Raw genomic sequence first — 72,089 nt, 5'->3', positions numbered from 1 at the left:
AGCCAAAAACATACACACAATTGTTGATATTGATGTAAATCCATAGACCTTATTAATTACTGATTAAGCATGGACATTTAAAGGATAGTCCACGACTTCACACATTACATAATCAAGTGTGTGCAGTTTACGTTACCTTATGGAGTCACTCTCTTGACATTGCATATTGGGGATGCATAAAACCCTGTTATGCGTGGTTCTTGGTTATGTTCGGGAGTCCTGCCATTAATCTGCGGATCAGGTAATCAAAAAGTAGGCTACATGATGTTTAACTATAAGATCAATAGTTGGTTATGCAAACTTTGACTACTTTCTCTAAAATATTAAGATGTTTTAGGCAATTTTGTCTTGACAAACTGCCACAAGAACTCATACTTTTATTTTTTAAAATCGTCATCTCACAATGTTTCTGAGTTTTCTCATCCTTCCGACCGAGATTGTTCTTCCGAGGTAATCTGGGAATACTTTCAGTGCTGTGAAGAGGGGATTGAAACTGAAACTGACAGGTGCAATGGATGATGTCTTGTCATTAACAATTAAAACATTATACACACTGTAAACCAAATCTGTTTTTTTTTTAAGTTTTTTTTCCGGCAGCTGGGGTACAGAAAAAAAACATAAAATAATGGCTGTTAAATTTTTTTTTGCCGTAAAATAACAGACGGTAAATTACAGACATTACAGACAGTAAATCAAAGTAAATTTCTGTAATTTAACGTCTGTTGTTTTTAAGGTAAAAGTCTGTAATTTAGCGAACGTTATTTTACTTTTTTTTCGGCACCCCAGCTGCTGGAAAAAGCTTAAAATAACAGATTTTTTACAGTGTAGGTTTCTCTGAAACAATTGAAACAATATTTCACAAACCAGTTTGTGCTTTGGCACTGAAGCATAAATAGCTCTTCACCTCTGTTATTCGTTGTCATTCATTCATTCATTCATTTTCTTGTCAGCTTAGTCCCTTTATTAATCTGGGGTCGCCACAGCGGAATGAACCGCCAACTTATCCATCACATGTTTTTTATGTAGCGGATGCCCTTCCAGCTGCAACCCATCTCTAGGAAACATCCATATACACTCATTCACACTACGGACAATTTAGCCTACCCAATTCACCTATACCGCATGTCTTTGGACTGTGGGGGAAACCAGAGCACTCGGAGGAAACCTACACGAACGCAGGGAGAACATGCAAACTTCACACAGAAACACCAACTGACTCAGCTGAGGCTTGAACCAGCGACCTTCTTGCTGTGAGGCGACAGCACTACCTACTGCGCCACTGCGTTGCCGTTATTCGTTGTTCATGTTTATTTTGTAGATAACTGACCAACAAAATACACATTAAAATTAAGATACAAATTATACCAAACAAAACTTGTTTCAAAAAGATAACTTTTCCAAGAAAAATATATGAAGTGTATATTTTTGTTCGAGCCCGTCTTACACATCTGTGTGAGTGGATGGCTTCATGGAAAATAAGGAATTAATTAATGCACCACTGTAAATTGTTGTATCACAAACCTCTGTCATATAGGCCTATTTGCTATATTTGCAGTACAGCCTGTGTTGTATATTTTGTAGAAGTTTAAAAAAAAATTTACAGCCGATATATTTTCTCGATTTAACAATTTGTTGTTTCAGCTGCTTTTAAATAAGTTTAAACAAACAGCTAATGTCATTTTTGAGTGTGGTCTTAAGGATATTTACAAGCTAGTGTGCAACATAACAGTGACAAAATCACATTTAGAAGATATAAATATCAAAAGCTTGCAGTTTGTCACTTCCGCCTAAATGGATCAATGATTTTTTTGACATCACCTCATACTTCAGTTACATAATCAAATCTTTAAACCAATCAAATGCTCTCTAGTATCTGACATGCCCCGCCCCTTCAAGTTGCTTCTTCTTTGCTTTTCATATGTTGCGCTTGAGCTCATCCACACTCACTGGCAGATCTGTGATAAAACAAAACACTATTGGCAGCTTTTTGAAAGGGGGATGGGCTACTACATGCTCCGCCCTGTCTTCATGTTTCAGTTGAGAAAGACTGAATAAAAAATTTACATTTTAAAAACACTTCACATGATCCCTTAAGCCTTCACTTCATGCTATATATATGGCTCCAAAAATATTTTCCAGCTCACAATGGAGCCGTTTCGATTCTGCCATTAGTTTTGTAACTATGCCTTTTTTCACCTTTTCATTTCCCTCTAGTTCATTATGGACTTTTGAGGTCTTTGAGTAGTTAAACAAAACACTCCAGCCAGGCAGAATCGATTAGGCATTCATCATGAAGCCCAATTCATAATTCGTCAGTCCATCATCGGCCTGGCGTGCAATTAATAAACTGAAAGGACAATGAATACAGCTGTCTGTAGATGAATCGTCTATTATCTGCAAGCCTAAATTATCAGAAACAGCGTTCAAGTTTAAGACGTCAACACGGACCCCTACTGTTCCCTCTGCGGCCTTCAGTTTAAGCAAAAGCAACCTTATTCTGCTGGTTATTTGGAGTTATTATCATTGTCCGAAAATGTTGCTTTTTTTCTGATAAGGGAGCAGGGAAAATAGCTAAATGAAAATAATAATATCCATCTAGCGAAGTAAATAGGCTTCTAAAATGGAGGCGAAAAGGTTTCCCACAGCTTTTGTTGTTGACATCAAAGACCATGTGTCCAATCAAATGTTTTTCTCATGTAAATTCATCATTAAGTACAAGCCAGGCAAATAGGCAGACGCCAATATAGGATACACCTTCATCTTAACAAACCATGCTTGAAGTAAAAAGAAAACACAACTTAACTGAAAATAACAATGTTTGTGCAAACAGAAGTGCGTTTTGTGCGATTAATTATACTGACGGACATGAGTATGGCATCATCAACATTTAAATTTCAGTGGTACAGAAACCAAATCATTGTTAATTTTTCCTATTTATTAAGCTGGCTGTATTTTACATATTGTTGGGACTTTGTGTGACAAGGATCAAGAAAAAAATTTCGAACTTTATGGTCTCTTATTTGGCGACATGGTGACTCAGTGGCACTGTCGCCTCACAGCAAGAAGGTCACTGGTTCGAGTCCCGGCTGGGCCAGTTGTCATTTCTCTGTGAAGTTTGCGTGTTCTCCCCATGTTCACATGGGTTTCTCCTGGGTGCTTCAGTTTCCCCCACAATCCAAAGACATGCTCTATAAGTGAATTGAACAAACCAAATTGTCCGGAGTGTGTGAATGTGAGAGTGTATCGGTGTTTCACTGGGTTGTGGCTGGAAGTGCATCCACTGTGTAAAACACATGCTGGAATAGTTGGCGGTTCATTCCGCTGTGGTGACCCCTGATAAATAGGAGACTAAGACGAAGGAAAATCAATGAATGGTCTCCTATGGTCTCTTTTTATACATTCAGTTTAATAGTAGTATCAGTTCAATAATAAGCAACTCTGGCACTACACATCAACTATATCATTAGAGTTTTAGTAAACTATTAAGTTAGGGTTATTAGAATAAGTTGATGTACTTGTTAAGTTAATTATGAACAGAAGCATTTGTTTGGGATGATCAAAATAAGTGTAAGCAGATATAAATACAGACTATCACTAAACTAAACTAAACTAAACTAAATACCCATAACACCTTAGAATCAACATAGAAACACAATAACCACACAGCAACCCAAACTTTGAAAAGAACACCAAGAAAATAACAACAACACACTAAACAATCTGCACCCTTTAGCACAACACAGAGACTAATCTACTAATCATACAGGAAGGTTAATAATTCTGACAACTCTATATCAAGTTAGTACTTAAGTTAGCCAAAGAAAGCTGTAAAGAAGACCATTAAAATGTGTTACCACTTCTAAACTTCAATCTTTTCCAGTATTCTAAGATCAAAACAGTTTAAAGCATATATATATATATATATATAGAAATACAGTTTTACTTAGTTGTTAACTCTGCAAAACTGTCGCAAATCAAATAAAAAAAAAATTTGAAGCTTACTTTCACATGGACTGAAAGTGTGATGGTCTAACCAGATTTCTTTACTCGCACAAACGTTGCAGATCTATTCCAGAGAGAGCATCAACCCACAGAATGAACTGAGCATCATGAAGTGATGTGGCTTAAAGGTTAAATACCTAGGCTGGTTAGACCACGTTTGACCTCACAAAGGCTGAACTTTAGTACATTAGCTTGGCATGGGTAAATTTATGTCATGAACAAATATATCTGAAGAAGGAAACCAAGTCAATCAGAGAGACTCTTCAAGACAAACCATATTCAAAATATTTTGGGCTGGTGAAAACTAAATTTAGTTCTTCCACTAGTTTAATCTACAACTATAAGGGAATGCTCTAGTCTAGTGTTACTTGATTTTGAGTTATGAAAATAAAGGCTATCCATTACTTATGATCTGTATTTTTGATTTCAGGTGAACTGCTGTGTCAGTAGGAAAGCTGATTTGTTGGTCAATTGCTGAGATCAAACGCAGTGTTGGGGGTAACACATTACAGGTAACGCAAGTTATGTAATAATATTACTTTTTTAAGTAACAAGTAAAGTACTGCATTTAAAAAAATAAGTAATAATATTTGAGTTACTTTTAAGTTTAATTAATGAGCTTTTAAAAACTAAATTACTGAATTAAAATTAAAGAAGTCACAATGAATCAAGCAGTCAATAAGTGAATGTGTTCATTATTTTGAAAAGGAAAATGGGGTTGTCTCAATGGACAGTGATTTTACTTAAGACAAATAGTACAAAAGTAGCAAACACATTGCTTTAAACTTTCAATAACGTATCCGGCATGTATAGCTCTGGGGTCAAGAAGTTCTCAGATAACATGAAATTATATGAGTTTTATGAAATAAAAAGGAATTTTGCAAACAAAAATAAAGAACTGCAGATAAAAATAAAGAACTGCAGATAAAAATAAAGAACTGCAGATAAAAATAAAGAACTGCAGATAAAAATCAAGTAGTGCAAAGAAATGTATTTGCCATTTTTAGAAAATATTCATATATTTGCTAAATATTTTTTCCAGTATTGTCTTTACAAAACCTCTCAACTCAATTGAAATGCTCATTTTGATTTGCGAGTTTTACTGTTTGACAATTTAAATAGCCCCCCCCCCCCCCCCCCCCGTTCAGGTACGTTACTTAATCTTAATTATCTTTATGACAGCGATTCATGACTGATTTCGCTTCATAGGAGGCAGGTCCGGGCATGCTGTACACGCCCTAGTTCCCATGACTCCACCCCCTTGTCAAATCAGGGCCAGAAAGTGAAACGCACAGAAGTGTGAAGTGCAAAAAGAAAACAGCATAGCAAACTTTGTTTTGTAAAGGCAATACTTGAAAAAATATTTAGCAAACATTTGAATATTTTTTAAAAATTGCAAATATTTCTTTTTTTTGTCCTACTTGATTTTTATCTGCAGTTCTTTGTTTTTGTTTGTTTGCAAAATCCCTTTTTATTTCTCAAAACTCAATTTTCCCTTTGCGATTTTTTGAGATTTGCATTATTTTACAATTTTTTGCTCAATACTTTATTTTTTGATTGCAAACATTATTTTATGTTGCAACTATATATGGCCCTAGATTGACTCCATTCTGAAAGAGATCAAGCCTCAGCAGGTAATAAAAAAGTAATGCAAAAGTAACGTAACACATTACTTATCTTAAAAAGTAACTAAGAAACGCAACTAGTTACTTTTTTGGGGAGTAACTCAATATTGTAATGCACTACTTTTAAAAGTAACTTTCTCAAACACTGATCAAAAGAGTTGTGTCTCCACAGCACAAATGCACTGAGATCTCTCTCTCTCTCTCTCTTTCTCATCTCTGCTAATAGACGCACAGCATGTTATGGCTTTCTGGCCATCACAAGTCTCTTAAGAAAGCTTCCTGTACAGTACAACGTCATCTCCGCAATACTGTTCAGGGACAACACTTTTGTCACTTTCATCTCTGTCCTGGTTCAAATGCAACCTTTTTTTCACCAGGTTATTATTTGAGATCAGTTTTGACATCTGAGGGAAAATATAATCATTATTCTGTTCACATTTAAGTAATTCCTGACACCAAGTGTCGAAATGTGTGAGCAAAAATTATCTAAATATTTGGGTTAACCTAATTAAAAAGATATATTGCATAGTGTAGGATATATTAAATTAACCTAACCTCTTATTATTATGAATAACTTTAACTAACATGAACAAGTACTGTAATAAACAGATTGCTCATTTTAGTCAATGATATGTCTTCATCATATTTATCCAATAGATCTCAGGTTGTTAAAATTGATACAACATCACAGGCATTAGGTTCACAGGGAAGTATTTTGGGACCTTTACTCTTGTAATTAATGTAATTAAACATTCAGACTCTTTATTGTACGCTGATGATACTGTGCTTTTGTGTCTGGATCAAGTACAGATACAATTAACAATAAATTAAAAATAAAGATCTTTTACATGTAAGCATTTACATCAATGGCTGCAAGGCAATCATTTGACTATTAACGTTAAGAAAACAGAATGTTTGTACTTTTATTCACCTGGGTGAAAATTATCCATATCCAATCCCATCACTTTCTCAAATAAAAAATGTCTATTGTATCTACATATCGATATTTGGGAATCAGTCTGGACTCTCACCTTACTTATTGTGACCATGTTCAAAATGTCTGTAAAAAGCTGAAGCAAAAACTATTTGTTTATAGGAAAATTAAGATAAATTTGTCTCGTTCTGTTTCAGAAACTTATCTTCATGTCATAATCTTGTCCATCTTGTCATATTTTTTGCCTGTTTGGTCACTCACAACAAATGATATCTTGTAGCCAAAAGCTAGACTGTACCATAGGGCCTATAAGATCCACAATAGACTTTCTGGATGGACATCACTGCTTTGCTCTATCACTCTCTAATGCTTTATCCTTTCAAAATGGCATTATCAACACAGGGATTAAACTATCAAACTTTAAATAGTGCTACCTCAGCAGCCCTTTGTGCTTTGGTACCAAAACCTAAAACAAAGACTGATCGCTCCACCAGATCTGCAACAAATAGATGTTTGACGTTACCGGCTTTTAAAAACGGTTAAGGACAGAAATCTTTCTTTTATGTATTCACAAAAGCTTGGAATGAAATCCCACAACATCTAAAAACAATCCCAACACTGAGACTTTTTAAAACATCCCATGCTCGTCATTTGATAGTCAACTATTGCTGTAGCCACTGAGATAGCCTGTCTCTCCTCATGTTGTATGTTTGGTGATTGTTTGTATTGTTCACATGTGTTGATGGACGAGATGTTAAGTTTGTCTGTATGTTGCTATGTTCTGCAGAGCAGGAACCTGCTGAAAAGCAGCAGTTATGCTGAGCCAGGCCCGATTATCTTTTAATCTTTTCCTGTTTAATAATTAAAATAAATAAATAAATGCATTAACTAACATTAACCAATACAAGCTTATTATAAAGTGTTGCCCAAGTAATACCCCCTCATTATAGCCACAAGAGGGCATCATTTAGCTATTCAAACTTGCGTTGGCTTATAGACAAAAAAAATTCATAAAATTAGCATAGGCATTTTGCCTAATAGCCCTTAATTGTGCAACTGACCAATCAGAAACAAGGATTGCCTCAGATCTGTTCATTCATTCATTCATGTTCCTTCAGCTTAGTCCCTTTATTCATCAGATGTTGCCACAGCGGAATGAACCACCAACTTATCCAGCATATGTTTTACATAGTAGATGCCCTTCCAGCCGCAGCCCAGTACTGGGAAACACCCATACACTCTCACATTCACTCTCATACACCATGGCCAATTTATCTTATTCTGCTTAGTTAATCTTATAAATATTACTACTAATAACAATCATACTATTAATATTTGAGTTGAGATAAAACTGAAAAGAAAATCAATTGTGCAAGTATTGTTCAGCATTTTTGAGCTCACTGGCTCCTGCTGGAACTCATTTTTCCATAGCACCTTCAATAAATCCACTTATCGAAGGTCACGCTACAGTTTGTTGTTTAATTCATGAGACACATCGGAGCTCAGAGTGACCTGACTATTCACAGCACGGCTACCAGACAACAAATTACTGTCAGGCTGCGAAATAGATTTATTTTACCGACTGCACTGAAATTGAAGGTTATTTTCATCCACAAACTGAAGATCAGAGGTGACAAGCAAATGATTTGACAGTCACAGAAATCGTTGGTATTTTGGTCAATTAAACACACAATTATATATACAATGCCTATAGAAAATCATCATACCCCTTTTGAAAGAATTACTTTGTCATACAGGCTGAAATCAAATCACACTCCAAATGACATCTCTCAGATATCCTTACAGACAAAGCAAATTTATACTAATCAATAGAAGAAGCTGTGTGTAATTTTAGACTTATGAGAGAGAAGTTCTGTGAACTCAATTAAGAAATCTACTGCTGGCTTAAATCATTTCTCTTTTGCAGCTGCTTACTTTCTGAGACCCGAGTGAGCCAAGAAACACACCTTGACACTTCTCATTAGATTTGACATTTCTGTCAAATAATCACAAGCTCCCCACTCAAGTTGGTTTTATGCAGCTGGTTAAAGCTACAGTTGTTGTTGTTGTTGTTGTTGTTGTTGTTTTTTATGTGTCTCTGCAAGACAATCACCCTTTCAGATCATTCATGAAGGCAGAAGTTTTTATATGATCAGAGCTTTACTAGAGTGAACTTAACTGTTCAGTTTTTCTCAGTGGCTTTTGTACATTTTCAGATCAGAATTGAAAATCTCAAAACTCCCTGTTCAATCTTCACATCATTGTGCACATCAGAAGAGCAGTTCCTTGTTGCTTTTGTACATCCATGCAAATGATTATGTGCAATTCTCTGATGTTCCCTACATTATCAATCACTTATGACATGTTGATTAAAATGTATTATTTTGGTCTTTGTTGAGTAGTCGCACCCCCACAACATTTAATCATTTGTTCATGGCACGAGTCTTTACGTGCAAAATGGCTGAACAAGTTGTCATAATATTTTGTCATCATGCATTTTTCTATGCATTTCCATTAGACTTTTTGTTCTAAATCTGTCTAGAATAGGTACATTTCTCTAAGGGGAATCTTGGTTTTGTCCAATGAAGGTGCGTCTAAATAGATATTGACCTTTGTTTACATTTCTACTTTTATTTTATTTTTTCTTTGTGTTATGCAGTGCTGTCTTTTCCTTTCTGTTTCACAATGACATGATCTGCCAACAAATTACAGTACAAACAGCAAAAAATTAAATAAATAAAAAATAGACATACACTGTTATATTGACAAAATGACTAAGTAATTTGACTGTCTTATCCTTTCACAATGACACAAGGGCTCGTCATTCTGATGCACTGTTTTGAGAAATGCACTTATTGTTTTGCAAATTTCAATTCTGAACTGAGAAATGTACCAAAGCGACTGAGAAAAACTGCAATATTGCCATAGCTTACACCAGAACACTCTTCCAGAGTACACTGTTATATTGACAACATGACTAAGTAATTTGACTGTCTTATCCATTCACAATGACACAAGGACTCGTCATTCTGATGGCACTGACCTTTTGAGTGATGAACTAAGGATTTTGAGAAAGAAACTGGCTTTTGCAGGTAATCCATTCTGATCTGAGAAATGTACCAAAGCGACTGAGAAAAACTGAAAACTCGTCTATAATTTTACAATAAAAACAAACAAACAAAAAAACAAGATCAAAATCAAGATGATTGCATAAATGCAAATAAACAGAGGTCAAAAAATATATGCCTCAAAACACGTGACTACTTGAAGATGGAATCTGTTAAGTATAACAGCAGAAAGCCTTTGTGTCGTTTATTGTTGAAAATTAGTTCATTAGCAAAATACAACACGAACCATAATAGTTTCAAGTACACTGTAAAAATGATGGCTTCATTTAATTTTTTTAGTTGAATTAAATGATGAATGAGTCATCATAACGTACATCAATCACAAAAAAATTGACTAAAATGGAAATTAAACTTAAAACATGTACAGTTGAAGTTAGAATTATTAGCCCCCCTTTGATTTTTTTTTTAGTTTTTAGCCCCCAAATGATGTTTAACAGAGCAAGGAAATTTTCACAGTATGTCTGATAATATTTTTTCTCCTGGAGATAGTCTTATTAGTTTTATTTCAGCTAGAACAAAAGCAGTTTAATATTTTTTAAACCATTTTAAGGTTAAAATCATTAGCCCCTTTAAGCTATATATTTTTTGGATAGTCTACAGAACAAACCATCGTTATACAATGACTTGCCTGATTACTTTAAACCTGCCTAGTTAACCTAATTAATCTAGTTAAGCCTTTAAATGTCACTTTAAGATGCATAGACAATATCTAATCAAATATTATTTACTGTCATCATGGCAGAGATAGAAATGTGTTGAAAAAAAATCTTCTCTCTGTTAAACAGAAATTGGGGGAAAAAACGGGGGTGAATAATTCAAGCGGTTTAATAATTCTCATTTCAACTGTAGTTGAAACCTGATTGACTTATTAAAATAAGTTAAAATAACATAAAAAACATCTGTAGTCATGACTTTTTGTCAGAGATCAACAATGCAAAGCAGAAAAAATTAAAAAAGCCCATACCATAACAGCGTGATGTATAAATCTTATGATGATCCTTATAAAATTGCATTAAATGCTGCTTTACTAAAGCTATAAGACTTTCATGATTTGATGATGATGTATGTGATGTCAAGTAAAAACGTTCAACTAGCATTTCAACAAATTTCAAGTTCAACGAATTTGTCAGCTCTGGTTTAGCATATTTTGATCACAGTAAATGAACTATGCTCATGGCTATGCTGCTGAAACTACTTTTAGCCGTTGATGCACATTTTTGAACTGTAAAGAATGTTAAGAGTAATATTTAAATGACATATACTGCAATATTTCACTTTGTGGAATGTTTTGAATGCACGGTAAGAAAAGAAAAGCTATTATAATTTGAAAAAAAAATACATATAGGCTTGTTTCTGAAAAAAATCTGCATAATTATTGTTGAATTTGAAATCAAAGTAAAAAAATCTGTTTATTGTTCTATAGTCAGAGTCAGACGGTAAGAATTATTAATCAAACAGTTTATTAATTATTAAAACTCTAAATGCAAACAGAAAAAACTGATATAATTAGTCAATGCCCTGTGGAATATGTTTGTGTCATTTAAACTGTCCATTCTGTCACTTATGGTCTTATTTTTTAATTACAGCATGACGACAAGTAAACTATCTAAATGAGCTTGGCCTCTACAGACTTAGCACAGATCATATCAGCATCTCTATAGACATTAACACAAACATAAACTTTTAATATTTAATTACCATGACTATTAGCATGCCATGATGGTTACAGTAATTAAAACACGACACACTATGAAAAGAAATTCCTCAAGCGTTTCTCCAGCTTTCACATACCAAAAAGCTGGCAACCTCAAAGCATTCATTAAAAATGTATCTTTTATTAAATAATTCATTCGAAAAGTATAGGGGGAAACTTGTATCAGACATCAAATCTATATTTATCTAATTTCAGCGAGCAATATTTTTATTACCACAATCAGATCTCATAAAACAGATTGAAACGCTTTTGTTTGTGTCGTTAGAATCTTCAAATAATAATAATAATAATAATAATAATAATAATAATAATAATAATAATAATAATAATAATAATAACAACAATAATAATAATAATAATAACAATAATATAATAATAATAATAATAATAATAATAACAATAATAATAATAATAATAATAATAACAACAACAACAATAATAATAATAATATAATAATAATAATAATAATAATAATAATAATAATAATAATAATAATAATAATAAAAGACCCAGAGATCATTTCAATGAAAATATATAATCATACCAATAATAACAGTATATATATATATATATATATATATATATATATATATATATATATATATATATATATATATATATATATATATATATATATATATATATATATATATATATATATAAATATATATATATATATATATATATATATATATATATATATATATATATATATATATATATATATATATATATATGCCTAACAATATAAACAGCCTGTTGGCCTTCTTTCAATAAAAACAGTACTTGTTCTGTTTCGTGTCAGTGAGCACATTTGTTTACCCAACAGTGCACGATGGTGGTTTAGACACAATGTTGTCAGTTCTTTGTCCATTTTGTCTCTTGGCCACCAAAATAAATAAATTCAATGAATGATTTGTTTACAATGAATCAGTTGAATGAAAGATTAAATGACTTTGTCACGTTCTTGAATGAAAAAAATGTAGAATTATATTGCTCAATTATGACGAAAGAGTACTTAGTGAATTGATTCTGTAAAATATTTAATGGTAAAGTTATTGTAAGTATTATACCAGAATCTGATTCTGAACTCACAACAGTTGGAATATTTCACATGGCCAGTAGTTGGCCATACTGACAAATACAAAATGGTTAGCTCTACTTCTTGAAGCTGATTTGTCAGTAGTTGTGACTGATTTATAACACTGCACTTTTTCGCATTAAAGACTTCCAATTATGCACATGCGAATGCGGCATGACCTCTCTGAGGACTTTCACTCATTTCATAGTCATCTAGATTTCACCATTAGGACAACACTGCACTGTCTATTTTATTTTTGCTCTGTATTTATTATTATCTCTTATTTCTAGTTTACCTGGTCAGCTGCCGTACCATGTCCAATTGTTACAGGTTACATAATGGTTCTGCAAAGAAGAAAAGAAAATTGGCCATCGATCCAACTTGGCCTTATTCTGCACAGTAGCATAACTAATGAGACTCAGAAAGGTCATATCATCATAACATCAGAACTGGCATATACTAAAGCCCAGCAATTAAGTATAAAATCTGAAAGGCCTTGTTAGAAGGAAGATCAGTCGGCATTACTATCAGAAAAATATAGATATCCTGTCAAGTGCATTGAAAGTACAGTTCAGCCTTCGAAGTCATCGTTTGGAGGGGAAAAAAGCTTTCAGTCTTCCTCTGTTAAATACTGGCTCTGCTCAACAGCACAGCGAAAGCTAAACAATAATTACTACAAAACTCAAGAGCTCCGGCCCACTCCTTTCACAATAATTTAATTAATTTCCCTTTCTTTGTAGCAAAATGTGTTCAATCTTGACTGTAATTAAGGTTTTACTCCTACTGGTGTCTCAGGGTAATGTAGATGAGCTGTACAACACAGTAATTGGGAGGTTTTTGCATTTCTAAGGCACTTGATGTGAATGACGTGGCCTTTCCAAGTCCCACTTCTTCATAGCTTTTAAACTAATGCTATTTACGTGTTCGCTACATCTTTTATGTCTGAGTGATGCAGTTCCCCTGGCAACCGTGTGTGATGCTGAAACTGTCATGCTGTATGTGAGACTGAACGCTGTCAAATCATGGAAACCGAACACGATTAACTGCTTTTAAATGATATTATTAGCATGGCTATTTGTTTGTTTGCTTTATTTATAGAGCACATTTACATTAAAACAATAGATGTTGACCAAAGTGCTTTACAAAACAACCAACATACAAAATCTATACTTGTATATATCTATATCTATATAAACCAAATATGTAAAGCAAATTAAAATTGATTCATTACAATCAAAAGCAAGAGACAGATGGTGATTTTTAAAAAGGAGACTTAAAAGCACCAAGGGAAGAGCATGACCTGATATGTAAAGGCAGACTATTCCACAGACGAGGGGCTATGACAGAAAAAGCCCATCTCCTTTTGATTTTAACCGTGATTTGGGAACAACTAGCTGAAACTGGTTTTCTGACCTGGTTGGCCTCAATGAAGTGTGCCAGTGAAGAAGCTCACCGATGTAAGGAGGTGCCAGACAAATCAAACCTCTAAAAACAAACAACAATAACTTGTATTGAATCCTAAATTGAACTGGGAGCCAGTGCAAGGATGATAAAACTAGTTAGACACTAGAATTTTTTTGGTCCCAGTTAAAAGCCTATAGCGGCTGCATTTTAAACCAGCTGCAGGCGTACAAGTGAAGCATGCGGAACTCCTGAATACAAAGAGTTGCAGTAGTCTAATCTGGACATAATGAAAAACATTGATAATGTTTTCCAACTCCTTAAAAGACAAACAAGGTTTCAGTTTAGCAATGTTGATTGAAAGAAACCACTTTTGAAGATCGAATTTATTTGCTTGTCAAACTTTAACTCAGTGTCAAAAATAACTTGAAGGCTTTGTGTGATGGTGATTCTCCAATTAATCAACTAGGTTTGTTCAAACCTAAAGACTACAAAGACTCGGAGGGCCAAACACTAGCACTTCAGTTTTGATTCAATTAAGTGTAAAAAATTACCCGCCAACCATTACGTAATCTTGTTAAAACTGATAAAAAGGACTGTAAAACTGAGTTTTCTGCCATTTTAGTGGGCATATAAAGCTCGTATCATCAGCATAAAGATGATATTGTATTATGTTTCTTATAGATAGCAGCCAAGAAAAGCATGTTGATGGAAAAAAGAGCTGGGCCCAAAATTGATCCTTGAGGGACACCACACTCCATGCGGGTCAAAGAGAATGAAAAATGTACTAATTTAAGGGATTTCTTTTTCTTTACATTTTTAATCTCAGATTCTTCTGATCTCAGACCACAATGTATGTTCAGTGTTGTTGATTTTTTCTATGTAGACATGGTAGACACAAGCTTTATTTTAATTTTGCATTGGTTTCATTTTTTTATTTGTAGGTTTTTGTCCCCCTCACTAACATTAACAAGGGGTAAGTACATTTTTATATTTTCTAAAAAAAAAAGCCAGTAACATTTTTTATCAATAATGAATTAAGTTGATCAACAGTGACAATTAGAAATATTGCATCTATACAAAATTATCATAAAGAGACGAAATTATTAAATTCCAATTTTTTCTGTATGTATTGGGTTTATAGATATGGGTTTTAGTACAATTTTAAGATTCATTTTATACTTCAAAGAACTGATAAGGTGTATTCCAAATTATGAAAATAAATATTTAGCACTTTTATCAGTAAATGACAACTGATAACAAAACCCAAAATCTGGATTATTCAGCAAATATTGCTTTCTTAACTGTTTCGAAGTAAAAGGATTGTTATCTGCAAATTAATTTTAACATGGCAGTGTTTTGTAATAGTTTGGGAATGTAATATTCCTTCGGCTTTACATCAAGAAGGTTGCTGGTTCGAGTCCCGGCTGGGTCACCATTTTTGTGTGGAGTTTGCATGTTCTCCCCGTATTTACGTGGGTTTCCTCTGGGTTCTCCAGTTTCCCCTACAGTCCAAACACTTGCGCTATAGCTGAATTGAATAAACTAAATTGCCCATACTGCACGAGTGTGTGTGTCAATGACTCTGTTTGGGTGTTTCCCATTACTGGGTTGCGGCTGGAATAGTCGGTGGTTGATTCCGCTGTGGTGTCCTCTGAAATACTGAGACTGAGCCGAAGGAAAATGAATGAATGAGTTCGACCTTAATTATCAGGGGTCACCATAGCAGAATGAACCGCCAACTATTCTAGCATATGTTTTGCACAGCGAATGCCCTTCCAGCCGCAACTCGGTACTGGGAAAGAATGTAATATTTATAATATTCAATATTAAAAATTATGAAAATTATCAATTTTATGTAGAATAATACATTTTTCTTCTTTTACATCTTCGAAACTTTTGTTATTCCTCAGAAAATCCAGGAGAAAAATATCATTGTATGTTTCCAACAAAGTTTCAAAAACTGTTTTCAGCTTTGTGGTCATAATATATTTCAAGTTTATTTAATATCATATATTTAATATATCTAACGGAAATGTTTGAGTCGCAGATCATCATATAGAAGATTTTAAAAGACTGTGTGACATTGAAGACAGACAGTTTAATATTCAGTTCAACATTTTTAAATAGAAGACATTTATTCATGTTGTAATAAAATTTATTCATTTTCCTTCGGATTAGTCCCTTATATATTAAGGGTCACCACAGTGGAATGAACCGCCAACTATTCCAGCATATGTTTTACACAGCAGATGACCTTCCAGCCGCAACCCATTACTGGGAAACACCAATAAACTCTCGCATACACACTATGGCCAATTTAATTAATTCACCTATACCGCATGTCTTTGGACTGTGGGGGAAACCGGAGCTCACGGAGAAAACGAACATGGGGAGAACATGCAAACTCCACACAGAAATGGCAACTGGCTCAGCCAGGACTTGAACCAGTGACCTTCTTGCTGTGAGGTGAGAGTGCTAACCACTGAACCACCATGCTGCCATTGTAAATAAATAAATGTTGCACACAAAAGAAACATCTTTCAGAAGCATTTTAAAATGTGTTTAACTTCATTCATGAGTGCTGACAATAGCAGCGTTTGGCTTTATGGTGTCTGAACAATGAGGAAATCGTCACTGGCAGCAAAGTACAACTGAACGAAAGCTGAAAAGCATTCAGTAGCGAAAGGAGCATCTGGGTGACTTTTAAAGTTAAAACCTTGAGACTAGAATTTAAAAGAGAGCAGAAATGGAAAGGAAGTAAAGAATCAGGATGAGAAAAACTCTGAATGTGCCTGTTCATTATCCAAGGCTTTAAAGTAAAGTGCATTAGACCACAGGCAGGAATATAGATTATGAAGGACAAATGGCAAATATTTTCTCTGAAACGTCCAGGCTGCTTGCTGAAAGCTTTTACACGTTTTGTGGGAGATGCACACATTATTTTTGCATTGCTTTAGTAAGAAAGCTGTTTTAATGACATTTTAAATTGCAGAGTAAGCAGTTTATGCTTATTTTCACACATCTGTCAGGCAACAACACAAGAGCTAGGAGTGTGAAATTGGTTTTGCTTTGAGGTTTCACTGATATAGATTCAGGAAAACAATCCTGTTTGAATAAAGAAGAGGAGAAAATCTTACTTTGAGCAGTCAGACGTGTAGATTGCAGGTTACAAAATTTGAAATCATTAATGGGCGCTTCAGAATCTCTGAAAGAGAAAAACGTGAACGCTTCATTAAATGCAGTTTCATTGGATTTACCTTTTATTACTAGAGACATTTACATAGTTATTGTTTAAAGATCATGCTTGATTTTTAAAAACATCATATAAAATGTTTAATGGATCAATTGATAGTTTCATGGCAACTTTTGTGATATATATACACTCACCGGCCATTTTATTAGGTACAACTTACTAGTACCGGGTTGGACCCCCTTTTTGCCTTCAGCACTGTTCTAATCCTTTGTGGCATAGATTCAAAAAGATACTGAAAATATTCCTCAGAGATTTTGGTCCATATTGACATGATGGCATCAGGCAGTTGCTGCAGATTTGTCGGCTGTACATCCATGATGCGAATCTCCCGCTCCACCACATCCCAAAGGTGCTCTATTGGATTGAGCTCTGGTGACTGTGGAGGCCATTTGAGTATAGTGAACTCATTGTCATGTTCAAGAAACCAGTCTGAGATGATTTGTGCTTAACGACAAGGTGTGTTATCCTGCTGGAAGTAGCTATCAGTAGATGGCTACACTGTGGTCATAAAGGGATGGACATGGTCAGCAACAATACACAGACACTGTTGTGTAACACGATGCTCAATTGGTACTAATGGGCCCAAAGAAAATGCCAAGAAAATATCCCTCACACCATTACACCACCACCACCAGCCTGAACCGTTGATACAAGGCAGGATGGATCCATGTTTTCATGTTGACACCACATTCTGACCCTACCATCTGAATGTCGCAGCAGAAATCGAGACTCATCAGACCAGGCAACGTTTTTACAATCTTCTATTATTTAATTTTGGTGAGCCTGTGCGAATTGTAGCCTCAGTTTCCTGTTCTTAGCTGACAGGAGTGGCACCCGGTGTGGTCTTCTGCTGCTGTATTCCATCCGCCTCAAAGTTGGATGTGTTGTGTGTTCAGAGATGCTTTTCTGCATACCTCGGTTGTAACAAGTGATTATTCGAGTTACTGTTGCCTTTCTATCAGCTCAAAGCATTCTGCCATTCTCCTCTGACCTCTGGCATCAACAAGGCATTTGCGCCTACAGAACTGCTGCTCACTGGATATTTCCTCTTTTTCGGACCATTTTCTGTAAACCCTAGAGATGGTTGTGCGTGAAAATCCCAGCAGTTTCTGAAATACTCAGACCAGACCGTCTGGCACCATCAACCATGCCATGTTCAAAGTCACTTAAATCACCTTTCTTCCCCATTCTGATGCTCTGTTTGAACTGCAGCGGATCGTCTTGACCATGTCTACATTCCTAAATGCATTGAGTTGCTGCCATATGATTGGCTGATTAGAAATTTGCGTTAACGAACAGTTGGAATTGTGAACTTATTAAAGTGTATATATAAATATATATTTACATTTAAAAAAAAAAATCATATAAATTGCACTGTAATTTGTAAAAAAAAAATCAGTTAATCACATTTAATTGTGTTCTATCTCAAAATGTATTGAAAATCTTTCTACGAAATAAATTTCTGCTTATATAAAAACAATTGGAAAATAAAATATAAAAATGAAAATGTGTAAATGTATAAAAATAAGAAAAGTGCTAAAAAAATGCTAAAGAAATCTTTAAAATTTCCCAATCTAAAGAAAAACAACCCTCTCCACAAGATAATTATAATAAATATTCTAAAATAATAATAAATAAATGAAATTTGCATAATATTTTATTGATTTGCACACTGAATGTTAATATACAGATGCTCCTATTTCTGTTTAACTTGATCATGCAAGGTGTGATTTTTATTCAGTTCCCTTTGTATTTACAATTCAAACCAGAATATATAAAAAGAAAATCTGCCTAAAAAGTACTGATATAAAACCAGGTGGCTATATAGATTAATACTGGACTTTCAATAAACCATATGAAAAATTTTTGAAAGCAAACGCTCCATAGCATGACTTAAAGTCAGCCTTATTCATTTCTATATAACACTCTTGAACTGCAACTGTCGAGGAATAAAGATACCGGCAGCCGAGCTGTTTATGTAAATGTATGTAAATATGTATATCCCCAGTTGCTCTGTGTAGTCTATAGAGGCTATGTGTTAATGCTGCAACCACTAATTAAGTGTTATCTCAGAGCTTTTAGAGCGAGTGCGAGCTCATTCCACACAGCACCTGACATCGCTCCAGCTGATGTGAAGTACATCCTGTGCACTCTTTCAGAAACATGAACAATTATTACAACCAGTCACGCTCTTCTCTTCTGCCTGCCACGCACATCACATTCCTGACCTACTAATTGCCATACAAGTCTAATCTTCCAGTGATTAGCCCTTGATTTTAACATGGATTTGGAGAAGTGACAAGTGTGGCTAAAACCTTTTGTCAACATCTCATCCTGTCAGTTTGATTTGGACTCTTGGGAGGGGTTTTTAATTGAACCCTGTCTACAGCAGACATTGTCTTGGAAAAAAATTAATTAGCAGGCATTGTGCCTGTTTGAAAAGTACAACCTGACAGAATGACAAGGTTCATAATGTTCAGACGATGTGGGATTTATATCACAGATGTCTCCTTAGACACGTCAAGACCCAAAGTTGTTGAACAACGCTTCATTTGTTGGTTGCTTCAAGTTAATTGACGATTAATTGATGATTTAAAGAGATAGTTCACCCAAATAAATAAGAATTCTGTCATCATCATCAGTTTGACAGCAAATCCTCCCAACACAAACTCATTTAGGAAATGTTTTCAAATTACAAAAACACACTGCAGTTTCTCACAACACATGCAAATAGCACAGAACACAATGGAGATTTTTAAGGGGACACAAAACCAGCTATTTAGGTTATGGTTATTTAGACTAATAAAAAGACAAGATAAATGAGAAATCAGGATGTTCAAATAAACAAAAAACTCACCTTTCAAATATGGCAAAAATGCAATCTCGATAATTATTTTCCATGTTGAATGATAACGATATATATTTCAATGTAAATTGTTAACAATTGTAACAATGACTGAGGTCACAGAAAAATAGAGGGTCCACTAAAGTGCATCTATTTTACCCCTTTTTCAAGATTTTGTGTCTCCAGAATGTGTCTGTAAAGTTTCAGCTCCAAACACCCATCAGATTATTTATTAGACCTTTCAGAACGTTAGAATTTTCTGCTCTGAACACAATGTAGCTGTTTTTGTTGCCTGTGCCTTTAATGCTTGTTCTCCCCACCCACCGTTCCCACGTGCCTGTTAGAGTGTGGCTCAATCTCTGCCTCGGCTGCGTCAGATAACAGACAGACGGCTGTGGTGATAAAGATGGTAAAATCGCTGTAATTCATTACAAGCATGCACTGTTTTAAAAACATTTTAAACTTGTAAAACTCATTCTTGATCATATGTGATGATGATTGGTGATCACAGAGAGAGCTGAACAGATCTTTTAATCCCAGTTGCTTTGCGCACATCCTGTCTTGTTGATATGATTATATAGACAACTGTCAATCAATTCAGTCGGCGGGGAAACCGGACTCCTATGTCATGTTACGGTGAAGTCAAAATGGGAGGGATTTGGATCCTATTTTAACATCAGGAAAAAAAAAAAAAAAGAAAGAAACTTATTTCCTTTATATGACTCCAACCTGACTGTGGACACACTATACCTACACACAGTTCAGTCCAAACAGATAACTAAAGTTGATTTTCAACATTGGTGCCCTTTAAATGGCATAACATTTTCGGCCAATTAATTTGTCGATGGCCAAAAATTTAATAAATCTCTAATATCATCAACACACTTTTAGACAACCATTGGAGAAAAAAAATTTGACTTACGGCAACAAAAAATACTTGCACACACTCACAAGTGTGTACATCTGAGGCTACGTTATTGATATGATGATATAGTCATTACATTAAATCAATAAGTGTTTTTATTTAATGATTAATCATTGATTATATTTACAATCATGGTTAACCTACAATATAAAATTGTTTAAGAAATATTCCTTTGAGGAAAAGGGTACTTGCATTTTGAGTGTTATTACTACATCTGTTCATGCCCCATTGACAATTTACCACTAAATCCACATGAAAAAAGTACTTGGAATAATCTTATGTGGAAATTCTAAATTTGCTCTTGTAATAGAGAATATATATATATATATATATATTTCAAGACACTTCTCTACAGCTTAAAGTGACATTTAAAGGCTTAACTAGGTTAATTATGTTTATTAGGCAGGATAGGATAATTAGGCAAGTTATTGTATAACGATGGTTTGTTCTGTAGACAATCGAAAAATATATAGCTTAAAGGGGCTAATAATTTTGACCTTAAAATGGTTCATAAAAAAGTAAAAACTGCTTTTATTCTAGCAGGGAAAAAAAAACAAATAAGACTTTCTCCAGAAGAAAAAATATTATCAGACATACTGTGAAAATTTCCTTGAAAAAAAGAAGAAAAAAAATTCAAAGGGGGCTATTAATTCTGACTTCAACTGTATGTATTATATATATTTATTTATATATATATATATATATATATAAACTTATATTATAAATTTATATATATTTATATATATATATAAACAACTATAGTAATATAAACAAATTATCCAATACTATGCAATTAATAATAAACCATTATTATTATTATTATCACTTATCAGTTCACTATATGTAATATAACTATATTCTATAGTTTTCGTTAACCAATTTATATTTATATATATTTTTTTCATTTATAATTTTTATTATATTATTTAATATTGTTTACCATAGCATACACCCGGAGCAGCAGACAGATATTGCTTCCAGCAGCCGGGAAGTGGGCCCCTCAGCTGAGTATCGAAGCTGGAGAGAGTGCTGTTCATTCACTCACCACACCTTCAATCCCTTTCCAGATCAGGAATCGAACCAATAACCTTTGGGTTACAAGTCCAACTCACTGACCATTAGGCCACAACTGCCTACAACCCGCTTTATGTGTGGAAACTGAATTTGTGGACACCGACATCACCAGTGAAAGTACAGAGAGGTCTAGATCAGAAAGGAAAAGTAATAGGTGAATGATTGTGCGGGAAGCGCATCGCATGAGAATGACACCAATGCAACACCTTCAGTCCCTTAAGATTTGGTAAATACTATTTCTCTTACGCAAGACACATTGCCTTTGATAAGATGGCATTCATCAAGGCGCAGCTGTGGATCTTTTTCCCCATTGATTCCTTTTGCAGAATTCATCTCTAAAAAAAGCCACACAGCGAGGCACTGGCACTGATGGTGACACAGTCAATCACATTTCCTTAAGGAAAAGCAATTTCCACACTATTATTCACAGGTTTCAGTGGTTTCCGCTTTACATGGAAGTTAATTGCTTTAAAAATTGTGTTTGTTCATTCAAAATTATAGCAATTTGATTTAGGGAAACAGAATAACTGTAGTGAATGTAAGTGGAAAATGGTGAAATAGAGGACATGGTTTATTAAAGTTACGATTGACGATTTTTTAATGGCATTTATTGGCAAATCTTTTGTACATGATTAATTTGTGCACATCAATATTTTAAATTCACGTGCCCTCATAATCATTAACCAAATCTTCCCCATCCTTATTTCCTCTCTGATGCAATGAGTGCGTGGCAACCCGTCACTCACATGAGATCGACCAACAGCAAACAACCACCCGAAGACCCAATCAATTCCCTTTGGACAAAATCAAGTCCAGTCATTTTTTTCTTGAACAAAAAGTAATTTAATTTGAATATTAACTCCTGTTAAGAGTTAAAAATGACATATTGCTGTTCATTTACTTACCAGAAAACAGTGGATGAATAAATAGATGTTTTTAGCTGACACTTTGGTCTTAAAAGAGTAGCCCAAGAATGACCAAACTCACAAAAATTAGAGAGTCCACTAAAGTGCACCTATTTTACCCCTTTTCGAGATTATAGAGAAGTCTTTTGTGTCTCCAGAATGTGTCTGTAAAGTTTCAGCTCAAAACACCCATCAGATTATTTTTTTAGACCTTTCAGAATGTTGGAACTTTATGCTCTGAATGCAGTGAAGCTGTTGTGAAGCTGTGGCCTGTGCCTTTAATGCTGGTTCTCTGGTGATTCATAAAATGCACTTTGAGAGTCAAAAAAGCAACAATAAATGCAAGCGAAACAATTTATATATGTGGGTTCTGAACAGAGAGATTAAATGAAAAGATTGGTCTGTGCATGTAAGATAATTCAATGTTGGCGCCAATAGCCAAGTGGTTAGTGCATCGATGTACATATAGCACTGAGGTGCTCGCGGTGACCTGAGTTCAATTTCCCACTTGAAGTTTTTTTTTTCTCCGATTCTTAAATTCTCTCTTCGCTCCGTCAGGTTTTTTTTTTCTTTTTGTTTAATGGGCGAGAACAAATAGCACTAGATAATATTCAGATAATGGCATTTCTATGGTATCTGCAAAAATTGACTGACTGTTGAACCAACTTTGAGAGGAAAGAGATGTCAAGACTGATGTGATTGATTCATTTAAAAACATTGATTTGATTCTGTGTTCTGTTGTGCTGGTGTTATTACTTGTAATCGGTTTACTTTTATTTCCAAGTGCTTCAATAAGTAATATTTTTACTATGTTTGCTAGGCTAGAAAGTTTTATTATTATTGTTGTTGTTTATTTATCATTCTGAGAATTCTCAATTCTCAGAAGTGAAATATTATGCAGCTCCACTGCTCAAACATTTTAGAAAAGTAAATGTATTTTAAAGAAGTTTCTCCTGCTCACTAAGCCTGCTTTTGTATGATCAGAAAAACAGTAACATTTCCAGAGTTCACACTTGGATATTGCTTGATGCTATTAGCAGGTTTGGCATATATATATGTATAGCGACTTGGGATCCTTTGATTGGAGGATAATGTGTGCCAGCTAGATCAATCATGAGCATGCACTCCTTTCTTCTAGAAGTCTATTTTAATGACCTCATATTTTCTACAGCAGAAAAATAATAGACATTTTCACATTCAAATATCATTATCTGCTGCTCAATCAAGAATATTGTCCTTGCTAACTATAATGTGGTCCTTCAGTATTCAGTATAAATCAACAATTCTGCTAAAATGTAAACCGTGTCATTCCAATACTATACGCAGTTACTTTCAGTGCCACAAAAACTAAACATTTTTGCTCAATCACTGCAGAGCCTTTGCCATATAATGATACACACTGTGCTCTGTCAAGCTCCAAAAAACCCTATAAAAGCACAATCAAAATTCATAAAACGCTGCCAATTGTGCACTGTAGTGGGGGTCAGGTTTTACACAAAGCAAAGTAATATCAGAAAGCCCAGCCGGTCTTAAATTGTGCAGTCACATAGCAGACTATATTGCATAGTAATGACGGGTATAGGAAACAGAGCAAAGATCTTCCTCCTACTCTCATGCATTATGCTATCTATCAGACACAAAGGACAAAAGCACGTCCAGCATGTTTCAAAAAGAGCACACAGATGAAAGCCTCATATGTGTGTGGGCGCAGAGCTTCTGATCATGATGTTTAAAGCACTCCTCCTAACAACTGATGTTGCCTTAATGGACCAGCTACATTCGATTTGACCTGTTGATGGAACTCAAGTCAGAAATAAAACAAGCAGGAAAACTCAATTTTTGTGTCAGACCTGTAAATAAGCTTATAACATCTGCATAACAACAACACTATATCAATGAGTTTGTTTCTGTGATATGTATTTACTTGTTGTTTTGACAGAAATACCAGTTATAGATGTGTATGGTTATATTTTTCAGGAAAATGCAACATCATCTGTTTTTGATGTATCATAACTGCTTATTTATGAATAAAATTAACTATTGTTGCTGGTCAGTCAGTCTCTTTGTGTTTGCAGCAAAAGCAAAATACACAGGTGTTGCCAGCAGGGTGCGCACTTTATCTGTGATTATAAAGCGTAAACTAAAACTGACAGTCACGGTGAATCTCAACAGGCCTATGTCTGACATTCTGGGAGTGTTTTTATCTTTCCCACCACCCACACCTACTCACTCACACAGACAGAACTCAAACTCATTGAAATGCATCTGATACTAGAACTGAATTCTGTCACTTAATAACTGATGCTTGATAACATATGGAGGCAGGTCTATACTTTTTTCATCTAACACTTTTATCAGCCTTAACAAGACCCAGAATTTCCAGAATTTGTCTCATACATGGGCTCATTTGTCTTGTTTTGACTGCTATGCCATCATAAATAGTGAAATGAATCCATTGAAAAATGCTTTAAGACCAAACAAAATGCTTTATTAGAATTATTTTGAAAACTAATATGGCTATTTTTGTTATCCATGAATTTTCAATCAAATCAAATGTACTTTTTTTTTTACAAGAGAGGCTAGAAAAATAGCGAAGCTCTATTATTATTATGTTTTAATTTTTTATTATTCAAATAGCCAAATTCTGACTGAGGACAGTTGAATGTTCTGGCCAGTTTGTAGGCTAAGGCTACAGTAGGCTACAGTTTTTAATGTAAAACAACAGATTCCTGTTTTTTTCTAATGATTTATTACATAATAAATTAGTATTTTAAAAATAAGTATTTATTCTTTTTTTTATTATTATTATTTTAAATCTTTACGAAATATTTTGGTACATCAAATGGGTCATTATATGATGAAGAAGCTAATCCAGCTAAAAATAGTGCTTAAAATGTCACTAAAATTGTAAATGAGGTGAATAACTGAAAAAAGGTCCACATTTTATACCAGGCTGGCTACAGGCCTGGATGAATAGGTTCAAGATTCGGAGGAAATCAATAGGCTAGCCCACAATAAGGCCATACGACGTCAAGCCGCCATTACACTCTATCGTCATAGCGGCTAGATCGCCTACACGACAAACGGTAATATTAGCTAATTCATTGGCTTTTACATAGCCTACATGGTAATTTGAACACACAAATCAGACTATTGTAGTGTAGGACAACATTTCCAAAGTCAAATACTTATTTTTTACAATTTCAAATTTACATTGACTTTTGTAGTCTAATTTACTGAAAAAGTTGAAGCTGTGTTGCATTCATACATATAGAAACACTTTTTATCAGTATTCGTTCCTTAAGACAATCAATAGGCTAATTATAAAATGTAACTCAAGATAAAACGCTTTCCCTTTCAGCTAATCCAACACCATAGAACTATAGGCTATAGTAACATTAATGAAAATGGTGACCAGGTGCCTTCAAGATTCCCAAAAAGGAAATTAGCGCAATAAGACAATACGACATCAAGCCACCATTTATATCAACATTATGAACTTCTCAATAGCAAATTTATAGGTGTTTGTGTTCACATACATAAATTGAAAGCAGAAATCAGACGACTGTAGTGTAGAGGATAACATTTTCAAAGTGCTAAAATGCTGTAAACTAAAAGTTAGAAAATTAGCATTCAAGTAAAGGATAATAGTGTGAATTATTTTCTAACGCTCTTGGTAGATGACTGGTCTTATCTTGTACATCCTCAGACCTTGACATGTATATTACAGAACATTGGCAGTAAAAGTCTTGTGTTTTTGATTGAAGAAAATCATAAACTACACTGTTTTAGGCTACTAATGGTTTAAAAAAAAATCCATTGGTTTGTGTCCATATACGTTTAGTATATAGTATATGATATAGTATTTTTCTTCAATGGAACACAAGTAAACTTGATAAATGCTGGAATCCAAACTGCTTCAGAAACCAAAACAGAGAAAGAAAATCTCTGTGACGTTTTATAAACAACCCAGGGAGATGTGAACTACGTAGGCGTAAGTTCACCAAGTTCATTTATGTTGAACTATACCTTTAAGAAATAGTTCAGGGAATATTAGAGTCCAAAGGATGTCTTCAGCTTAAACTCATTTTTACTTTGAATGCATGAACATCATCTACCCCCACATGAAAAAAAAAAAAAAAACGTTAGTAAATGCTAGGCTAAATACTATAGTTTTTTTGAACCATAAAGTATTTCAATTAATCACTTGTGGTACAACTACTATAGAATTAAATAAATTACACAGTATGACTAAGTTTTCTACATTTAAATGTATATATATATATATATATATATATATATATATATATATATATATATATATATATATATATATCAATACACCAGTTCACTGTTGTAAAAGTATACTAGATTAGTTTATCAGTTTGCAATAGTCATGGTCAAAGCAGGGTGAATCGGCTTTCAGCTACTACGCCCCTCGCTGTTGGAATCAGCTTCCAGAAATGATCAGATGTGCTCCAACATTAGGCACGTTCAAATCAAGACTGAAAACACATCTGTTTAGCTGTGCCTTTACTGAATGAGCACTGTGCTACGTCCGACAGATGTACTAGGTTTTCCTCTTCTTTTTAATTCTTTTATAACACATTTTATCAGCTTTTATTTTATTTTATTTTTATTTTTACCATTTCTAATATTTGTTTTTATTTCTCTTATACTTGTTTCTTTTATTCTTGTTTATGTAAAGCACTTTGAATTGCCACTGTGTATGAAATGTGCTATATAAATAAACTTGCCTTGCCTTGCCTTAGTGAATACTATTACGCTGTTTCATTCATTGACAAAATGTAAATGCTATAATATATGCTACACAATATGGCATTACTATATGACTCAAACTATTGTAGTATTTACTAAAAGTTACTAAAGTAAATTTCACATCATCAGACTCTTGTTCTATTTTTGTTTACTTCAGAAGCTGGAAAAGGTATTAATCCTGACTGAAAGGCAAAGGGCAAATGATTTATGAGAAATCCATGTGACTGCACAGTACAGACAGGCGTTTCATTCCCCACACTCGTGACAGCTACTGTTTAATACTTTTATGATGCTTTTAAACATTACTGGAAATTCCACACGTTTAAAGTGGACAGTAATTTCAGAATTAGCACATCACATCTGGCTTATGGGTCAGTTAAAATGTGTGCAGGACTAGACTAAATAATTCATTTTTACATTCTAAATGTTTAAGATCACATTTAAATGTGAAATACTTTTAATAAAGATGTTGTAACCCAAGCAGGCCACCACACTGATAACCATTTGTAAAAATCCAGATTTGTCTTGCTTCATGCACGTGATGCATAATCGCTTCTATTATCAGCAGCAGTAATCTCCATGTGCACAGCAGACGAGTTCAACATCTGCAGCCGAGGGCTCTCTGAGAAATGAACAGTCTCAACACGTTATTACACAGCAAAGCTAAACCTCAGTGAAACCGGTTATTAATCTAGACACACCCAAATACTCCTCACAGTCTGGTGGTCTGGGCAACTCAACTGTTTGGGGATTAATCACGTCACACTTTTAAATCATTAAACATTTCGACTGTCAGCTTTATGAGTGGCAAATGACTAAATGTTATTGACAGTCATGTCACAAGCATATATGAGTGGATTAAACAACCCATTAAATTCCATGGAAATGTGAGGTTTTTGCATTGCTTCAGTGGTTTGATCCTAAAATGTGCCATTGATGCAATAACATGCAGGCTGACTCTGCTTTAATAGCTGATTATTCTGAATGAAATTAAGATTTTACAGAGGCTTTGTGGATATTACAGGCCAAAAGTTTCAGACCAAATGCCAATCAAACAAACTTTACTCCAGTGACTGAGCAAGTAGTAATCCCCTTATACCTTATGACATCACATGGCACAGATTACCATATAAGGGTCAACGCAAATAGCCAGAACTGTAACAGACAGATTATCCACAGCAGTAGCAGGCTGTGTGTGTAAGTTCTCCATTTGGTTCTGATCTCAGGAAATCCTACTTTTGGTGGCTTTAGGGGACCTATTATGCAAAAATCACTTTAATACGGAGGTTGAAACACAGTTATGTGGTAACAGTCTGTGAATATAGCCAGCTTCTAATGATTAAAATGCATTCATTTTATTTTTATAATCACACTTCATCAGAACACTCTGAAGAAACACTTTTGATTGACGTATTCCCTTTGTACATGTCATCAGAGGAGGAAAGCACCGCAGTGCTTTCTCCGCAGTGCTTTCTTAGTGACAATCTCTCCCTCATTAGCATAGAAAGTTAGTCTTGTTTTTGGGTCTGCCACTATGCTGACACATAGGCATTTGTAGCTCCGCCCTCTTTTTAACAGCACAATCTAATTTGAATTTAATGCGACAGGCATTAAAATGCCACAAATTAGGATCAAAGCCAGCCTGATCTCACGAGAAAACATAAGTATTTTGCGTTTTGCCAGTTTAGTGGCTAATTCGTACGAATTCATACGAGTTCAGTCATACGAAATTGTACGATTTTAAAAAAGGAGGGGTGGCACCTAACCCCACCCCTAAACCCAAACGTCATTGGGGGATGAGCAAATCGTACTAAATTGTACGAATTAGATCGTACGAATTCGTACTATGTACACTATGTACAGTGGCCTTGAACCAGGCCGAAGCACGCTTGTCCCCCCTCCTGTCTCCCTCGACGGTCCGCACTCACATTAATATTCGGGCCCGGGCGCGCTTACGTCATCGATGATGCGCTGTTCAGTAAGCGCTCTCGCTCAGCACAGCAGAGATTTCTTTATTTATAATGTTTTAGTCACTTGATATGCAGTGACACGCAGTCAAATATTTTGCCGAACAGATCAGCTACTTTTGACACTCATAAACAACCATAAAGTCCTCGTGCTGCAGGAATTATAAGGTTTGTTGAAGGTGCAGCTGTTGTGCAGTGAGAGGTTTGCGTCTTTAATTATCCAACAGTTCGCGTTCATTGAACAGTAAGAATGATGAATAAATCGATATGAAACAGTCCCTTAAGTCACGTTTCGTCTTCAGTTTCGGGCTTAGGCACGCTTTGCACTCACATTATAAGCGTACCGCGCCAAAGCCCAGGTGAACCGCGCTCTGGCACACCTCTACCAACTGGGCCAGGGCCGGCTAAGTGAACCGCATCTGAGCCCGATTCAGAGCACTCACACTTCTCAAAAAATTCTCAAAAAAGAGGCAGTTTCAAAGAGTTATAATACTGTGTTCACACAAGACGTGGAATGCGTAAAAAAATTGTGCTATTCGTGCGTAAATAGACGCGTGAACATATTAAGTTTACTCGCTTCATTCGTGCGTCAAATTCACTTCACGATAGAGGCGGATTCGCATCATGGGCATGGCTTCTGTCTGCCCGCTGACTCTAACTTCGTTGCTAAATGGCTAACATGGATTTTATTTAGAGAATAGCTGTGTTTATGTGCTTTAGGAGGGCTGATAAACAGTGTAGATTCGTTCGACGCCGTGTCCGAGTCCACTAGATCCTTTCAGAGGTGCACCCAGCTCTAAGAGTTCATAAACTTCTTCAGAAACTACACCTGTATGATAGAGGTATTCAGCAGTGCTTCAGACTAAGCTGAGCCCAGTTTGATGAGCTGTTGTTTGATGTCAGCAAGAGGATTTCCCCTTGGGACACCAACAACAGGTGCTATGTTATAATCACACCCCTACAAGACCAAGATCCTGATTGGTTGCTGTGGTGCGAACTCATGCGATCCGCATCAAACGCTCAATTCATGCAAAACACACTGTAGGACATCCATATTCATGTCTTTGCATTGACTTAACATGTAAATCACTCGCGCTTGACACTTCATCCGCGTCTGGTGTAAACGCAGTATAAAACATTATTTGTGAGGTGTTTTAAACTGAAACTTCACATACACACTCTAGATCTAGTAAAATCTAGTAAAAAGGGGTATAATAAGTCCCCTTTAAAGGCTGATTTATACTTCTGCGTCGAGCGATCAGCAAGACCCACGGCACCAGCCTTGAGCGTAGCATTGCATTTATACTTTCGTGCACTGTTTGTGTTGCTCTGCAATAACACATCCTACACACTAGCTCGCAATAGGTTATGTTCCTCTGTGTCGAGTTTCTCCGCGGGTGTTTTGCTTTTTCTGAACGCTACTTTGATATTGACAAGTAGCTTAACCTCGCTCATTCAGAGGCGGGAACAGGCAGACGTGCAACAACTTTAATCATAAGGTAAACACAAAACAACAGTTTCCATCTGGAGCTCATTCACGGGACTTGACACTTGTAAACACTCGCTCCAATAGGTACACGTGGCTCTCAGTCCCGCCCACACTGGTCACAGCTATCAAGCTGACCAATCACAGAGCTTGCGCTAGGCAGTGTTGTGACGTATAGTTACATTTTTTGAGAGGTGCACGTCAGCATCAGCCACAGCGAGGGCTATGCGACTGTGTGAATGCTGCACCAGAGCATACCCGTGTGCTTGATGCAGAAGTATAAATCATCCTTAATACCCATTTGTATACTTGCATTACAGAAGACAAGACACAGGTTTAAGCAATACATATATTTTCCTCAAAATTAGTATCTAATAATGATATGATGGATTACATTCAGTTTTTAGCCCTTTGAGAGTTTTAAATGAGATTTAGTCTTTTTAAAAATGTACAAGAAAACAGAAAAATCCCCCAAATCCATCCAAGGGAATCATAAATGATGTTCAAGAAACAAAAAAAAGAAACTAAATGGCAATATCGTTCATCCTCTACTCTGAGCTTTGCTTAGTTTATGAAAATCTATTCTCTTGTATTTGCAGGCCAGATATGTGGGCCAGGCCCACTTCCTACTCAAGCCCCTCCCCATTAAAGCCCCACCCCTTTTTTGTGGTTTGCAGAGAGTAAAGTGCTGGTAGCTGATCCAGAGGTGCTCAGGAAACGCACACATGAACCACACGGAAACACTATGAAGAAACTATCTGAAAGCTTAAGAGTAATTAACATTTACAAAAAAAAAACACTGTACACAGTTTACAACATGCAAACCAAAATGATCCTCAAGGAATATTTCAACTGAAGCATGATATTAAAACATTAAAGTAGAATTAAAACAAAAATAATCTCAGGATAAATTTGGACTAATTCAAATAATTAATTAAATCAAGCATTATACCATACACGACTTTCCTGGAATCTGCCGTTATATTCCAAAAGCAAGATTAGATCATTACCTTGAGTCAATCACTGTAAACCTATTTCAATCTCAAATAAGTTGCACATAAATGTACAGAAGAAAAAATACTTCTCACTTAAGCGTATCGGTTGTTGCATATAAACTAGACGGTCTGAACAGACTCTTAAGACGGAGTCAGGTTAATTAAATATCCCTTTTTCAACATCGGTTCTGTTATTCTGACGCAAACAAAAACATGCCATCTTCACAGGTGATCAAGTATTCATTACTGAGACAGTTCTCAAGCAGTACAGCTGACTTTTCCATCAGCTTGACAAAACGACTGTAAACCTAGCAGATCGCTGAACAAATTAACTACTGTATCTCTCCAAGAAGTCCAACAGTCATTTATAAAGAAATACGCCACTTTGGAAAGCTGTTAGTGCAGTTTTTTGTATGTCAAACAGTCATTAAAAAACAAAACAAAAGGTGGCTGTGATCCAGTCACTTCCTCAAAATGCTTTCGATTCCCGTTTAAAACTAGGATTGACTGTCATGTGACCTCACGAACACAAAAACCCCAAAGAGAGAACGGTCATCCTTTGCCTGTAAGCTGCATGCATGTGGTATATTTCTGTAAGTGAGAACTATAGAAAGATGTCAATGTACTTCAACACATGTGGTGTACAGATGCAACATGCTTCTATCAGAAGATGCTCAAACTGTTCGGACTGAGAATGCAATAAGTTGGACTACACTCTTTTGAAAATGGCCTAGTTTGGATGATTATTAGAGTCATATAATTAAAGCAATAAAAACGGTTATTACAATGGTACCTGTGTGCCTCTAAGTCATAGGTGTCCAAACTCGGTCCTGGAGGGCCGGTGTCCTTCATATTTTACCTCCAAGTTGTTTCAACACACCTGCAAAGACGTTTCTAGTATAACTAGTAAGAGATTGATTAGCTGGTTCAGGTGTGTTTGATTAGGGTTGGAGCTAAACTCTTCAGAACACTCGCCTTCCAGGACCAAGTTTGGACACCCATGCTCTAAGCAGTATATGAGGTGCGCTCTTAAATGCAGACATCTCAAAGTAAAGGAATTGGCCTGTTCTCCTTTCCAGGATCTACTTCCTGAGGATAAATAAGAAGGCACTGAGGCAGCGGCGACCTTGTCAGATGAATTATGCAACAGGCTTCCTGTCCCACGGCATTATATACACATTTACAAGCTTAGTAGCGTCTATCTGATTTGTCATTAGCAATTACTAGAACATGAGAGACACCCAAACACATACTTTCATGGTTTGTTAGTGGTTAGTTGTAGAATTAAATGCAGCTCGTTGTTTAAAACTTAATGCACTACATGGTTTCACCTGAGGGAGGGTATGCTCAAGAACAGCCTGCAATCACATTATGCAACATTCGCTTCTCTGGCAAAGTAGCAGTAAGAAAAAGCTAGCAAAAGAAGATGAAAGAGCACCATTGCCAAGAAATGCATCTACACGAAGGGACTTAAATTAGACTATGAGAGTGACTTTAATGTGGAAGTATTGCGAGCCGACAAGTAGTGTTCATGAGGAACAATTCCCATCAAACCTTTTGTTCATATGCACAGGGCCTTTAATTATTTAGGGTAAGTGTTATTGCCAGAGGAACCTTTGCAAACCCTGAATGAGAGACTAAAATATTGGGATCTGTATATTGTCAGTGTTTCCTAAAAGTGACCCTCAGTCACTGCTGTCGTCGTCATCGTCGTCGTCCGAGATGTTGTTGCTGCAGAAGTCGGAGCCCTGCCGGCTGTAGGAGTCTGATCGGGGTGGGAGAGTAGCACCCGTCGAGAGCTGCTTGTAACAGAACTCGCACACGCGCACCGGTTTGGAGGACTGGCTGGGGAGAAGGAACTTTTTCTCTGAGCACGGGCCGCATACGACGAAGCCACACTTCCGGCAGTGGTGGCGCCGGTTGACAGGGGTGAACTTCATCTTCTGGCAGCGCATGCACACGGTTGCCTCTGAATCGGGCACCCAGACTGCGGCGTGCTCGCCGGTAGGAGATTTCCCGCTTTTTTCAAGCAAGTCCGAAACGCATTTGTTGATGTGGCTCATCCACTCGGACTTCTCCGTAGCGGTGGCGGCATAAACGGCGAAGGATTTAGTGGGCGTTTTAATAAGCCAGCCGTTGCGCAATTCGCCCTCATCATCGACCGTGTCTATGGTAACGCTCTCCAAAGGGATGATGTGCTGCTTATTGTACTTTTTCTTCTGGATGACGATGTTGCCGTACACCAGGATGTCGTTGAAGAGGAAGAACTGCCGAGCTTTAGGTCTTTTGCGGCACAGCTTTGTGAGAACGCCCTCTCCGATCAGAACTCGACCTGGGATGGCCAGCGGTTGACCTGCTGTGCCGAAGCATGCCTCCACCACCCCGATGCGTTTAGAGTTGGCCTCACTGTTCGCCAAGCGGTCCACCATCTTTCAGACACCTAGGAATAAAAGAAAGAGAAAAAAGGGGTCATGATGCGAGCAGGAATAGAAAATGATTACGATGGCTCAGGTTTCCTTTGCATTCTCCCAACAGACCATTTTGAGCGATGTAAACAAAAACAATGGTCCAAACGTATTTGAAACTGTGATATTTTTATCCAAGGTTATCATGCCGACAGAATCTTATACCGGCCCATGCCTAGCGGAGAGTTCGCCCACAACTGACATTTAAATAACCCCATTTCAAAGCATTTATTAAACAAAAGATAATCTATTTTACAATTTGAGATAACATAATATTAATTTCATAAAAACTGTAATACTGTGTGATGCATAAATTAAATGCACAGGCATATTGTCATTGCTCTGAGGCCCCGTTTACACTAATACCTTTTAGTTAGTAAACGTTTTGCTACGGTTACGCTATGTTTTAAGTTTAAATTATAGACTGATATATATCTTGTCTACGACCCATAAGTATTTAATCAGAGACTGCCATTAAAACGCAATCTGTACAGAACATCGTTGTGTACAGAACATGGTTAATAATCCATGTCCAGTACAACAGCTTTCAACAATAATAACCATATCAATATCAGGGATCATACACATTTTTACTACTAAAATTCCATGACTTTTCCAAAACTTTCAAGTTCATTTTCATGACGTAATGTTTCATGTAATGTCTACATGGTAAATAATAAGAAAACAATGATGTTCAAATTTCTTACAGCATATCATAAAACACCCAACTATTTATTTTGTTTAAATTTGTTTTTATATCGATGTACAATTTGATAATGCTTACACAGCACTAACAATGTGAGAGCGAGTTTTTGGCCAAGGACAGAAAAAAAGTTACGACAACTAACCTATATTCAAGTTAGGGCTGCACAATATATGGTTTCAGCAGCAATATCGCAACGTGTGCATGAGTAACAGTCACATTGAAGGATATGCAATGTTGCGATAAAAGTTTAATATAGAGGTTAATCATAATGGATCAAAAGTTAATCATCTGCATGCATTTTTAAAGAGATAAAATAACTTCAGCCAAAAATGACTTGCCATTTTCATTACACCCTTCACTTGTTTTAAACATTTATGATTTTTTTTTTTTTAAATGAACACAAAAAGAATATAATTTAATCACTCCAATAGTTCTGAAACAAGTGAAGTGTGAGTAAATAGTGAGTACATTTTAGGTATAGGACGATAACCTTGTTCAAGGTATACCGCAGTTTGGAAAAGTCAAGGTTTTAAACCCATCCAAATGTTCTGCTATACCTTTCCTAAAGTACGAGTACGATGATTTTTATTTACTTTTTTTTTTTTAGGACAACAGTATCTCCAACAGAAAAGATCTGCACAGATGCCGTTTTATACTGTAAATTAATTTGTGTTTTTGAAACAAATGAAGACAGCACAATTCACTTGAATTATTTAGCCTGACATGTTTACTCCTTCAAAATATTTTAAATGGTTCCCAAATTAAAATATATTGTGTCCAAAGGGGAAAAAGGTTTTGTTTTTTAGCCAGTTTTTAAAAAAAATCAATTTTAGAGCAACAATCTCAATACTGCAAAACCGTAAAACTGATATTTATATCCAAGGTTATCATACATTCAGAATCTTATACCGGTCCATGCCTAGTACATTTTAATCTTTGAGTAAACTGTCCCTTTGAGGCCTTTGCCTGTAAGAACATTTCAATATTTCAAATTTTAAAACTTCCGACCACAAGAAATTTTTTGTAACCTTAATAAAGATTAAATAATATTCAAAAATAAAAAACTATGCAGTGTTGATTATTCTGCATCTAATCTGTATCTGAATTGTGAATACATGTGAATATCTTACTATATTTAATACTATATTTTATTTATCTTTGCTTGTAATTCATTTGTTATATATTATTTGAGATTTACTCCCCTACAAAATCCCCCCAATCAATCCAAATAAACCTATTAAATCAAATTTGAAATTGTATTCACATTGAAATATATCGCAGAAACACTAAATACTGTAATGTAAGATTTTTCCAATATCGTGCAGCCCTAATTTAAGTATACAGATATTTGTTCAACTAATTTCAATTACTTTTCCAAAACTTTGAGGGTTTTTTAGTTTTTCCAAAACTTTTCCAGGCCTGGAAAAAACAATGTCAAAATTTCATGAACTTTTCAGTTTTTCCATGACCGTATACGTTTTTTCATGAAAGTGATCAACGTTTTTTAATGTGGTATCAAGAATTGTGAAATTTGCCTGGTGCAACTCTAGTATCGTTACATGGTTACCCAACAATATTTGTGACTAACAGGATTACTGAAAATAAAGAGTGGTCTGTTACATCATCACAAGAAAGACAAGTCTGTTCAAAGGAGGAAATGTGTTCCAGCAGAACAAAATACACCATTGTCAACTTTTGATTTTTTATTAAAGCCTTCGAAATGCAGATAGTCTGACTGAGAGCAGTGAAGATGTTTAATGACATGCTTTTACATCCCCCACTTCACCACAGAAAAAAAAAAATCATGATCAAAACAATCGGCTACAGCTCTATAGTTATCCTCCAACTGATCTACACCACCTCAAACTGCACTGCTGATCACATTCAGAGTATCTTTTCACAGTGCGAGAGAGAAACAGAGCAACATGAGCTATTCAAGGTTGGACAACAGGATCTGATCTTTCTCACATTACATCCTGTCTGCCTGCCTTAACAGTCACATCTGAGCTGGTCAAGAAAAAAAACACAGAACGTGAAAGCAAATGACACACTCATAACGCTCCTGATTCATTCAATGAGCAGGTGCTAAAATAAAAATAGCATGTAATACCATATTGTCATTCTTCGGTTGCCTTTGGGCATAAACAAATGACATAATCAGATCTTATCGGGCTGCTTCACATGGTAGAGCAAATTGTGATAAACAATCAACTGTGTTCAGTCTCATGCAAAAGCTACTTTTCTCATTTTTGGTATGGCATCATTCATGAATTGGAAAGGATTAAACAGGGTCAAGTTAGCTGGCTTTTCAATCTAAGGCGTGTAGACGCCTTGTCACGTTTGGTGAGCTCATAAGTCACACTAGGTTTTCATAAGATCAGATAAACACTGGGGATTAGGAGACCAGAAAACATTACTGGGTGTGTTTCCATGATGCCACAGATAAGGTAAACCCCATTTCTGTGTCTATTATGACTATCATATTGCAATCTGATGGTAGGGCACAGAAAGTGAACCCCTTCACCAGAAAGGAACACACTGACATTTTATACATCCTACACTTTGACCTCGATGTTGAGAAGAAAAAAAAAAAAAGAAGCTAACTTAACACACAAACCACATATTTATCTAATGCAATCTTCTCCACATCACCGTCTAGTACCAAAAACAACTCGACAGAACTAACCGTCTTCATCAAGAAAGTCAAGATAGGCCAATTAATTTGCATTTTATTTAATTTTCAGATAATGTACATTGGATGAGGACCGGTTTGGCTGATTAACTCCAGCTTTACTTGCCATGTGTTCACTCAAACAAATGAAAGCTGGACAATAGGTAGAGCTGGGCCATTTGGCCAAAAATCTAAATCTCGATTAATTGAACATTTTAACTCGATTACGAATAATGAACGATTATTTTATTTATTTTTCCCTTATAGTTTGGTGACAGGTTTTGTAAAGTAAATAAGTTCACATATTACAAGTGAGAGATTTTTGAATAAAGAGTTCATTACTTGACTATAAAATAATTAAAGGAAACATACACTATCTACTATGTACAATTACTTATTGAACATAAACGTTGAACAACTGAAATTAAAAGCACACATTGCCTAAAACAAACAGTCAATTTTTCTTCCAAAAAAAGTTTATATAAACTATTATAAATTATTTTTAATGTTTTTCAAATTAAAAGTAGATAAGCAGTATCTCTTCTAAATAAAAAACTCTTGTATTCCTTGTAAATAATATTTTAAACACTGTATTTCTTGCATCTTCTGTAAACAAATATTTTATTGTCAATAATAATTTTAATGTAATTGAAAATATGCCATCTCAAGGCATCTTTGGCGCAGCTTCCAATCATCGTCAAACGTAAGTGCAAAGTAAGGCCCAAGAATAGGTCCATCTTTGGGGACCAACGGACGTGCAACAACTTGCAACAACAAAGTAAACACAAAACAAAAGTTTCCATATGGAGCTCCTTCATGGGACTCGACACTTGTAAACACTCGCTCCACGGACTCTCCGCTCCGTCCACACTTGTTATTGCTACCAAACAGACCAATCACAGCTTGCGCTACGCGTCGTCGGGACGTGTAGTTAACAGAGCAGGGTCAAGTGACTCCTCACGCCGTAAATAATTGAAAGAATCAACCAGGAAAAATTAGATCCGAAAATAGGTTTCGAATATCGGTTTCAATTACTTTTCGATAAATCGGCCAGCCCTAACAATAAGGATGCAACGATTAACCGATGGATTAACGCATGCTGGATTAACTCTGGCTGAGGCTACTAACTAAGGGCCGTTCACATATTGCGTCTTTAGCACATGCAAGTTGTAGCACATGCAAGCACTGGCACCCGCATATTGGAAGCGACATGCATGTGATGCGGACACGCTTTCCAGGCTCACATAGCTGAAAGTCACGTGCCAAGAACTGGACCGATTCCTCCAAAGAAAAAAAAAACAAACAATTTTGTAATACAGTTGATCAAAAGTCCCTTTCAGACAGGGGTTCATAGCCTTTGACAACATTTGTTCTCTCTAAAAGGGAAATACTTAGCTAATAGCTTAGATTCACATTAGAGAAATACATTTTTTAATTATTCTAATTTTTATTTAATTATATATTTATTGTTCCGTCATTTATTTTCAGTGTGAAATGATTACTTATGTTTAAATTACTTTTTAACTCCAAACAGAAATGGACTATTGTTTGTTTGAAATATTATTTTGAGCTGTCTTAATTAGTTACTAAGCAGCAATAAATAACACTTTATAATATAAGGATTTTTTCATGTGATTTACTAAACTAGTAGTGTTTTGAATTTAAAAAATGCATAATAATCGTGATAACCACGAAACACCGAAACTCAGACTATAATTGTGCAACCAAAATCTATAATCGTTGCATCCCTATTGGAGAATTGTTTATTCATGTTGTTCCAAACCTGTACAACCTATTTTCCCAATGGATTCCAAAATATGAGCGTTTTTGTGTCCATACGTTGAAATTGAATAGGGTCCAGAACCATATTGTACAGTTCAACACTGTCTAATTTTAGGAACAAAAATGACTGGAGCATTCTAATAATACCATCTTTTGTGTCTTACAGAAGAAGAAAGTGTGCCATTCTTGTTTGGAAAGATTGGAAAGAATGATGACCAAATTGTAATTTTTGGGTGGTGAATTAATCTTCAGGGGCCTTCCACAGCAAACTGACAACAAAGAACTATTGACATCCAAACCTGACTGCTGTCGTCACATCTAGTAAAGCTTGAGCACACAGCAAAGACTACAAACATTGGTCAACCAGAGGTACAGTGTGTGCCTGCTTCAGGGGAGAAAAAAAAACAATTTATCTATTTCAGCAGGTATCAAAAGTCTATAAGTCTATGGTATATTTACCATTCAAAATGGAAAAATCGAAACAAGTACTGCATATACATAAGCAAAATCAGCCCCTGGGCACTGGGTATGATTTTGAATTTAAAAAAAGAAACGTTGATGACTTTCTTCATTTCAAGTGGCTCATTATTTCATTCCAATCATCTGAAAACTTTTGTTTATATTTAAAACACAAATTAAGATATTTTAGATGAAATCTGGGAGCTCTCTCATCATCCATAGACGGATATAGACCAGAGATGTTCAAAGTCCAGGAAAGGATTCATTAACATGGTCAAAACATTTCATGTGGCTTCAGTAAACTGAAATCAAACAAAGCACCAAGAACAGTTTAGTACACCAAAAGAACTTTAAAAACAATGATTGCATTGTGCTGCTGACTGAAACACAGAGCCATTGAGAAAAGTTTTGGTGTGTAAAAGTGTTCTTGGAGCTTCATATGATTACAGTTAGGGCTGCACAACACAGGGAAAATAGACAATAATGTTGTTAATTGTTGCGATAACAGCATTTCTTATGATTTTATTTTATTTTTTTTAATTATGTAATAATCATACTAAAATAAACAAGCAATATATATTTTTCTGAGCTAATTTAAAAAAAAAAACAAATAAACAAACAATTTAGATGTTCAACATTTAGACATTTAAACTAAAAACCTCCGCAGAAATTCAGATTATTGGCTGTTTTAATTTTTCTCTCGTCTCGCAGCATTATTATTTATTTCCAGCTTGACCTAACAGCACCTACTGGAGAGGTGGGGATGAAGATAGTAAAAGCCCTATCTGATTGGTGATGTAGCACATCAAATTAATGTAATTAATTACACTTCTCTGATATATTGATATAGTATTATCGCGATAATTATCTTTTTCAATATATTTTGCAGCCTTAGTTACAGTTACTAAAGTCACATGGAATGTTTTGAAAATGTTTTTGGTTCCTTTTCTGGAACGTCTCTAGACTATGGCTGTCTATGGAGGATGATGAGGGAGTTCACAGATTTACTACACTGTTCCTATTTACTATGACCTTTTATGTGAAGCTGCTTTGACACAATCAACATTGTAAAAGCGCTGTACAAATAAAGGTGAATTGAATTTAATTGAATTTAATCTGAAATATCTTAATTTGTGTTCCAAAAACAAAATGAAAAGGCCGAACGAGTATTTAAAAACAGATTTTTATTTTTGGGTGAACAGGCCTTTTTTAAATTGAATAGTAAGACAGGATGTTTAATTGCATTTGTAATAATATCACATTTTATAAGATGCTGTCTTTAAACCAGAAAGGCAGCTCTTACACCGATCACTTGAGACAAGAGGACAGTTGGCAGAGAAAGCATAAAGTAACACATTTCATAAAGTCATATAGTGCTAACAGCTCTATTTAGCACTCATGTGTGGAGCCCTGCTCAGCCGACAATAACTAATTTCAACAAACATTTGTGTAAGAATATTGTAACAGAAGTCAACTTGTTAGTTTATTTAACATCAGTTCTTACTGTAGTAAGGGAGATCTGCTTCATTCTTGTCTGTCACTGTGCTGTTTATCTATGGCCCCATTTACACTGCCAGTTAATTGTGACCCAATTCTGATTTTTTGCTCCTGTGACACAGACCAGATCTGTACTATAATAGTGTAAACGGAAAAAAACGCATTCATTCGGATATTCAGATATCGGTTTCAGGTCTCCTTCATATGTGGAAATAAATCAGATATAAATCGGATATGTGACAATGCGACTATCATGTAAACAGGCAGATCGGATTTATTAAGGCATGCCGTTTTGTACATTAATAAACGTGATAATGGGGTACTTCTCCACAGTTTAATGACATAGAAGGAAGAGCGTGTGTGGACACCAACACAGTAAAAAACAACAGAGGAAATATAGAGGAAAGTGGTCAGTCGCCACAATTTGCTCCCACCAGACGTGAAATCTCTCTCGTACCCACAAATTCTTCTGAATAATGGAGGACATGATGAATAAACCATATCCTCCTCCACCTCAAAATCAATTTATAGTTGGTTGAACTTCGCATATTTTGCAGAGCTAAAATCAAGACAATTTCTTCCATCGCAGCTAGTGGCGCAGATGCTAGAACCCGCTTTTACACATGCGATACAATTTACAACGTCGTGCAAGTGTAAACACATGAATTGGATATGGGTCACAATTAAAAGAACGTGTAAATAGACAGGCAAAAAAAAAAATCTGATATAGGAAACAAATCAGAAATGGGCATTAAGACCTGACAGTGTAAATGGGGCCTATGTGACGTTTATTTATGCGTCATCAGAGCAATACAGTTGCAGATAGATCTCTGCGGCTCAATCAGCATAAGAACGCTTTGCACAAACTGTCAGCCTGTTTGATTAATACTCATTTAGGTCACTAATTGCTGATAAAAACATAAACAGATAAAACTATAGTCGAAGTTAGTATTTATAATTGTTTTTATTTTTGTGACCAAATGTGAAATATCGATTTTAGGAAGAGAGTTATTACACAACATACTAACGTAGTCCTAATCTTTGTTGAATAATGCCAAAGATAAAGAGCTTTAAACAAACTGAATATTAAACTGCAATTTTAGTCAAACTACTGCAGTTCAAATATTTTCTAAAATAGTCCAACTGAACAGCCGGCGAGAGTTCTCAGATTCAACGTGCTGGCATTTATCATGCAAAAAGTCCCTCACGGGTTCAACATTTAGAGAACGAAATGCAAACACTGAAATTACAATTGCTTAACGAATACCCAATACTGACTTGGTATGTCAGGGCCTTAATGTTCAAAATCTCACCAAGTGCTAAAGGAAGTGGCCCTGAAACAGAACACAGGATTTTCAAGACACTCTTTTAAAGGTTAGTCTATTTTTGATACGTCTGTCGTAAAAATACTTTGCTCATAGTGGAGTGCCCAAATAATTGCACAAGACGAGATGCAACAGGAAGAGACTCATCTTAACTTTGACTTTCCTTTTAACACAGTTGAACACAAATTGAGATATTTGAAAGAATGTTGGAAACCATTAATCTCCCATACATAGAAAGAAAATAAATACTAGGAAAATCAGTGGCTATCGATTTCCAAGATTTAAAAAAAGATTTGTTTTTGGGGCTTGAGATGGTCTTTGGGACCACAGCCACTTAAGACATTTCTGGAGGTATTACTACAACTATTAAATTGTTGTTGTTTTTTTATTATCATGTAAGCTGTTTGCATTTGGAGAACATACATTTTTTCTGTGTGAAATACCAGTGATTATATACTTATATTAATCAGTTCATTCTGCACACACAACCTGGGTGCATTAACGAGCCATGTGCGAGGGGCGCCGAGCGCGTTCACGTGAGAGCATGTGCGCTGTTTGCGTGTCCAGTCTGCCTGTGGGAGTGAGTTCAAGCCAAACAGTGAGAACAGCGCCTACTGGAGTCACATAATACGATGGTCACAGAATTTGGTGTAACACCGGCATTATCATGATGGACTCATTCAGTAGCGAACTTGCGCTTATGTGACTTACACTTTTCATTGAAAAAACCTAATGACTACCTTTTTTGTTGCCACCATCATCGCTTGTGTGTGTCACCCAACACACCTTATTCTTGCAAGGGAAAAAAAAACAATCCACCGCATTTGGCGCTGCTTGTATCTAAATGCAGCCACACCCCCACACATGACAGCAGGGAAAAGCACAGCCAATCAAAATGTCCATATGTGTTTTGAGGGCGGGATGACTCAAGGAGAGAATGTCATTTAACCCTTTCTGCGTGTGTACGTTGACAGCGCGATTTTTTTTTGAGCGGGTTAAATTATTGGTGGGCACATTTCAATGGTCGGTGGATATTGGTGGGGACACGTACCCTCCGTCCACCCTAAATCTACACCCCTGTATATATTATATATACATATATACACACAAACACACACAACACAGTACTTTTTTAAAACTCTCATTCTTATTTTTATTTCAGTTGTTAAATTTTTGTTTTTCCGTTCGTTTTCGTTAACTATAACCTCGGCTCGGCCCTCTGATTTGTCCATTAAAGCTATCCACTGCACTCATTTTTATTACATGATCTCTAAAATCCCATGACTTTAATGCACATTCTGGAGTTTATTCATTAAATGTGTTTCCAGCATAGTTTATGTGCATTTTTTGTAATTGAATATCCTACTGTTATGTGCATACATTTATTATGCTTATTTTCATATATATATGTGCATCTTGTCGTTTACATCAAGCATGTTTTTATGCGATAATCCACAATGTGCATAAAAACATATATTGATTTTAAATGTGTAGCATGAGCAAGCAATCATAACATTTAAAAGGGAGTGAATTTAAAAGATGCATTTTTTTGACACTGCTTAAATGTAAAAATCAACCAATAGGTTGTAGGATAACTAATGACGTTTTAGCCCTTTATACTGCTCATTTCATCCCCCACAGCACAAAACCATCAAAACAGTGACACTCGTGGAGCTCAGCATGCTTTATAAAGTCACCCGATGGGCAGCAGTGAAGCTCCGCATGTCTGAAACTCAGTGAAAGGACACCATCGCCTCCTACACAGCAGCACACTTTCCTGACTCACTTCCTCATTTCACATTAAAAAAAAAATAATTTAACTACTGCAAGGGCTCTCCACAAAGTTTGGAAGAGTCAAACATATTGTGTTCTCTAGTATATTAAGTTTCCCAGTGAAGACCTATTTGGAAAGATTTCATTAATTAGATTCACTAGGGTGATCAAGCGTTTTTTCTATGCAGTGCATCAGCAAAAATAAAATAAGTTACAAGCATATAGTTGAAGTCAGAATTATTAGCCCCCTTTTGAGTTTTTTTTCTTTTTTAAATATTTCCTAAATTATGTTTAACAGAGCAAGGACATTTTCACAGTATGTCCAGCCTGATCTCTTGAGAAAACGTAAGTATATTACGTTTTGACAGTTTAGTGGCTAATTCGTACGAATTCGTACGAGTTCAGTCGTACAAAATTGTACGATTTTAAAAAGGAGGCGTGGCACCTAACCCCACCCCTAAACCCAACCGTCATTGGAGGATGAGCAAATCGTACTATATTGTGCGAATTAGATCGCACGAATTCATACGAATTAGCCACTAAATCAAAAAGTTACGAACTGCCGTGAGATTTTGTTGGTATGTCTGATAATATTTTTCCTTCTGGAGAAAGTTTTATTTGTTTATTTCGGCTAGAATAAAAGCAGTTTTTAATTTTTAAAAACCATTTTGTGGTCAAAATTATTTGCCCCTTTAAGCTATAGATTTTTTCGACTGTCTACAGAACAAACCATCATTATACAACTTGCCTAATTAACTCTATCCTGCCTAGTTAACCTAATGAACCTAGTTAAGCCTTTAAATGTCACTTTAAGCTGTATAGAAGTGTCTTGAAAAATATCTAGTCAAATATTATTTACTGTCATCATGGCAAAGATAAAAGAAATCAGTTATTAAAGGTGAGTTATTAAAACTATTATGTTTATAAATGTGTTAAACAGAAATTGGGGGAAAAAAATAAATAGGGGGGCTAATAATTCTGACTTCACCTGTATATAAAAACAGAGCAAAAATGGTTTTCTTTATGGGTTTTTTAGGGAGTCGAACATCATTGAATAATAGAAATTGAACAATCAAATGTAAAATAACATGGTTATCATTGTAGAAATCATTTCATACAATAACATAAAATATGTAATAATATCTTTATCCTTTAATCTTTTTTATAATATTTTATTTAACATTTATAATATATTTAACAAAGCAGTGCAATTCCAATAAAAAGAGAAAAGAGAGTACAGAATTGACACTCCCCTCCACAGACACACACACAAAAAGGATAAATAATAATATAAAGTACACAAGTACAACTAAATAAATTAATAAAATAAAAAATAAATAAATAAAAAAAAGAGCGATCGTCTCTATTACCAAATACATATACAGTTAGAGTCAGAATTATAAGCCCCTCTTTGAATGTTTTTCTTTTTTAAATATTTTCCAAATTATGTTTAACAGAGCAAGGAAATTTTCACAGTATGTCTGATAATATTTTTTCTTCTGGAGAAAGTCTTATTCGTTTTATTTAGGCTAGAATAAAAGCAGTTATTATTTTATTAAACCCAATTTTATGGTCAAAATTATTAGCCCCTTTGAGTCATATTTTTTTCAATAGTCTACAGAACAAACCATTGTTATACAATAGCTTGTCTCATTACCCTAGTTAACCTAATGAACCTAGTTAAGACTTTAAATGTCTCTTTAAGCTGTATAGAAGTGTCTTGAAAAAAATCTAAGTATTATTTACTGTCATCATGGCAAAAATAAAATAAATCAGTTTTTAGAAATGAGTTATTAAAACTATTATGATTAGAAATGTGTTGAAAAGAAATCTCTGTTAAACAGAAAATTGGAAAAAAAATAAACAGGGGGGGGCTAATAATTCTGACGTCAGCTGTACATACAAGAGATGACAATAGTCGTATTTTTACAAAGCCAGTGAGATCAATGTATAGGTTAGAAATAAAATTGAGGTGTTACAAACTTAAAATGCTAAATTCCCGTTATCCTTTCATTTTTATTAAATAATAAAATCCTGCAATCTGACTATTGCGGATACACACAATGTAATATCGATGCACACACTGCGATATCGATAAAGTGATGCACACTATAGACAAGACAAAAAAATGCATTTATTCAATCTATAGTGCGTGAGAATGATGAAGATATACAGTACAATCGACTTCACATACTTAATTATTGTTATACTTATTTAATTAAGTCCTTTACAAATAAAATGCTATTAAAATACTTTTCAAATACATAAATAAAATGCACTGACTTTTAACTGCCACACTGATACACACAGAAAAATGTATCCTGAAAAATAAAGTGCATCCTCAAAACTACACAGAGCGTAAATGAGATCTATAATATAAAATTTAGCTTAACATAAATAATAATAATTAAAAAATATATATATATTTCCAATCTATTTGTTAGGTGAGGGGGTTAATGAAAGATTCTGACCAATGGTAGAATCTCTGCTTTCGCATAACAAATTCCATTTTCATCCAAATCATTTACAAGGTGCTGACAGGAATTTCTGTGCAAAACTTTTCATTGTCTCTGGAAACGTTTTTAAAATGTTCAAACAGGCCTGTCAATGCTCTGTGTTCACACTAGCTTTTGCCACAAAATATTAAGATATTTAAATTATGGCTCAACAATATATATCATTTGAGCATCGATATCTCAATGTGTGCATCCACAATAGTCACATCGAAAGACATGCAATGTTGAGTTAGGATTATCAGGTCAGAGCACACCATATTTGTGGAGACACTGTAGAACTGAAGCATAATAGAGTAAAAAGTTTATCATTTGTATGTGTTTGTAGGGCCTGTGACTGTGTAAGCATGTTAAGGGAGTTTTAAGCATTTTAGTAGTGCATAAAGAATTTTCATAAAGATTAATTTTATTAAAATATTTATATGGTAAAGACTATATAGTGCTATTTTACATTTGATTATTAAGTTCTCTACCTGAATACTGTTGCTCTCTCCAGAAAACCACAAAGCACGGTTTATTTCACTTTAATATTTGCTCAATTTTCTTTATTTATAACTGTAGTTTAAATACTGTATATAATAAATTACATAAAAATTTGTTTATATTTCTCTCCCCTACAAAATCATCCCAAGAAATGTCTTTGCAACAAGAGCTATTTAAGTCATCTGGTGATTTTCAGAGCTATTTAAATCAGAGAAAACATATTGCAATGTTAAGTTTTTCCAATATCATACAGCCCTAATTTAAAATGACAGTTATTAGACAAGACATTAATTGTATAATAAGTGTATATACTGGAGTGTAAAACAATATTTTATTTAGCTTGCATGCATTAACTTTCTCGATGTTATTCACTGTGGGTTCAGAGAAACGTCCAGGCACATAGCACAAGCAATGTGTGGGAGTAGTTTGACTTAAAAGAACATACAAATATATTGCGTAGGCGATGTCAAACTGGCATATAACAATACAGCTGGTCTTAAAGGCTTTCGGTTGTGAGAAACACTACTTGAAATGTTAAAGAAAAAAACTTTATGAATGAAACAACAACAGTATATCAATATCTTAACAAATGTAATGCAATGTAAATGTACAGCTAGGGCTGCACGTTTCAGGCTAAAATGAGAATCATGAATTTATTTTTTATTTATTAATTTTTTTTTTGTTAAAACCAAGATCACGATTTTGTAGATGTAAAATAAAGGTTAATTTGAGTAGGCTATTGTTATTCTCAAACATATGGTAAAACAACAATATTATTAGGCCTATGTGTAGGTCTACTGTTGGTTAAAATGCTAAATTTTGTATAGACTTGGGATGGTGGACTTTAACAGACTTTAAATATGTCCTGGTTGTTAATGCACAGTAAAGTGATGGTATCAGAATACAACTATCCACAATTCTGTAGTTAATGTATTATCTTTGAGACGTATGCATGTCAGTTGACATTGACAACTTTATTAGACCATTTTTTTCATTGATAAAATGAGACATTTATCATTATCAGAGTCACTCTTGCATTATATTTAACATTATATAGGCTAGAACTGACACCGTTTAACATTTATTTTCATGCGCAACACTTGGTGTTTGCTTTGAAACATATCAAATGCTAGCCGTATTCCTAACTCTAAAATGCGATATCATTTAAGTGATGTGCTCGCTTTTGGTTTCACTTTCACTGCCAAGTGTGGCTTATAGCTGCTGTCACTTTGAGAATAAAAACATACATGCAAATCATACTTCCCGTGCGGCTCTCAAGCGATCGCTCTGTGCGACAATCTGAACGTTATTTACATTGTTATTACCTGTTATTTACAGCCTATGCAGGTTCTGTTCAATAAAGTAGACTTCACTGGTGGGCACAAGAGTGTCATCTTGGTAGTAAACAAACAGTGTGTCAACTCATGTGATTTCGCCGCCGCAAATACATCATTACATTAAGACAGAAATTACATTTTAGGTTGAATTATACCTTTATAAATACAATATGTGACACTTTCAACACCATTTGGAGGTGTCCACGTTGCTGAGCAACGAATATAAAACGTGAAGACCGCCTCTACGCTTCTGTCCTGAGCTCCTGAAATATAATTAGCTGAATCGTAGAAAAGCTAAAAAAAATGTATTATGTGAAATAATGAGTGTAGGGTCGATTCAAGATTGTGATCTCTTTTCAATTAACTGTGCAGCCCTATATACAGCTGCTAGATTTTGCATTGCTAAAATGAAATATAGGGATATTCATTTTTTGGTAAAAAGATTGGTATTAATTGTCGTAAATGATGAATATTGTAGGGCGACGCAGTGGTGAGGGCGATGCAGTGGCGCAGTAGGTAGTGCTGTCGCCTCACAGCAAGAAGGTCGCTGGTTCGAGCCTCGGCTGGGTCAGTTGGCGTTTCTGTGTGGAGTTTGCATGTTCTCCCTGCATTTGCGTGGGTTTCCTCCAGTCCAAAGACATATAGTACCGGTGAATTGGGTAGGCTAAATTGTCCATAACGTATGATGGATGTTTCCCAGGGATGGGCTGCAGCTGGAAGGGCATCTGCTGCGTAAAACGTGCTGGATAAGTTGACGGTTCATTCCATTGTGGCGACCCCGGGTTAAAAAAGGGACTAAGCCGAAAAAATTAATGAATGAATGATAAATATTGTACACTCTTGCTTGTAATAAAGTAATCGTATCACTAAAATTCACTGCAACCCCAGCCTTATCTCCTGAGGAAACCCAAGTATTTTACGTTTTGTCAGTTTATTGGCTAATTCATACGAATTTGTACAAGTTCAGTTGTACAAAAATGTATGGTTTTCAAAAGGAGGGGTGGCACCGAACCCCACGCCTAAACCCAACCATCATTGGGGGATAAGCAAATCATACTAAATTGTACAAATGAGATGGTACAAATTCATACAAATTAGCCACTAAATCAAAACGTTACGAATTGCCGTGAGATTGTGTTGACAAACCACACTGAACCTAAATGAACTTTCATGGCACAGACAAGAAATGTCTTTTGTGCTTCACAGAGCAAAGAAACGCATGACAAAATGTGTCATGTTGTGCACCAAACACCCACTCTTTTCAGAGGCTTCCCTAATTCAGCCTTGAGTCTAAACCCAAGAAGCACAAAGCCACTTAATGGCTGCCTTGTAAAAGGTTTGCTCTCGTGTTGCTGAGTGACATAAAGGTCAATGATGAGCACTTAGCAACTCTTAGCAATGACACATTAACCAACTCATTTCTTTCAGGCATATGCACACAAGAGCCTCTCTTTTGCAAATAACAGTTATCTGTCAAGCTAATTCATTATTAATATCAATACAAAGACAAATCTGACCTCATTTAACCTAAATAAGCCTCAGAAGCATGTCATCGGATATGCATACTTGACACATTTAAACGGTAATCATTGGAAATTTCAGGCACTACAAGCTTGATTTCCATGGTATACTAAAACTCTAAAAGGTAAGAAGAAGAAAAAAAATTATGTTCAAGTTGTAGATGACAGATAACAGTCAAGATTGTCTCTTCCTGTTTGTGTGGGCAGCTCTTGGCCAATAACAACTATTATCAAAGGTGTAATAGGTGATTGTTTTTAGAAATATTTTTTGTTAAACTGTTTGAAAGTGTATTCACATCCTCATAGCAATCATTAAATTAAGAGGTTCAAATGTATATGCATTTTAATATTCTGTAGAGCCATAAATAAGTTGGCCTAATCAAAATGCTGGGTCCAAACATTATGAAAATTTGTAATTATTTACCTCTGTGCACCCTGTTAGTAGTATTGGATCATCGGCACATTCATGGTCACAGTTCGAGCCGATAATTAGGGCTGCACAATATATCGTTTCAGCATCGATATCGCAACGTTATCATTCGCAATAGTCACATCGTGAGTATATGCAATATTGAGTTTGGATTATAACTGATCATCTCATAAGTGTTTTTGAGGCCTGTGACTGTGTGAGAGTTTTAAAAGCATTTAGGCATCAAAAACTGTACTGTTTGTACCTTTAACTAATTAACAGCGATCAATTTTATTGAAATGTTTATAAAACAAAGACTATGCAGTATCATTTTATGTCTGATTATTTAATTACTGTATGCCTGAATACAGTTTGACTCTTCGGAAAACAGTTAAATGCTGTTTATTTAATTAGTATCTTTCTTTATTGAACTTATCTATGCTTGTAAAATATTAATGATATTTTAGGCCCTCCCCTACACAATCATCCCAATCAATCTAAAATGATAAATTCCTTCCAAACAGTTATTCAACTCATCTAGTGAAATTGTATTCATATTGTAATGTATATCATGTAATAAAATAAATAAATAAAATAAATAAAAAATAAATGAATAAAATAAATAAATAAATAATTTTAAAAATATATATATCGCAATGTTAGATTTTTTCAATATCGTGCAGCACTAATGAGAATTATTGGCAAACATCAACAACCTACCATTTTGTAAGTTTGTTATTATAATTACTAACTGTACTATCAAGCTTTCTCTATGGCGAATGTTACTAGGGTTGGGTACCGAAACCCAGTGCCATTATGACACCAAAACCTACGTAACAGGTATGCACTGGATTAAATCAGCAAATAAATTTCAGTGCCACTGGTGCTGCGACAAGGACGACAAGGGGTACATCAAAGGCACACATAGGTACGCGTTGTGTCACACATAGGCTTGGGCGTAATATGTTATACCGCAGGATCTAAAAATAGCAACGGTGTCAGTTTCAATACGTTACACCGTCATAAAAAACAATGCACTTAAATAGGAGACAAGTATTAAATAAAGATTATTTAATGTCTAAAAATGTGTGTGTGTGATCATCATGGGACAGTGTGGAGGAGAGAGAGGTGAGGTAAGATGGAGACTCGAGCACCAAGTGACCTGGTCTCGAAAAAAAAAACACAACCTCTGGAGTTTGGCAGCATTTCCGGTTTTGACCGGAAATCATTTTTAAAATGATGAAAATGTTTCCTTCAATAAAATTTTTAAAAAATGTTGTTTTTTTTAATTTATCCCCATAATTTTGTGGCTCAAAAGTATCAGTTCAAGCACCGTTTTGGCACCAGTACCATTTTAAAAATATCGGTATCGAAATAACCCCAAACAAAACCCAACCCTAAATGTTACGCGATGTAGTGATGTTGTCTAGTGCATGGTCATGCGTTCAAGAGGCGTGGTTTTAGATCATAATTTGCATTGTGGGACATAGGCTTTTTAAAGATCTCATATGGCACCTATAATGGCCCGTTTCCACTGAGTGGTACGGTATGGTTCAGTTTGGTACGCTTTTATGGCCGTTTCTACTGTCAAAAGGCGTACCGAACCGTACCTTCCCACTTTTTCGGCACCCTTTCGAAAGGGTACCAAATATGAGAAAGGGTACCAAAAGGCGGAGCTAGACGCGCAGCTGAACGCTATTGGTTTACAGAGATATGTCAATCGTTTATGCAACAAGCCAGAATGAAAACAAAAGAGCCGCCATGTTTAAAATACACACACAGCCGAGAGATTACAGGGGAATTATATATACATATAATAACGAGCCATGGTCGATCCGGGCTCAAACAAACCTTGTTGTCGTCTTGATGGACAGCCACAAAGCCAAAATGAAGAGCAGATTTTACCCTGTGCCTCTTAGTTTTTTATAAGCCAGTCTGAAGTGAGAGCAGTTTCGCTTTCTTGTTTGCGTTTATATCTTAAATAACAAACTTCTTGAGCTGATGATGATAACCTGCGCTTGATTATTGACGTGCTTTTGAAACCCAATCCTGTCAGATACTGACAAACGCAAGAGTAAAGCGTGGGGAAAAAAGGAGAAGCCGGAAAAAAAGGAGCATATTATTTTTTCAGCAAACGTGAACAAGCTGCCTTGTTTAACTTTAAATAACCTTTTGGACTATTATGAACTCAGAATGATGGAATTACTCTCTAACAGAGGCTACATGTGCTGCTGAAGATTACAGACACAGATGAGAGGTTTGCTCTGACTGTGGGCTAACGTTATATTTCCTGTTGTTTTTTAACCTAAATAAGCACTAAATGTCTGCTGTGTATACATCTTCTGTAATTTGTATCATATCGGAGACTGTAAGGGGCTGTATGTGTTCATATATGTTGCATTTATTTATTTATTTTATATATTTACAGACGTTACAGTAGGCTGTTTCGCAGTGTCATTGATCTGCAGTTATAATCAACTCATATTCATTGAAAAGTTAGTAATAAACATTTCTACACAAGTATTTATGTGTGTAAAGCATCTGTTTTGTGAGAAGTGCTTTTCATATGATATGCAAGTGACCCGTACAGCTTTACTGTAGACATTTTCTCAAGTAAAAAATTACGTTGACTGAAACTTTCTGTCATACAACACGCCCACCAAAAGGGTACCCTTGGTAGTGGAAACGCAAGCCTGATAAAGGTGACCCGTACCGACCCGAACTGTATCGTACTGTACCAGTCAGTGGAAACGAGCCATAAGATGCTTAGGTTTCTATTTATTGCTAGAAAATTGTGACATTCTATTTGCAGAAATCAATACCAACAAACATGCTCAAAAGTTCATATTACCACTGTAGCCCCACAGAGAAACGACTACATTTCTCATTTGCTTCACTATATTGCTCAAACGCTAATTTCCGTTGCTGAAGCGTATGAGTCTGGCTATTAAGTCCCTGACTGAATTTGCTTAGATGGCCTGCTGGCAATGACTAAGTGAATGTGATCTGGAAGAGAGGCCTGGAAGGAATACGCTGCACACGCTGACCATGTAAAGAGATGTCATCCTAATTCTGCCAGCCGTCATGACAATGGCTGACGGATGACTGCCTGTCTCCATAATTAGACTCACTCTGGAATGAGTCGGTGTAGCATTAGCCATCTATTCCCCTCCCGGTCCACAAACCCTACAAAAGCTCTTTCATTTTCCACAAAAACAGAAATTAAAATATTTACAAATAAATTAACTTAGCAATCATAGTGGAAAACAGTGTAAGAAAAACATTGATGGCATTTAATATTTTAATCTGACATTTTACAGTAGATTAGCCATCACATTAACAATTTTGAAAGTACTGATATATTCTACAAAGATTTTTTTCATGTTTATACAAGACTGCATTTATTTGATAAAAAAAATGTTAGTGGTATGGAATAAAATCGCTGTCATAAATATTTCGTGCGTAAATAAAATTCATGCATCTGTAATTGAAAAATGTAACGAAAAACGAAACGTACTCGTAATTTTACAAGGCTACAATTCCAAAATCTGCGATTAGAACAGACACAGATACGACATTTCCTTTGTCTTTTTGTATACGACTTATAAATTTACGGTGCGTGTACTTTACAAACACGAAATACAGTTTCACCACAGACACAAAGTCCTGATTAAGAGTACGAATCAAAAAGCGACACTCTGCTGTCAAAATTACATCACCGCTGTGACTTTCATTAATAAACAAGCGAGAGCCATCGATCGCAAACAATACCCCTTGCGTGATGAGATCCAGATTGTTGACTGAAAGAAGCTCGCCGAGCTCCCACACACCGTCTCAGCTAAGATTTTTGTTATTCCCTTTTTGAGAGATGCCCATCATGAGTTGTAATAGAAGTAGAGCTCCATTATCGCTGTGTTCCCTAGGATAGCGACCTAGTGTAACGCAAGTTAATGTTATTCACCTTATTCTCCGCGTACGAGTGGGCGCAGCCATTTGAATCATTTTAGCTCGAAACTTCCGGTCTCATTCACTTCCATTCATTTTTAAACGTTAAAAACAGCTCGTTTTGCTGCTTGGTGTTGCATACTGATATTTTCTCATTATAATATTCTACTTTGTCTGTATTGTAATGCAAACACTTGTTTGTAGAGTAAGTAGTTTGACCGTTTTCTGCCGTTTACTGAATCGGAAGTTCCAAAACAAAAATCGCAAAAGCGCGCGCACTTCCGCATTGAATAAGGTCAATAGGCAGCGTGCGCAGAATTTCTGTAGAAATTATTTAACGGTGTTTAACTATAACATGACGTCTATAGATTTTTTTTTTATCCAGTATAGATAGACCATTGATCTATTATGTGATGAAGATATCGGCAAAAGGTCAGTAAAATAATTGAGGGTTTCTGCCTACTGGAGGCGTGTAAATATTTTTTTTGAGACCTCTTATAAATCAAATCTATATTGATCGATTGTTTAAAAAACTTGACATTAGGGATGTCAATTTCCACAAAATCCAGTGATCGATCATCATTTAAATTAACGATCAATTAACCGAGTTATCTCATTATATATATATATATATATATATATATATATATATATATATATATATATATATATATATATATATATATATTTATTTGTTTTTTTTTAATAAATGTTATTTATTAAATTTCCCATTAATTGTATTTTATTAATGTCAACCCCTACCGTAATGTAAAAACAGATCTGGAACTGGAGTCTTCTCTATTAGTATAGCTGAATAACCACGAGAATTATTTATATTGTTTATTAAATTTACCATTAATTGTATTTTATTAACTTCTATCCCTACCCCAACCCTAAACCCACCCATCACAGTAATGTAAAAACAGATCTGGATCTGGAGTCTTCTCTATTAGTATAGCTGATTAACCATGTGGATGGATGACAACAGCCTTCTGAGCCTACCAGTAGGTGCAGAAGGTCCCTACTGGCTCATATCTATCATCTGATAACGCCCATTCAATCATGTAATAACATTCAAAATGGGTGAATTAACAATCTGCTTTTCTGCACAGCATCATGGGTAATGTATTTTTGCTATTAAAAGTCTGCTATTAAAAGGCTGCTTTCTTAACAAGTTGAATTAATTTAAACAATTTAAACAAAGGCATAAACAATTGAGTAACCTCGGAGCCAACAACAAGTCTGTCTTTAAAATTGTATCGGTTGTTTAAAATCATTTTCTCTATGGAACAAATGAATTTAATAGAGTTTATATTTCCTATAATAACTCTATTACATATATAGAGACTGCATAGTATTGTAGGCCTGTCTTAACGATCAATATATCGACTTATCACACAACACATGGATATGGCCTCAATCATTTTTGGTGATGCAATATATATCGCCCATACATAAAAACCAATCTAGCAGCATTTAAGCTGATTTCACAAGCTCTCTATCTCTACTGGAGGTGTCAGTGTCAGTATGGTTAAAAAAAGACTACAGTACTTACTATAAATGACTATAGTATATTTTCATGTGGGTATCAGACAATTGAAAATAGATCTGGCAGCAGATATCGCAGCCTCTGTTCCTTTTTTACCTTGCACTTTATTGTTAACATTTATTAATATTTATTTAGGGTATACGTTTTCACATTCTGATTCCAATGCCTCATTATTAAATTGTTTAAATGACTATAATTAAATTAAATAGTCTTAATAATAAAATATTATGTGTTCTTTGGAAGAGTGTACTTCCATTGTGATGATATTATATTGTCAATCTGGCATTGTATAACGAGTGGCATAAAATGTCTTGTCTAAAAAGGACAATAATATCATTTATCGCCATATATTCCGGTGCAATATATCGTACAACAAAAAATAGACATTGTGACAGGCCTAATGTATTGTTCCTCCATTCTACAGTTGCTTTGCAGTACATCAGCTGCTATGTGAAAAAGCGCATGTTGGCTGTTTGAGGAGATCAGAGACAGCTGCAGGTGGGAGAAGAGCAGCAGGTGCAGACCAGACTGTCTTTTCCTGCAGAATGCTAACACATGGCAGGTTTAACAGCGAGCACCTGGCCCTCAATAAGCCAAGCAACTCGATAGTCCATCTGTCGAAGGAAAGCAGGAGGTGTCTAACATGCCAATCATGAGGAAAATTACACAAATGGTCTCTAGTAGGTCTTAAATGCTTTGCCTGACGCAGATTTATGTGATTATGAATGGCGTGAGTCAGTATTCACACCTTTGTGGAAAATCACAATGGTGTGTTGTTAATGAAATGACACATATGAGCTCAAAGATTTAAAGAGCCTAATATGACACGGGCCCAAAGCCTCCTCAATATGTGTCAGAAAGGTGATATGGGGGGGGGGGGTGTGGAGAAGGCGGTATAAGAAGATTAAAGACCAACAGCTCTGAGATGAGAGGACAACTGAAGGTTCAGACTACACCGATTAATTAATGACGAGTTTAGTTTCCGTGTTTATCCAAACACGTCTAAAGCATTCTAACAGCTAGGACTGAGGGGATTGTTCTTCTTTTGTGGATTAAATCAAAAATAATAATTAGCTTTTTCTTAATTATAGGGATTCATGGTTTTTAACATTAGCAAGCATTACATTTACAGGGTTCATACACATTTTTACTACTAAAATACCACGCCTTTTCCAGGAATTTCAAGTAAATTTTCGTGACCTAATTTTTCATGTCTACGTATAGATGGTATATAACAAGAAAAGCAATGTATTACAGCATATCATAAAACACTCAACAATATATTTAGCTTAAATTTATTTTTAGATCTATGTGAAATGTATTTAGGTACAGGGCACTAATAATGTGAGAGTAGGGCTGAACAATATATTGTTTGAGCATCAATATCGCAATAAGTGTATCCGCAATAGCCACATCACAAAATTGGACTGTTTATCAAAGATTAAAATGTTATTATTTTTTTAGGTTATTCATACAATAATGACCACGTTATTTTACATTTCATTGTATTTGATTACTTTTACACTCTTTAGAAAACCATAACACACTGTTTATTTTTGATCTGTTGTGTTTATATATGCTTGTAATTTATTATATTTTATGCCGATGCAATGCATAGAAAAAGATTTAATTATCCCAGTTGATCTATATGAATGAAGTCTTACCAAGTGGAGCTGTTCAAATCAACTGGTGATTATCATATTCATATCGCAATATCTATATGTCTATCTCGCAGCAAAATGAACTATTGCAATGTCAGATTTTTCCAACAACGTGCAGCCCTATGTGAGAATATGTTTTTGGCAGAAAAGGACAGAAAAGAGGTAAAGACAACTAACTTATATTCAAGTAGATATTTGTTAAATTAAATTCCATGACTTTTCCAAAACTTTGTGGGTTTTTCTGTTTCCCTAAAACTTTTCCAGACCTAGAAAACGCCAAGTCAAAATTCCATGACTTTTCCAGGTTTTCCCTGACTGTTTGAACCCAGCATTTAAGATGCATTCACACAGCCAATGATAGCAGAACAAAGAATGAAAATTGTCTACACAATGTAGAACATGCTAATTCTCATTGTGAGAACTTTTTCGTTGGTTTAGAAAACATTTACTACATACTTTGACAATTTGAAATTAAATCTTATTAACTATTTGAGTGACCGCTAAAAGCAAACGTCTACATTTTGGATAGGAAATATTTAGCTGAAACGGTATTATTTCAAAGCATAAAATATGTTTACAAATTTGTACAATATTTGCATTTATATTTCATGCAGATATTCATAAAGCAATTTGTTCACACTATCACCACTTCATTTCACCTGTAGATTGACTGTTTTGTTCTGAAACAGGGATTAAAAGTGTTACAATGTTTATTTTTGTTCTTGGTCCGGTTCGCGTTCACACGGCAAAGTTTCTAAATGAACCAAAGTATTTAAGACGAGTCAGGTGCGAGTAAACTCTCCTCACATTGGTCAGAGTTTCAGGGTCTATTTTTCAGAGTCCAACATTTTCCACTCCGCTGTCACGTCATTATTTTAATTTATGATGATAAGCAATAAGACATTATTGCAAGCGAAATGGTCTACTCATAATTCTCTCTTCATATAGCTGTATATATAGCTATTATATAAACATAATGCACTGTGTTATACCCTTAGGGCTAAGCGATTAATCGAAATCGACATTTCATGGAAGCTGCGCCAGAAAAGAATTGAGAAGGCATGTTTTCCATTACAATAAAAATATTATTTACATTAAAATATTTGTTTACAGAAAATTCAATAAAAATTATAATTTAAAAGATATAAAAATATTGAACAAAATTTTAATTAAAAAAAATTATTGTTCATTAATTGTAAGCGAATTAAATTGTTCAATTAATCGAGATTTTGATTTTAGGCCAAATCGCCCAGTCCTATATACCCAGGTTCGTTAGTTTGTTGGAAAGTTTGTTTGCTTTCTCACTACAATTGATCCGCTCCAGTGTTCGTTGCTGAGACAACCTCATTCAGGCTGATTGATTAGGCGCAGATCCGAGCGCAATTGCTGGATTCACATATGCCAACTGAACCGCACTAACTGGGCAAACAAGACTGGTTTTGAAACAAATGTCTAGGTGTGAAAGCACCCTTAGAATTAGACGTCTTGATTAAACATCTAGTTGTTTTTACATTCACTTGTGATTTTATTTTGCAACCAACCCTATATAGACAGCAAAATATATAAAATCAAATACTTAGTCTTGCATAATAAATATATAAACTCACTGATAAGACACTTAAAACTGTTAACATATTAACCATATTAAAGTTACATGACGAAAATAATTCTATGATCTAACACTGATCCACATTGAATGTGAAAATGCTGCACAACGCAACATACCAATGAGATGGACAAAATTTTTGGTGGATAATATTCAGCTATTCAAAGCTAACGTTTCAACCAGTACAAACAAAACATACCAAAACAGGTGCTGTAACACACCTGGTAGATCACATTAACGACTGGTAGATATTAAATGTCTATTTAGACACCCACAAAAAACTGTTAAGTTACCTAAATGTCTAATTTCTAACACAAACTGCATTTCATGCGCTTCAAAGACCTGGAAAACTTCAAAAACCCTACATCCCCAAGGCCAATGCAAAAAAAAATTCATAAAAATATCCTTATAAAAAGAAAATCCACTACAAACAGCATGCAACATGAAACCTTGAGAAATTAAATGTGTTGAAATGAGAGCCTTCATATGCAAAATTAGAATGCCTGGAAAAGCTTAATGAATGCAAATAAACAAATGAAAAATTCATTTGTATATTTACACATGGCAAATACAATCTTTTTTTAAACTGATAATTAAACTGATGAAACAGGACAAAGTAAACCAAAGTCAAATCTCTTAAACTGGCATTACATTATTGTCATCAAATGACTGAAAACCTGCATCAATTAAAGCCAACTATGCAGACAAAAAGTATGCAATGCCTTGTAAAATTGCTTTAGTGAACTTCTGGATTCATCCCAGAGCCGAATAACTCAACAAACCTGTCAATAGTACCTGGAATCAACATGTTTGCCTAAAGTTAACGCATCCAATAAACCACTCTGGGCAAATTAATCACAGGTAAATGATGTTGATGCCTTCCAGTAAGTCAAGATTAAAGAAGAACTATTCTCAGTAACCACAGGATATTTTTAATCCGTTTCAATCTTAACTACTCTCAGATCTTTCATTTTCTCTAACAACTCAAGTCATAAACAGGGTCTTTAAAGGGCTCCATATTTAGATGAAGCAAACTGTTCAGCCCACAAAATTAGATTAAGCATCATCAAATACAGAGACTTTCATACATAAAATATAACCATACATCCTGTCACATTAGCATGCCTAAACAACCCACAGGTAACAGATATGATAAGATCATAACTCTCTGTTCTGAGGACTAAAAAGCAGCAAGCAAACATATGCACTTAAAAGCACTTTGGATTCTGCAAATGCTTTTTTGCATTGGCATGTCATTTTGCATTATTAAATCACTTGCATAAAAACAGTGGCTTTACATGATGGATCAACCAAAAAGGTCCTGTTATGGGGATACTTGACGTCAAAGGCTCCCAGCATTTTGAATCGTTTGGGAGGAAAAGTAAATATATATAAATGCACACACATACACATACAGTACTAACATATATATGTAAACCTCTCACAAATCTCTTTTAAATCAATATTCTATAGCATTTACAATGTTATACTTATACTTTGCATATACATTAGTTGGGAGAGAGGCCAATGTAACAAAATAACTTATGATATAACAGTCCAAAAATTTGTAGGCCAAATCTTTATGTTGGGTATATATATATATTATTAGTAGGTATGGGACAGTAACCATTTTCCCAAGTATACCTTCTGTGGTTTGGAAAAGTCAAGGTTTGAAGCCCGCCAAAATTTTCTGTTATACCGTTCCTACAGTATACGCAGGTTTTTCTTTTTATGTTTTTTTTATCCAGCAGAAACGATATCCAAAGATGCCGTATTAATTTTATTAAATTTTTTATTTAGACTGACATTTTTAGCCTGACTTTACTGTTACAAAATATAAATTGTTTCTCAAAATAAAATATATTGGCTGAAATCCCCTACAACTCAGTAGGTACTGCATTTGAATTTGAATTAATTACTCAACCATTAGAAAAGTACGTTCTGCACAGTTTGAATGCGAGTAGTACGAATGAAGCTCGGACGAACTGAAGATACCATTTTGTCATCATCCCATGACCTACCTACAGTTGTGTCGCTTCACTTCCATTTATGAATTCGGTCGCAGTGCATAATAGGATAGCATAGTCATCCAGGCACTTCTCGCATACTGTTTTTCGTATTCTATGAATTCGGACATCATCTTGGCTCACATACTGTTTTTAGCATACAAAATGGAAGTATGCGATTTTGGATAGGGCCAAGGTGTACAAAGTGGAAAAAAAAGTTCTTGCTTTTCACCCAGACAATTAAAAAAAGCATCTTTTGAGCAGTAATCACAATACCGTGAAACAGTGATATTTTAATCCAGGTTTTCATACAGAAACTTATACCGGTCCAGGCCTAATTATTAGGCATATATATTATTAGGTGTATATATAGTTTTGTAGTTTGTAATTATTTTTTTCAATATTTATATGAATTTATCTCCTTTTAAAAATATAACTAATATATTATTTTAATAAATATATCAGTTTAATAAATCGGTTTTGTTCAAATGCACCAAAATATATTGGGTATATTCACTGAGAAATGGATAAAAATATTCACTTTCAAAATATACTCATGTACTCATTTATGCATAGCACTGTATATTAATATTTGATAATTAATTAATTGGTGAACTATTGCTTTAAATCCAAATGTTGCAGGTCAGTAAGCTAGTAAATGTCTTTGTAAATAAATGTTTTCTCTAACATAACGGGTATAAAACCTACGCATACTTACTTCTATACCTCAAATACCCCACTTGGTTATAAACCACAGATTAACTCACAAACAACAAGTCGAGACTACTGCAGGGCAAAGTTCGCTTACTGCCTTGTGTGGCTTACACAAGGTTTATTGGAGAATTTTGGACTCTAGCCCAATATGCACTGTCTGACGAAAAGACACTTAAACAAGCGGTGTTCATGAATGAGGTCAATCACTACTTCCTGGTACTAGGTTACTTTAAAGACTTAAGCCAATATCCTAATCATCACTGGAGCGGTTCAATGGATTAAACCCTTTTACACCCAGCATTAAATCACATTTTATAGATGAGATCACAAGTTGACCACCAGCTCTGATTCTAACAAACACCAGTGTAGCCCTGAGGCTATTAGACCTGAAATGACTGAGAACTGCTGCTCTCAGTCTCCTTTTTGTCTCCTTTCATGTAATTTGTCAATTGCATGTGCTTATTTCTCATTGTTAGATCATAAGTACAGAAAACAGCCAAACACTCACCAATACTCCCTATTCTCAAGGAAATCAGCAAAGTGATTGAAAATGTGCACTACCAAAGAAAACACCAACAATGTCTCTCCTTACTGGTGATTTGATCAACCACATTGCACTGTCTGGAGCCAGCACCTCAGCTTTTCACTCATCATAGCACACGTGCTGCTGCTGATGATGTGATAATAAAAGTATTTTTGAATATGTTAAATAAAAAATAAATAAATAAAAAAACCTACTCAATGTGCAGCCTGGGTATGAACAATTTTAGAATTTAATAGGCAAAAAATAATTGAGACTAAATAATGCTATTTTTACTAAACTTAAGTGACTATTATAACAAAGACACAACCTTTTTCAGCAGGACACATTACACATGAATTTTATACCATCATTTTCATTAAACAAATCTGTTTTAGGCTGTTTTAATCTGGTTTTTTTATTTTTATAAATCCGCTTTTGTTTGAAATTAAACTGTAATGCAGAAGTGAACCGACTTTTTAATTGGACTGAAATTAGTAGTCTTAAATTTGTGCTGATTTAATATTTTGGCGTAAAATTAGCAGACCATGTCTATACTTTAAGATTCCTTTTATTTTGCACTATATATTGCATGGATGGATGGATGGATACAGTACAGTGGATAGATAGATAGACAGACAGACAGACAGACAGACAGACGGCCGGACAGACAGTCAGACAGATAAACAGACCAATAGTCAGATGGATGGATGGACGGATGGATAGAATCTATCCACTGTACTGTATCCGTCCGTCCATCCATATCTATATCCATCCATCCATCCGACTATTGGTCTGTCCGTCCATCTATCCACTGCACTGTATCCATCCGTCCATCCATCCATCTGACTAGGCATGTGCCGGTATCACATTTTCATGCTGCGATTAATTGACTGAGCTTTTATCACGGTATACGGTATTATCACGATATTGTAATTTTACTAGAGAAACAGGTAAAAAAACACAAAAAACTTCAATAACAAAACTTTAATAACTTTTTAATTAACTAAAAGTACTTCAAACATTTAAATACAAATAAATATAAATAAAACAATACACAATATAAAAGTAAACTTGAGCAATTATATCAAAGTGAATGTGCAAAAGGGAAACCGTCTTCGTAATCCCTCTGCATTTTTTTTGGAACCCAAAATATTTCCAAACTTCTGACTTTAACCTTTTTGAAGGGGGATAAATTGTCGGCAGCGTTCCTCCTTACGCCATGCTTCTTCTTCGTGTGAGCAGGGCTGGACTGGGGCAAAAAAAATCGGCCCTGGCATTTTGGGCCAGAGCGGCCCACTAAATTCAATCAAAATGCTATCTATCTATGCATGTCCAATATTTTTATCAACTCATATTCTATAAAACACAAAAGCCATATATATGAAATAAATAAATAAATACAAACTTTAAACTCAATTTAATTTCTGTATACTGTCCATAAAGATATTTGTTGAGTTCTAAAAAAATACACTATTCATTCATTTATTTTTCTTCGCATAAGTCCCTTATTTATCAGGGGTTGCCACAGTGGAATGAACTGCCAACTATTCCAGCATGTTTTATGCAGCAGATGCCTTTCCAGCCACAACCCAATATTGGAAACCACCCATACACACTCATTCACACACACTCATACACTACAGCCAACTTAGCTTATTCAATACACTATTCACTCAGCCTATATTCAATAATAAACATAACAAAAACTGCCTGCTAATGCATGGGTAAATCTTCAAAGGGAACAGTGTTACATTTTAACCTCTTTCACCTCATCCTGCTTGCTGTTTCACTATCTAAACAATGAAAACATAATATAAGTCAAATTTGTTTCATTTTGATATTATGATTAACAGACACCAAACAGCCTCGTGTAGCTGCATATTTTTATGAGCATCATCTTCACACTGCATATTTATAACAAAACAAGGCTTAAATATAACTGTCTCCTTTCATTTCCATTGAAAAGAATGAACTTTACCCTGTCTCTTTTGCAGAATATCAGTTTTAATAACCAATAATGGCCATTATAACAGTATAACGTACATTAAATTTAAACGATAAAGGTTAGCAATCAGTCAATGTGCAGAATCAGTGTATGTGGTTACATAAATTAATATATTAGCTTTGCACTCAGCCAAAACAGTTAACTGAGAACAAGTGATTCAAAAGACATAAGAATTGTTAGATAGAGACACCAAGATGAATTCAATATCACGTTTAACAACTATAGTGAGATGAGACCATCCAGCAGATGAACTGTCTGACATGCACTATACTCTGACCTGGGGTTTATGCTTACCCGCTGAACTAGTGGCTGCAGCTCTGGGCAGAGAGTGTGTGGTCACGTGATTTGCGTTTTTAGCCGTGTACTAGAATGAACAGAGAACTTTTCAGAATCGCTAAATGAAACGCCGGTGTATTTCCCGCGATTTCTCTGCGCCTCCCTTGCGTTTCTTCTCTCTGACTCTCGACTATTTTGACAAATACACACAGACGACACACGCTCACACGGAGTCCAAAATAGGAGTTTGTGATTGGGCCAGCCCAATGTCAATACCGAAAAGAGCCAATGGGCTGCAGGGTGTCACATGGGCCGGCCCGGTCTGTCTGTCCGGGAAAAAAAGCATCTACTTTCAGAGAGTCACAGATCACAGCAGCGTCGATCAATAAGGCAGAAAAAAAACGATAGGCTGCTAAGCCTTTTATGGGCCGATCAGATCATAAGACGATGATCAGCCCGCCCCAAAAAGTACGTCGGCCCACCGGGAAAGTGCCCAGTCTGCCAGATGGCCTGCGTGTGAGGATTATAGTGCGGTGGCTGCGGTGGCAGCGGCGCGCACACAGGGCTTCTACATGCGGGGATTGTTTACATCAGAGTGCGCATCAGTTCTGCGCAGCATATACGCAGTGTTTCTTCAAGCGGTTGATGGAAAATAAGCTAAGGCGCGTTCTAAGAATATAAATTCGGATCTATTATTTTTCACGGTATTTTGAAGTGCCCGCGATAACAATATCGTGCATATTCATTACCGTGATTTATCGCATTACCGAATACCGGCACAAGCCTACATCTGACTATTGGTCTGTTTATCTGTCTGACTGTCCGATAGATAGACAGACGGACGGACAGTCAGACAGATAGACAGACCAATAGTCAGATGGCTAAATAGATAGATAGATAGATAGATAGATAGATAGATAGATAGATAGATAGATAGATAGATAGATAGATAGATAGATAGATAGACAGACAGACAGACCAATAGTCGGATGGATGGATGGATGGATATAGATAGACGGATGGATACAGTACAGTGGATAGATAGATAGATAGACAGCCGGACGGACAGTCAGACAGACCAATAGTCGGATGGATGGATGGATGGATGGATGAGCAATTCCATGCAAATGTCAACCTTGCCATGAAAAAAAAGTGTATTTTGCAAAACAGCGAAACCGTTTGTACATTTTTTGCTTAAGCAAGTATTTCACAGTGCTTCAAAAACACTTTAAAATGTCTCGCCCAATGTTTTCAAACTATTATATTTAATTTACCAAAGTCACACAAGCACCAATTTCACATCTGTCACATCTATAACAGAGATATGTCATATCCATAACAAAGCTTTTTCCTCATAAATGCAAAAATGAGAAATAAAATACAATCAATCATTTAAGTTCCACAAAGAGTTAGCTCTTATCCTTTTGATTAGCAAACTTTTGGGCAGTGCAGTTAAATTCACGGAATTTCTACAAAGTTTGTTGTATATTGTAAACTTGCATACTTTTTTCATCACATCTAAAACGCATGTTTATTTCCCTAACTTAAAATCTAAAAAATGCTAACAGATTTATATTCTTTATCCCATAACTCTGTGGTCAGTCGTTTTGGAAAATATAAACAGAGGTTTCAATATAATGTTAACATTTACTTTATCTGTGAACTTGTTTTGAGTTTTTACTGCAGATGTCACATCCATAACACTGGATTTGCTCATATATGGACTGCACACAAACAAAAAATTCATAGTTTTTGCTTAATTATGCAACATGTCATTCCAATATGTCAATTCCCCTGACAAATAGTCTATTTTGTGAGGATAAAGAGAAACTCAAACTGTATTCAATGTAACCATCATAAATATATGAATGCAAGAATAAAGGCAGGTAAAGATCATTTTGAAAAACTAACCTTCCTTTCATGTCTGAAAAGTATGGTTGGACAAGCTGCAGCAAAGAGTTTTTTTTTTTAAAATACGGCTGAATGAAGGAATGCACCACGACAACATCTGTTTCTTTCATTAGGAAAACATAAGTGTTTCGCTTTTATTTGCTTTAAATGGAAAATGCTCTTTTAAGTAGGGAGCTTTTAGATATCCACACATTTATTCTAATTTTCTTTTCAGTTCTTCAATATTAATCTCTGTTCTTTAATGTTATTTTCTGTCTATACCAAAGCACAGCACCACAGTGCTCAAAAGAGAACAAATGAAACTACTTGCTTATCTTTTATAAGGTATGCATCTTTTTTTTTTTTTTTTACAAAAGTAGTTTAGTTCATAAAAGCATCCTGAAGGCATTCCATCTTCACAAAACTCTCAAAAGAAAAAAAAAAAAAACAGACTCCATGTTTCTTTTTTTGTTAAAGTGCAGGTGTAAAATCAAACAGCCATATGAATGCAGAAGTGAAACAACCACAATAGGATAAATGAAACATTTCTGAAGAACCTTACTTGAAAAACCTCTAAAACTCAGGCTTAATGTGTGGTCATAAGAAAATCATGAACATATGGGGAGGCAAAAAATAAAAATGTTTTTTTTTTAAAAAGCTAATGCACAAGACTCGGTACATTATGTCACGGTTTTACAGCAAATAAACTTTATATTGCTTCTACAATTTAAATGATGTATGGACCAACTAGTTTTTTTTTTGTATATTAATCGTGGACAGTTACATTAGGTAACATTAATTACGGCATTTCGAGATTAAATTTCCAAAGCTCTTATCACCACAGGTTCTGTGGCTAGATAAGTTACAAAAATTTAAATCTTCTGAAAAAAAAAATCCAAGCTAAACGCGTTAACGAGTGATTTTAGTAAAGAAAGCTGCTGCTCCACAGTTATCCCTTCACCTTATGACTGGTAGTATGTATACAAGGAACAGGCTTGGGTGGTTTTCACTCTCTAGTTTCGATGACTCACGGAACACTAGCTGTCATACAGGCGAGGCTGTCATTAAAACTTCCAACGTCGGATCAAAAACGTAGGTTTAAAGCTAATGGAGATACTGAACTAAGATACTTTGATATACAGCTTTAACTTTTCAGACGTCCCAGTGACATATTGTTTGTTTAGGCAGCCACTGTCATTTCAACCACAAGACCACGCAGGTAGTACCCTCACACTCAATACAATAATGTGGTATTACCAGGCTAAAATGCCATACAAATTAAAGGAGTCTATATAAACAGCAAACAATCCTACAAGTACGTTTTACACTTCGTCGTTGACAAAGTTTTCCCTCACGCTAGCATGCTACAAGCTAACAAGGCGCTTGGACAGTCTCATACCGCACTAATAGTTCCTCGTATTCTTCCTACAGCTTTCAAAATCAACTGACAGAAATATTTCTGTAGCATAACCGAAATAAGATAAAGAAACCACGATGAACAAATGGTAGTTTAACAACTACAACGCAAACTTGCTCTGACAGACGGCGTTGTGGAAACTAGACTATTCTCGAGCGCCTGGTAAGTTTGGTCGGGCACGCGCGCACTTACCTCAACACAACCGATCAACGGCTGAAGACGGGAAGGCACAATCTCTCTGAAGTTTTCCAACGGTCAAAATATTTAAATTCCAAATTCAAAAAAGCTTAAGCTGGAAGCTGATCTGCCACTTTCCCGGGCAGCCAAAGTCGGAAACTGCAGTTTCAATATGGCTGAGGGCAGGAGCAGGGAATGTAAGCGTCACTAGCGTGACTCCGGGTCGGGGTGGTGTGGGAGAAGGGGCAGGGACTAATCTGGATAAACACTAATCCTAGTATATTTAGCGTAGTCTACTGCTTCTGTTGTGCCTTTCACTTTTCTTTCTTGCTGTAAACATGAACTTGCGTGTTTATTTGTAATAAACCGCAGATTTACAACTGCCTGCATTTGTGTGTGTGATCAACAGTGGGTTTAATAACCCAGCTGGGTTGTAAAAGCAGTCCCAAGTTCCTAACTGATAACAGAATAGCTATAAAGGCATAATATTTAGTTTTAGTGGTTTATGAGGGCATGACTATTTAAGGCATGCAGTCAAAACACATGGACTACTAGTGTTAAACTCAAACAGTTGATGTCTATGAGTCACTATTATGGTCCCCTGATTGAGTAGGATCATTGAAGTGACACATTACCTTTTCTAATTTCTATCCACATGCATGTTTTGGAGTGTTTCAAATTTGTATTTTCATTGGGTCATTTATGTAATGGACACCTATAAATACTGCATCATCCTTCTTTGAAAAGGGCAACTATTTATTTACAACTACAGGCCCGTAGCCAACCTGGTGAAATGGGTGTCTTTTTTCTATACTGTAAAACCCAACAGTCACCTTTATCAAATGAAATGAGTGTAGTTAACTCAAAATTTCCTGAAAATTAATTCTACTCATTTGAAAAGAGTTTTGAACTCAGTGTTGGAGGTAATTAGATAATTAAACACCCATTACTTCAACTTAAATTAAGTAGGTTCACAGTACTCAGTACACAGTACAGTTTTTTAACTCAAATGGTTTGTAGCAATAGGTTTCCTTAAACGCTTTGAGTTGCCTTAACTTATTGGGTTTTACAGTAATCCCTTAGTTTGAGTTCTCTTCATTTATCGGGTTTTACTGTGCTCAAATTGCTTCGTTTACTCAAATGGATTAAGTTCACAGTACTCATTAGGATTGGTTTTTGAACTTAAATGGTTTATTGCAATCGGTTTCCTCAAATGGTTTGAGTTACCTTAACTTTTTAGGTGTTACAGTGTAAAAAAGCAGACCTATTTGCAGTTATTTGCCTCATTTTCTATTTAATTCTAATTGGATGGTCATCAGAACCAAAATTTCCTTAAAGATTTTGAAAAAAAACATACTATGAAATACACATTTCCTACATGATGTATTCATTAAGAAAAAAATCGGATTTGTTTTTTTATTATTAATAAAAACTGTAACTTAAGTTCATTTATTAGGCAAATAACAATCTTCAAATTTAGCCATTTGAATAAAAAAGTAAATAAACAATAACAATGTAGAGCTTCACAATTGTTCTAGATTTTTCTCTTGTAAAAAAGTTAAATTGAAAATGCATAGATAACCATAGCCTGATTAGTTTAAACTGAACTTTAATATGGGCCGCCTTTGGTGCTTCACACCTTTTTATTGGTCATTTTTACTTTCATGAATAAGAGCCGAGATTTAGAATAAAAGTTACTTGTAAAATGTTTTTTTCTATTTAACAACAATACAGTAGGTCAGCAGTAATAGTTGACTTTGCTTAGATTGTATGTTTTTTGCACAGATGTTGGATGAATAATAATAGTTTGCATTGGCCAAAACTGATTAGTTTACATCACGGCAGCCAACAAAGGATTCCACTTGGTCTTAAAGCCTTTTTAGATGGGTTACTTTCACAATTTTTGATGAAATAGCAGTCAAAATTGGACAAATGAGCTGATGGACAAATTCTGGACCTTTGTCAGTGGGGGGTGGGTCTTTCAAACCACCCGAGCCCCCCCTAACTACAAGCCTGAACTAACCTCTTATCTAGCAAAACATGTATCTAGCTGTTAATGCCATTTGTTTATCTTTTTTTTAACAGAATTGCACCAACTACTATTAATTGTTTCGTTCTAGTAAACACTAAAAGTGCCAGACAGCGTTTCTCTGTTTTCATAGTAGGCTACCAAAGAATCTCATGAATGCTTTCCTGATTTGGGTGTAGGAAGTGGCCATTGGTGATTCAGCAATGCTATATTGAGATCATTAACTGTATTTCTTGTTTCTGCAGAGAATAGCTTTGTCATCTAAATGTGATACTCATCTACCACATTGAATTTTTGCTGATTACAACATTAACAGCCGCTTGTACGTCATTGTTTTAATATTATATTTTTATTTTGACCTTAAAGCAACAGAGTGCAATACAAAAAGCTAAGACAACTATAAAAACAGAAAAGGAGAACAAAACAAAAAAAGGACAAAGACAGAAAAAAAAAGATTTTAAAACCATTGTTACATCAGTTCCTCCGGTTTTATACATATCTTAACAATGTTACACATAATTTTCTAGGCCAGTGGCCACAGGCAATATGGCGATCTTGCAAAAAATGACAGGGTCATATCTTTAAACTGTTATCCCCATACCTGCCAAAGTGTGTTGGCAGGTATGGTTATCCCTAACATCTGACAGATAAATAAATAAGTGGCTTCGAATTCAGCAGTGCTATCAGAAAAATTCATTCATTTTCTTTTCAGCTTAGTCCCTTTATTAATCTGGGGTCGCCACAGCGGAATGAACCGCCAACTTATCCAGCATATATTTTACGCAGCGGATGCTCTTCCAGCTGCAACCCATCACTGGGAAACATCCATACACACTCTTTCACACATATACACTACGGATAATTTTAGTTTACCCAATGTTTTTGGACTTGTGGGAAACCGGAGCACCAGGAGGAAACCCACGCGAACACAGGGAGAACATGCAAACAATACACAGAAATGCTAACTGACGCAGCCAAGGCTCGAACCAGCCACCTTCTTGCTTCTAGTGCTACCCACTGTGTCACTGTGACGTTCTATCAGAAAGAATATTCTACTAAACATTATTCTACCTATTAGTTCTTTGACATTAAATTAATTAATTTGCATAAAACAATAGGTTATTTTAAATGGGTTAAGTGTATTATTTCGTAAAAATAAAACAAAACAAATCTGACAGGATTTCTGAAAAAGGTTCACATTTTCCAAATTAAAGTGTAACTCTCTGCTGCCCCC

General features: G+C 35.3%; 1 protein-coding gene across 1 annotated transcript; it reads right to left on the bottom strand.

Annotated features, from left to right (window-relative positions):
* Positions 1-31,457: 31,457 nt before the first annotated feature.
* On the bottom strand, positions 31,458-69,041 carry plekhf2 (pleckstrin homology domain containing, family F (with FYVE domain) member 2). The gene is made up of 2 exons (XM_056475303.1): positions 68,842-69,041; positions 31,458-34,557 (listed from the first exon to the last, which is right to left on the bottom strand). Exon 2 carries the CDS (start codon positions 34,544-34,546, stop codon positions 33,803-33,805), a length of 744 nt encoding a protein of 247 aa, XP_056331278.1. The 5' UTR covers positions 34,547-34,557; positions 68,842-69,041; the 3' UTR covers positions 31,458-33,802.
* Between the last annotated feature and the right edge of the window lie 3,048 nt (positions 69,042-72,089).

This window comes from Danio aesculapii, chromosome 16 (assembly GCF_903798145.1).
Source record: "Danio aesculapii chromosome 16, fDanAes4.1, whole genome shotgun sequence".
In the NCBI taxonomy this organism is placed as follows: domain Eukaryota; kingdom Metazoa; phylum Chordata; class Actinopteri; order Cypriniformes; family Danionidae; genus Danio; species Danio aesculapii.
This window is presented reverse-complemented; position numbering and strand designations above follow the sequence as displayed.

Bases quoted from the DNA above. Each gene is read 5' to 3' on its own strand.
- plekhf2 (XM_056475303.1), bottom strand. From the start codon at position 34,546: ATGGTGGACCGCTTGGCGAACAGTGAGGCCAACTCTAAACGCATCGGG.